This window comes from Scatophagus argus, chromosome 21, assembly GCF_020382885.2.
Source record: "Scatophagus argus isolate fScaArg1 chromosome 21, fScaArg1.pri, whole genome shotgun sequence".
Lineage (NCBI taxonomy): Eukaryota > Metazoa > Chordata > Actinopteri > Scatophagidae > Scatophagus > Scatophagus argus.
In genome coordinates this window covers 348,407-401,057 of record NC_058513.1, presented here as the reverse complement: position 1 = coordinate 401,057, position 52,651 = coordinate 348,407, and the positions used below count along the sequence as shown (strand labels likewise).

Here is a 52,651-nt window from a genome sequence, read left to right as displayed (position 1 = left end):
AGTAAATGTTCATGTCACACAAAAAAAAAATGCTGTACCTGTGATCAATATAATAAAAACTAACTAAATAACAAATTAATAAATAAACAAACACATAAATAAATAATCTTTAAAAAAAATTTACATTAAAAGATTGGCTCCAGAAAAGGACAAAATACACGTTCGCCTGTAAAACTAGGAGACTTCTTGTTTTATTCAAACTGACACAATACAAGCTGATGCTGAGTCTTGTATTGTATTGTAATGCAATATCAGCATTTATGTAAATTAAATGAAATAATGAGAATACATTGTTATTCAGCTATGCTCAGCTTCTCTGAGGTACTGTTATCCATTTCTGTATGCAGGACAAAAATGAAATATATGAATGTGATATTATGAATGAAAGTAATTGCACTTCCTGTTTGTCACATAAGGAAAATTAATCCTGAGTCAAATTGCTGATGCATTATTTTTCCATTACAGCTCTATATTGAAGAAGTAGCAACTTGATCTTGATAATAAAAGAATCTTTTTCAAGAAATAGGGCATGACTACTATGAAACAGCTGCTGACAACATAGCAATTACAGAATAATAATGGGGTAACATTAAAGTGCAAATAGGAAATCTTGATATCAGTACAGGATATAATAATTATTACCCATTATTACCTTCTTATTACTTAGCTGTAAGGGAGTTACTCACTGTGGTTATTAGCAAAGTTGTTATAAAGCAAACTAAAAGGATAAAGCCCAAAGAATTACAATTTATTTCTTTGTACATCACCAGTGGTTCACTGTAAACAGTTTTCCCTATAATAACGGCTGGGATCAAGTGAAACACAGGAAAATGAGTTATAAAGTGCAGGTTAATTGTTAAAAAAAAAACCATGCATAGTGGAATAAATGTCCAATAAATAAATGTGATTTTTACTTCTGATGTGACTCAGGCACAGACTGTCACTGGGATCGTGACCCCTGAACACCCAGAGATGTGTTGTAGAGTCTAACGGCCAGGGGAACAAACGAGTTCCTGAGTCTGTTTGTGGAGCAGGTCAGAGACAGCAGCCTGGTGCTGAACACACTCCTCTGACTGATCAGAGTCCTGTGCAGAGGGTGGGAGGCGTTGTCTGGTATGGACAGGATCTTAGCCAGGGTCCTTTTTTCTGCTACTGACACTACAGAGTCCAGCTCTGTGCCCACCACAGATCCTGCTCTCTGCATCAGTCTGTCCAGCCGTGTTGCATCCCTCTTCTTCAGAGCATCGAAGAGGACACTGGCCACCACAGTCTGGTAGAACATCAGCAGCAGTTTTTTGCAGATGTTAAAGGACCCCAGCCTCCTCAGAAAATACAGAGGACTCTGTGTTTTCCTGTGGATAGAATTTGTGTTCACTGACCAGTCCAGTCTGTCATCCAACTACAGACCCAGGTACTTGTACATCCTGACCCCCTCCACCTCTGTGCCTTTGATGGAGACCGGTGTGGGATGGGGTCTGTTCCTCCTGAAGTCAAGCACCAACTCCTTGGTTTTGGATGTGTTGAGTTGCAACTTGTTAGCCCTGCACCATTCAGCAAAGTCCCCCACCAGGGGGACTCCCCCTCCTGTCCATCCTCAATGCACCCCATTATCACAGTATCGTGTGAGTATTTCTGCATGTGGCAGAGCTCCGACTGGTACTGGAAATCAGACGTGTGGAGTGTGGACAGGACCGGGGAGAGCACTGTGCCCTGAGGTGCTCCGGTGCTGTTCAGAAGGGTGTCATGATATCAATTAAGACTGAATGACATGGGAAAATCACTCACAATTCAGATATAAGAACTTTGAGTGAAAAGTGACAAATATGTTGCCCACCCCCTGAGTCATCTATTAATTACTGCAGCAGCCTAACCCTAACCTCAGCAACAGGGCTCTCCGGGACTTGACCAACATCTGTGTTGTAAATGGTTGTCTGAATGAAGGTCTACATGTTGTATATTGTACCACATACAAAGTGTGCCTTAAAGAGTTCGTCAAAAGCTCCTAGAGAACTGGTTGACTTGCACGGTATGACCTGCTTGTCCACAATAACGAAGAACGTGGCTGGTGCTCCTCTTCATCCCAACAGCAAGAAGATATGGTTGAGTGGTGCATTTGATTGCATCAACATGTTCTTGAATACTTGTTCCACTCTGAGGATAAAGAGCAAGTAAAAATTAAAAGTTGAAAATCACAGATAAGAACAGTCCCAATCTCTTATTGCTAATTGTAAAGATAAAGGATTTTTTGTCTTTTGTCTATGAGAAATAATCTGTGTTGCTCAAAAAGATTTTTGCAGAACAGTTTTGCATCACAACACTTCCTCATAAGCAAAAACACAAACCTTCTTAATCACGACTAGATGTTGTCGATGTCAGCTTGGGCTGCAGACACCTTGCCTGGTCTTCTCTCGCCTTGGGCTGAAGGAGGTATCAGGTGGAGGAGGAGGATAATGGATGAAAGATCACTGTCCCAGCCTGTATGGAAATAACAATTAAATGTTACATAAACATACTATATTAAAATTTAAAAACATCATTATTTTGAATTACTTCTGTACCAAAAAAAGATGAGGAAATAAAACAGGAAAAAAAAAATCAACACCCTAAAAAATAAAATAACATAAACCACACTACCAAGGCCAAGAGTGTCATCAATTTCCTCCTCATCCACTGTAGATTCAGCACAGTGGATAAGCTCTTCACAGTCACTTAAAGAAGGGAGAGCCTTACACTACTGAATGATCTTTTGCTTGAATGTTGTGGGCCATTCAGACAGAGAAAAAAAAAATATTATGATCAAGAAATTCAAACACCCATTGTAGCTGACGCTCGCAATATGGCTATGTTACCATGGCAATGCCAGAAGTTAAGGTGCAATCATCACATTTCAGTTCTGATTGTTTATTTGTTTACATAGATTGTGGTGAAACATCCTGAATTATGATCCATGATTTGTTGTGGGATCTTGCGGAAATGTTTAGTTTTATTGTGAAAAGGTCACTTCCTGTGTAGCTTAAGCCGGAAGTTTTGAGCGGGAATTGAGAAAGAGATGACTGTCTACTACTGGCTAACCAGGCGTACACGGTAATCATTTTTAAATACTGAAATCCATGTACTTGTGTGAAAGAGAATAATAGAGAATGATGTATATGGAAATATGTTCTTGTTCCAGTTTTCACGGTGTTCCTTAACCACGACGGAAGACAATAAAAAAGGTTGTGGACATCAGTAAGAGGAGTGATTCTTGTTGCCATAGTAGATACACCCATAGTATGTGAGAAAAAGATAAGATCAATGTTAATTTATAAGAATAATACAATCTGAGTGTCATAAATATGTTAAATATCAAGGAACCATTTTGTCATTGGCATGTTAACATGGCAATGCAAAATCCCAGAATCCCAGAAGTGTAGATGTGACACAGAATGAAAACACAATGGTCATTTGGAAGACCTCCTCATAAAACCTCAAAAAATATTTTTCGGCTGGAACTACTGCAGTTGGGACTAACATTTCAGTAGATCTTGCAACTACACTTTCTACAAACTGCAGGATGAAGTCTTGCTCAATCTGCAACAGAAAAATTAAATATCAAAAGCTTTTTTAATTGGGACTGACTGGAAAAATATTACATTTTATACAGCATTAAATAGTTGAGCAGCTACAGAATGTATGTAAATCCCTAAATGTAGGGACATGCAAACAGTTTTAAGGTATATTTATTCAATTCAAGAGATTTTGAGAGAGAAATGTTGCTGTTAACAGTAATTCATCAGGACAATTGCGCATTTTAACGCCAAACATTCAATTACCAGGCCTTTGACATCTTTGAATCGGGGAAATTCAGTCAAGACATCTGAGGATTTCTCTCCATCAGGGACCATACTGTGATGATATTGTAATGTCATTTTCATCTTCTGCTTGATAGTAGCCTCGTCAGTACAGTATCTCATTAAGGCCGTGGTCTGCTGGCATTGCTCTTCACTTAAGGTCATCTCAGGAGTAAAGGAGGCCTCTCTTCTGGCAGCTGGCCCTCTAGTTAACTGACGTGACGATCCTCTGCTCTCTGATGAAGCACTTCTCCTCTGTGTAATGTACCTGTCTTCTTGTCTGTACAACATCCATTGCACGTCTGCCCGTCCTGGGTGAGGGATCCCTCTGCTGTTTCCTTAGTTGATGTGAGGGTCTAAGTCAAGTCAAGTCAAGTCAAGTCAACTTTATTTGTATAGCCCATTTTTACAAGCAGTTTGTCTCAAAGGGCTTAACATAACATCAGCAACATCCTCTGCCCTTCGACCCTCACATCGACTAAGGAAAAACTCCCAGAAAAACCTTCAACAGGAAAAAATGGAAGAAACCTCAGGGTGAGCAACAGAGGAGGGATCCCTCACCCAGGACGGGCAGACGTGCAATGGATGTTGTACAGGCAGTCTGTCTAAGGACAGAGAATGTTGCTATGATGTTATATAAAGCCCTTTGAGACAAACTGCTTGTAAAAATAGGCTATACAAATAAAGTTGTCTTGTCTATATCATACTTATTTAACACCAATGCTGCACTTCATGATTAAGTTATCTCCTCCTCCAAACTGTAATCTATGTGACTTGAATCAAATAGGGGCGTTCTTGCATATCATGTGGGAGTGTCCATCAGCTCAAAATTTCTGGCAACAAATAGTAAAACATCTCTCATCTTTAATAGAGATGTTATCTCTGGAGCTCTCTGTTGCCAAGATGAATGGAGCAGGCCAGTGTGTGCTCAGTTTTAGGAAGGAGGCACTCAATGTAGCTTGAGCTATGATTCAACTCATTATTATTTTGTATTTTTATGTATTTATCTGAAATATCCAGCATGTTGCAAAATTTAGAGAAAGATATGTGAAATGGGTTTGGTTAGCGTCAAGGGGCTATAAATTATGCAAGTGTTCTTGTGTTATTTTCCATCTATCTTTTATTGTTTTAGTTATGACTCGTGTCTGACAATTGCACACAGTAATGATGTACTTGTGCATGTGTATATGTGTGTATATGTGTTTATACGTATATTTATTGTTATTTATTTTTTGTTGATTCTGTGATTTTTTTTTTGGTTAATGTGTGGGCACATTTATGTGTGTATGTTTATATTTCTTGTCTGCAATGACAGACATATGTTGATCTGCACCTACTTTCCAATAAAAAAAAGAAACAACATAATGACTGAGTGGCAAAAACAATGGGGCGAAGGGGAAAAGGGACACTGTCTTTATCAAATATAACAAAAAGTGGGAGGAATGAAGATCATAAGGAAAAGTACCAGGGAACAGTAGTACAGACATATCAAGGGAAAGACCAGGACACACAGGACTAAACAAAACAATGCATCTAATAGGGAAACCCCCATTAGGACAATGTGAATGTGGCTTAAGGGAAGCAGTGGAACATGTCATCTGTCACTGCCAAATACATGCAGCAAATATGGAAAAGATGAATAAGGAACTGAGGACATGTGGAGTGGTAACGTTACGCCTGAAGAATTTATTCAGTGTGGAGGAAGGGAAACATAAAGCTTTGTTTGAGCTTCTTAAAGAAACTGGTTTGATGAAGAGGGATTAGTGTCTTCTTTCCTCCAACACTCTGCCTCACACTCCAGCACTGTAGGCGGCGGTAATGCACTTTAAATGTTAAGTGGCGCCTGTGTTTACAGAAGAAGAAAAAGAAGACGTCGTCGTCATCGTCATCCTCTTTATCATCACAAAAATGGCTGCTGAAAGCGATGTAAGTTTTCACAAGCAAATCAACTTAGTTCAGGAGCAGCGTTGCGAGCACTTAGGACGGAATTCATGTTCACTTGTAATTTCTTCCTTTCTTTTCCAGCCGGAGTCAGAGGTGTTTGAGATCACCGATTTCACCACCGCATCGGAGTGGGAACGGTACGTTAGTAACTAGCAGGTAGTAAGGCATAGCCATAGCCTGACTGACACATAAGGTTCTCTGTGTGTGTAATTCAAGTAGTGCCGCTCAAGTTGTTAACTTACATTTACAGCCTCAAAGCTGGGGAATGCCGAAAGAACAGTAGCGTGAAGCCGCGCAGCTGTGTTTGTGTCAGGGCCGACTGTGGCCGTGAGAGTCTTATCGTCTCAGCTGTGCCCTCTGCAGCCACATTTGTGTGTTTGTGCTGGAGAGAAATGAAAGAGATATGTTTTTAAAAGTTCGTCTCTTTTTTTTTTTTTTTTTTTTTTACGTCTAATGAACTTTAGATATCTGATTGTCGCTTTTGGAGCATACTTTCACTCGCGTTCTGTTCATGCTTATACATAAAACATTCAGTAACATCGCAACAGTTAATTGGCTTTCTTTAACATTATCAATGCTCTTTTTTAAATGTGCAGCAGCATTTGATTAGTGGACCATTATTTCAGTATGTAATTTAGATTTGTACTGTAGTAGATAGACCTAAACCCTAAAGCTACTGCATAAATAGACTAATAACTGTAATATTTGCCTAACAATGCATAGGAATGCCTAGTAGAATATGAGAGTTCAACTTCTGCACCTTTTTGATGGAATATTTACTGCTCACCGTTAATGTAGTTAAGAATCCACTGATGTAGGACAGTACGGCCTGGCTCACAACATTTCCTTTCCAATTCATCCCAGACATGTGGGGATGAGGTAAGGGTTCTGTGTTGGTCAGTGCAGTTCTTCCACACCAAACTCATCCAATCATATCTTTATGGACTTCGCTTTGTGCACAGTCATGCTGGAATTTTTCAAGGTAATCTGATGAGATTTCACCTCGAGCCTCTCCCACAAGGTGACTTGGCTTGTTGGACCCTTCCTCCTTACCATACGGTCAGGCTACTGAGGCTAATGAAACTTGCCCCAATCAAGGGCTGTCCACAGGGTGTATGGCATGGTGTTGCAAAATGTTGTGATAGCCTTCCTTCTTCAAGGTCCCTTTCACTCTGTACAAATATCCAATTTTACCACCATCAAATATACTTAACTGACCTAAAGAAGGCCATTTACTCCCTTAGCAGCAACAGCGGTCGTGGCATTAGACAGTTTTCAGCTGTGCTAACACAGTTGCAAATGATCTTCTAATTATCAGTTAGCCGTATAATGATTGACTTGGATTAGATGACATGAGATTGAATCACAGGACTGATGGTTGCTGATGATGGGATAATGGGTGCTTGCGACAGTGTAGATGTTTATTTCAAAATCAGCTGTTTCAGGCTAAGATAAGATAAGAACTTTATTGATCCCGCAGGAAATTGTTGTGCCAGGGGTGCAATACAAAGAAGCAAACAAAAGTATCAAGTAATCTCACAAAATATACAGAGTAATATAAAAAATAGCTGAGTACTATAAAAAAATATAGTATATAGTATAGTATATACATGATATAGATAATGGCAGATAAGGTGGAGAATGGCAACGGATAAGGTGCGGATACAATCTTAGTGTGATAGTGATAGTAGTGCAGGATAAATTGTTACTGTCCTATGTGGGTAAAAGGGATGAGATGAAGAGTAATGATAAATAATAAACAAATAATATGGATAGAGTCCTACCGCCAGCAGTTCAATGTCCGGACTGCAAGCTCGCTCCTTCACTGTGATGTGTCGGGGGTTGCACCATTTGTTATTCATGTAGATAGCGACTCCTCCTCCCGTTCTCTTGCCGATCTCTCTGCAACTCCTGTCCACCCACACACAGTGAAAGCCGGGTAAACTCACAGTAGAGTCTGGTATATTGTTGTGGAGCCAAGTCTCAGTGAAGCACATCACGAGGCCTCCCGAAACACACGCCGATTCCTCATGAGTGCCGCAAGCTCGTTAATTTTATTTGCCAGTGACTGAACATTCCCCATGATAATAGCTGGAAGGTACGGTCTATACCTCCTTCTAGGAAGTCGCCATCTCTTCCCTGCTCTGCATCCCCAACGTTTCCTTCTGAGCTCCCCAGGGATTTTGTGTTTTTGGCCTCTGATTTTTGGTTCTCTGATTTCTACAATCAGTATTGTATAATATGTTGACATAGATTGGTCATTTATACCCAGTGTGACTTGTTAAAAGCAAAAGCAAAATGACCTCCTCAAACTGCATTATGCAGATTTGGATGAATTCTGAGCCATCACTATCTGAAAAAAGTTAAGCTGTCAGTCTTGTTAGATAGATAGATAGATAGATAGATAGATAGATATTTTATTGATCCCAAGGGAAGTTCAAGCATCCAGTAGCCCATTACAGCAGTGTAGGTTAGTCAAAAAGTTAGCAAACAAACAACCAAACAAGGCTTAACTGTTAGTAGGAAAAATAGACTAAACATATACTAAATAAACTAACTAACTAAGCTACATGAAGTACAATAGAGTGCAAAGGAAGCAGGTCAACCAGATTGACTGTGTGTATTAAACAAGAGACTAAAAGCCACAGTGTAAACATATGTGAACGGACTGCTACCCAGAAATTAGTTACAAAGTGCAGGTTAATTGTGCAAAACATATAAGGTAAGGTGCATAGTGGAATAAATGTCCTAATAAATAAATGTGATTTTTACTTCTGATGTGACTCAGGCACAGACTGTCGCTGGGATCGTGACCCCTGAACACCCAGAGATGTGTTGTAGAGTCTAACGGCCAGGGGAACAAACGAGTTCCTGAGTCTGTTTGTGGAGCAGGTCAGAGACAGCAGCCTGGTGCTGAACACACTCCTCTGACTGATCAGAGTCCTGTGCAGAGGGTGGGAGGCGTTGTCTGGTATGGACAGGATCTTAGCCAGGGTCCTTTTTTCTGCTACTGACACTACAGAGTCCAGCTCTGTGCCCACCACAGATCCTGCTCTCTGCATCAGTCTGTCCAGCCGTGTTGCATCCCTCTTCTTCAGAGCATCGAAGAGGACACTGGCCACCACAGTCTGGTAGAACATCAGCAGCAGTTTTTTGCAGATGTTAAAGGACCCCAGCCTCCTCAGAAAATACAGAGGACTCTATGTTTTCCTGTGGATGGTGTCCATGTTCACTGACCAGTCCAGTCTGTCATCCAACTACAGACCCAGGTACTTGTACATCCTGACCACCTCCACCTCTGTGCCTTTGATGGAGACCGGTGTGGGATGGGGTCTGTTCCTCCTGAAGTCAAGCACCAACTCCTTGGTTTTGGATATGTTAAGTTGCAGCTTGTTAGCCCTGCACCATTCAGCAAAGTCCCCCACCAGGCTCCTGTACTCCCCCCTCCTGTCCATCCTCAATGCATCCCATTATCACAGTATCGTGTGAGTACTTCTGTATGTGGCAGAGCTCCGACTGGTACTGGAAATCAGACGTATAGTGTGAACAGGACCGGGGAGAGCACTGTGCCCTGAGGTGCTCCGGTGCTGTTCAGAAGGGTGTCAGACATGCAGTCACCCAGCTTAACAAACTACGGTCTCTGTGGATCCTCAATCCAGGAGATCAGGTGTGGGTCCACTCTCATGTTGTGCAGCTTGTGTCTCAGGAGGACAGGCTGGATGGTGTTGAAAGCGCTGGAGAAGTCGAAGAACATGATCCTCACAGCATTGCTTCCATTGTCCAGGTGAGAGTGGGCCTTGTGCAGCAGGTACAGGGTGGCATTGTCCATCCCTGTCTTTGCCTGATAGGCAAACTGCAGGGGGTTTTGGGTGTGCCGAGCCTGGGGTCTAAGGTGGTGGAGCATCAGCTGTTCCAGTGTCTTCATCATGTGTGACGTGGGACACCCGGCTGAAGTTGTCGGGCTATCTTGGGTGTGGTCTCTTGGGGACTGGGACAAGACAGGATTCCACAGGGTTGGATCCTTCCCTTGGTGAAGATATGTTGGAGGGGCATCCCCGGCTCCATAGCACAGACCTTAATGTGATGGCATGAGAGAACTCCTGCGGCATGTGATATGGATGTAGACTGACCGCTAGCAGCTCCTCGTCTCTACTATAGCTCATCTCCTTCACAGTTACATGCCCAGGGTTGCACCATCTGTTGTTCATGTACAGCGCGAGTCCCCCTCCTTTCTTCTTGCTGCTGTGTTTCTCATCCCTGTCCACTCTCACCAGGTAGTATACAGGTAGATCCATGTTGGTGTCGGGTATGTCGCTGCACAGCCATGTCTCAGAGAAGCAGAGTATGCTGCACTCTCTGTAGGTCCTCTGGGTCTTAATAAGGGCTGCAAGCTTGTCTATCTTATTAGATAGAGTTCACGTTCCCCATAACCACCCACGAAACCGCCGGCTTGCAACTCTGCCGCTTAGCCTTTAGCTCAGCTCTGGCTTGGCAACCTCGATATGGCCGCCGTAGTTCAGCCGAAGTTGGGTGAACAATGCTGACTCATCCCTTCGTCCAGAGTTGCAGAAGCTTCTCCCTTGAATAGACTACCATTACTACCATTGCTTCTTTGCCTCTCAATTTGCGCCATATCCATTGGATAGATAAAAATTCACACACTGATGTGTACAAAGAGTTAAAAACTGAAATAAAAAAACACAATTATAAGAAGGAGGCGGACGGAGCTACTGGAGAGGTTGCCACTAGTGTTGCGCCAGAAGTAGATGTTGTTAGAGCACCATGTGAAGTGGATTAGGAGAGCCTAGCTTCTTTGAAAAACCTATATGAAATATAAATAGAAATATGATCTCTAACGCTGGTTCTTGTGAGTAATCGTGCAGCAGTGTTCTGGATTGGCTGGAGAGTCTTACTTGCTCGGGCAGTCTGATAAAAGGGAGTTAGAATAATTCAGCCTGAAATTAATAAGTGCATGGGCTAATTTTTTTTTGCATTGTTCTGACTCAGAATGTGTCCAGTCTTTGAAATGTGTGTTATGTGTGAGTTAAAGGACATGTCCTGATCAAAAATAACTCCTAGATTCCTTACAGTGGAGCTTGGGGCCAAGGTTAAGCCATCTAGAGTTGCTGTATCATTGGATAATTTGTTTCTAAGGTACTAACGTCTTCTAGCTCTAAAGCTTGATTGAAAATCCCCGCATTGCTACGTAGTTACATATCTGATTGGCAACTGTTCTCTCAAGGATCTTGGAGAGAAATGGAAGGTTAGTTATTGGTCTATAGTTGCTTAAAACTTCTGGGTCAAGTGTGTACTTTTTAAGGAGAGGTTTGACTACAGCTACAGTAAAGGAAGAGGGGACATAGTCTTTTATTAGGGGCAGATTGATCATATCTAATCGAGAAGTACTAAGTGAGGGTAAATCTTTTTGAGCAGTTTAGTTGGGATGAGGTCTAAGAGGCATGTTGTTGGTTTTTATGAAATATGAATGAATTTAGCTGATGAAGGTCAATGGGAGAAAAGCAGTCGAGATAATTATCTGGTTCTAATGCCATTTCTCAGACTCCTGTGGTTGAAGGTAGATCAGTGCCAGCTGGGGTCAGTAGGTGCTGCCATGTGATATAAGGCTGTCTTGCCAGATTGAGCGAGATTCTGTGAGTTTGGAGAAACGCCATTTCCTTTCAAGTTCTTGCACATTTTGCTGTAATGTACGAACCTCAGTATTATACCATGACGCTAGTCTCTTCTGCTTTATGTGTTTCTTTTTTAGGGCTGGTTTTAATAGAGTCAAGTGTTGTCCCTAGTGAGCTTGCAGCACTGTCCTCAAAATGATCTATTTGAGAGAGACTATAATTCTCTAGGAATCACAAGTAAGCCTGGGAGCATAGAGTTCCAGTCAGATAATAGGGTACTATAAGCCCTTTAAGATATGATGGTTCCTAGCAATTAAGGGTTTTGTAGGTGATTAGAAGAATTTTAAATTCTATTCTGGATTTTACCAGTGTAGAGGAATCAACACAGGAGAAATATGATCTCTGACTTGTCACTAGCTTAGCTTCTTCTCCGAGCTTCTCAGAGCCTTAGCACTTAATAAAAGTAATCAGTGAATGCCATTGTTGGATATTGTCCAAATATTTCCTGCTGCTGAAAGCAAACTTATATTATCTACTTAAAGGTTTGTGTCCAGAGTCGAGGAAGTGCTAAATGACTGGAAGCTGATTGGGAACTCTGCAGGAAAGTTATCCCCTGAGAAGGTATTCCGCTATCTTTAATCTTTAAGTATTCAACTGAGCAACGCCAGAGAGCATTATGTTTCCAGTAGGTTCTTCACTTTCACTCTGTGATGATGCTACATTCTTAAATCACAGGGTGAATACACCAGTGGAACCTGGGAGGAGAAGTCTCAGGATATTAATTTTGCTGATTTTAAGTTCTACATAACTCACCACTTTCTGAAAAAGGAATGTGATAAGGATGATGGGACGGACAAGCTTGAGGAAGGTAAAGCCATGCCTAAATATACAATAATATGGTGTATGTAGATTGCCTGATGAGTTGAGTTGATGATTGCAATGTTTATTTACACTATAGGATATGCAGTATAGGGTCTGTATGTTCCCCTTTGATGAAAACGGCATAATGCTAAAGCCTAAAAGTTGGTGAAAAAAAAGAAATAACTGCATTACTCTCATAGGAAGCTGATGTGTAAAAACTCACAAAATGGAGTGAAGGTTATCAGACAAGTCAAAAATAAACTACATTAATATATAGCCATCTTTTGATTGTAATGAGAAAAAAACTTTTTTACAGTAATACCTTAACCCCAAGTCACCCTGTGGGGGGAAAAAGAAATCCAGTTAGGTAATGAAATAAATGAAATGTTACATTTTACTTGCTAATTTTTTTTTATTGTTTTTTTGTGGTTTTTTTTGTTTTGTTTCCCAGCACACAGTTATTTATCAGATCCCAACTTTTCCCTACCAGATTTCTAAATTTCCAGATGCTTAAAATAATGACTGCACGAAAAATTTAGCAGGTCAAAGAACGCACCCATATCTGTGAATTCATCTTTCCATCAATTATTATGTTTGATACAACTCTTGATCTTGTGTCTAGATGCTTTCCCCTTGGCAATGCAGGACCTTTTGTGTATGAACAATGACTTCCCTCCTCGAGCCCACTGCCTGGTTAGATGGTGAGTTCAGTTCAGCTACCCATTATGTTATCATAATGAGAACAAGAGTGATCAGAGGCCTGTACTGCACAGCAGGATTAAAACTAACGTATTAAAATATTACCGCTAATTAATCGCCTTCCAGTGCCCTTTGACCTGTTCTGGCCATAGTGGCTTTGTAACATGAGGTAGAGAGATGATAACATGCTGCTTGGTTCATTGGTATGTAGGTGATAGATATTTCAAACTAATTCTGAGATTACATTTTTCCTATGTATATATTAAAATCATTACTAGCTATCTTTGTTGTGACCAGTACACCAAAAAAGTTAGGATGTTGTTTGAAACAAATAAAACAGAATGTAATAATTTGCTAATCCTTTTATACTCAACTAAAAATGATACTAATCGAATAAAACTATATAAGACAATACATTTAGCATTTTAGTGAATCAGTGTAATTTATTTTTGTAAATATATGTATACTGAAGTTGCTGCCACCAACATATTTCAAACAATTTGGGACATGGCAGCAAAAGACTGGGGAAATTGTGGAATGCTCAAAAAATGCAGACTTATTGGGAAATCGGGGTTGGATCATTAAATGTGTATTTACCTTATGTTAGCTATAGCTAAGGATAGGCGTACCATATACTATGCTTCACAGATGTAAACAATTTGCTAGACCAGGTGTGGAAAAGGCTGCAAAGTGGAAAATAATGTGATGCTAGTGTCTACTTTAACCATGACAGGTATGGTGTACGAGAGTTTGTTGTCATCACCCCTGGGACCAACTGTGAGGCTATCATCAGTGAGTCCAAATGCAATCTCCTTCTCAGCTCCCTCTCCATTTCTCTGACAAACAGTGGCTGGTGAGTCATTCAAGGCAATGATCCTCATAATTGTTTGGGTAGCTTTTTATGTTTGTCCAATGTCAGAAAATTAGCTGAACTTAATAAATGCAGTCCTTGTGATGAACTGGCAAACTGTCCAGGGTGCATTCCCGCTCATCCCAGCTGGGATTGGTACAAGCCACTTGTGACGTTGGAGAGGATAAGCAGTAATAAATAATGGAATAATGGATTTTTTAAAAAATCACCTGTATGACATACACATCCTGAAATTATTTCAGCAGCTCTACTAATGTGTGGCAAAACTTTGCCTCACTCCCATCTGTGGTCAGTTCAGAGGCATCATCCTTATCTCCACAAGTCCTCTTCAGATGTTACCAAAATTGGCATGTGGCGTTCAGATCAGTCACACAATGAGTCTGCAGTGATATTCATTATCTAGCTAAAGGGGATAGTGCCATTAGTGAAAACCATTTCCATGAAAGGGTGTATTTGTTCAGCAAATTTATTAAAAATGAAAAACAAAAAATGTAGCATGTACATAAGTATTCACACCCTTTGCTATGACACTCACATCCTTCAGAGGTTTCCACAACTTGAGTCCACCTGTGGTAAATTCAGTTGATTGAGCATGATTTGGAAAGGCACACACCTGTCTATATAAGCCCTCACAGTTGACAGAGCATGTCAGAGCACAAACCAAGCCATGAAGTCAAAGGAACTGTCTGTAGACCTCTGAGACAGGCTTGTGTCGAAGCATAGATCTAGGGAGATTTCTGCCGCATTAAAGGTCCCAAAGAGCGCAGTGGCCTCCATAATCCGTAAGTGGAAGAAGGTTGGGACCACCAGGACTCTTCCTAGAGCTGGCCGACCAACTAAACTGAGTGATCGGGGTAGAAGGGCCTTTGTCAAGGAAGTGACCAAGAACCCAATGGTCACTCTGACAGATCTCCAGCATTTCTCTATGCAGAGTGGAGAGCCTTCAAGAAGGACAACCATTTCTGCAGCACTCCACCAATCAGGAAGCCACTCCTCTGTAAAATGCATATAAAGCCCATCTGGAGTTTGCCAAAAAAGCACCTGAAGGACTCTCAGACTACGAGAAACAAAATTCTCTAATCTGATATTGAACAAAAATTGAACTATTTGGCATGAATGAAAAGCGTCATGTCTGGAGGAAACCAGGCACTGCGCATCACCTGGCCAATACCATTCCTACATTACACTTCATTTAGCAGACGCTTTTATCCAAAGCATTTTACAAAATAAATAATAGCAAATTTCAGTACAATAGAATTCCTACTGTGAAGCATGGTGGTGGTAGCATCATGCTGTGGCAATGGCAATCCAACCTGATGGAGCTTGAGAGGTTCTGCATTGAAGAGTGGGAGAAACTGCCCAAAAATAAGTGTGCCAAGCTTATAGGATCATACTCAAAAAGAATTGAGGCTGTAATTGCTGCCAACGGGGCTTCAACAAAGTATTGATCACAGGGTGTGAATACTTATGTACATGCTATATTTTTGGTTTTTTTAATTTTTAATAAATTTGCAAAAAAATTCAAGCCAACTTGTTTCACTTTGTCATTAAGGGGCATTTTTTGTAGAATTTTGAGGGAAAAAATGAATTTAATCCATTTGGGAATGAGACTGTAACATAAGAAAATGTGCAAACGTCCAACAAAGAGTGTCAGGCCCTGGTATGATCCATGCCTACTGGCTAAAGAAGCTAACTGCATTCCATGAGCTCCTAGCAGCTCAAATGAATTAGCTGCTTGTGCAAGAGACTCCCCCAGAGTGGCTAACCCAAGGTAGGACTGTTGTAATCATGAAGGATCCTGAGGGAGCAATCTCATCCAACTATGGGCCAAGAATCAGCCGACATTACCGGTACTCTAAGAGCCTTCATAAAGAACAGGAGCTGTGGAAGGGAAATCTAGAGGTCAACTCAAAGCCAGTTGCACAAGTTACCATCCAGTCTGACATATACCAAGGTCATGCACTATCCCTGCAGCCCAGATCACCACAATGGGTGGCTATCGATACCGGTTCAGAAGTGGAGCAACCATCAGCCACCTCCTCTACATGGATGACATCAAGCTGCATGCCAAGAGTGAGCAAGACCTTGACTGACTGATCCACATCACAAGGATCTATAGCAATGACATCAGAGCATCATTCAGACTAGGTGGTCAAAAAGTAACAGAGAAAGGGAAGATGATCATATCAGAGGCGACTGAACTACCAGATCGGAACATTTACAGATGTTCAGAACAGCTACAAATCCCACTTGGGATCCCGCAGGGAACCATGTGGAGCTGGCAAGGGAGTGACACAGTCAGATACCTACCCCAGAGTGAGACAGGTCTTGAGAAGTCAGCTGAATGGGAAGAACAAGTCGAGTAGCTTCTAACAGAATGTAAGCCAGGGTGGTTCCGTGGTTTTTTTGTTTGTTTGTTTGTTTTTTCAACTAATTACTTGCAGCTTTAGCCATTGGTCCAGTCATGACAACATTACTCATCGTCCTCCTTTGGAAATACAGATAAATTATTATAAAGAAACAGATTTGAAAGGAGCATTATTTGACCTCTTTTTAAACACAAATCATTAACTCCAGTTTATGGTTCAGAGTAAACCTGCAGTGGATCTGTGATTTATTTTGCACTGTATAAGAAGCTAGCTGGTTGAGAGAACCTGCAGGTGGATGTGAGTGCTTGCCAAGAGATGGAGTGCACACATTACATTCTTCAAAATCATGCCTTTTCTTCTCTATCTCATGCATTTAGCCAGGTGCCCATGTTTGTGCAGATCCAGCAGAAGTGGAGGCGTATGTATGCTGGAGAGTGCCAGGGACCAGGTGTGCGTACTGACTTTGAGATGGTTCATCTCCGCAAGGTGCCAAGCCAGTACAATCACCTGTCTGGTCTGCTTGACATCTTCAAATCTAAAATAGTAAGTTTTATGGAGCAAGAAACATAAAAAACCACTTGGTGGAATTAATCTATCAACCAACTGTAACTTGCTCAAATGTAAAATTTGCTTTGTTCTCCAGACAGTATGCTGTATTTCTGAACATAAATTGGGGGATTAAAACCCCAACTTCTCTCTAAATCTCCCCAACTTTTTACTCTCAACCTACACCTAAATGCTGTTTCAGTTTGCATTGAATCAAACTGGTTTAGGCTCATACACCAGATAGGACTGACAACACTGTAAACCTACCGTCAACCACACCATATCAGTGGAAAAGGAAAAGGAAAAGAAATGTCCTGAAGCACCAATGCCACCTTGGTAATTGTGAAAGCTTGAGAGAGTAAACCTACCAAAGAATCTTCTGATCAGTTTCTATCACTGAGTCATTGTGCTGACATGGTTTACACCTGACATTAAAATGCAACACAAGTGCACAGCTGAGACACATCAATATAGTTCAGTTGGATTTATTTATATAGCAAGAAATCACAACAAGTTATAGGAGATGCATAGCCACAGCAATAATAACAGAAATCATTGAATGATGACATAATAATAAGAAGAAAAAGAAGAAACATGGCTAATATTAACAGTACTAGTCTGTGTTGAGTAGAACCACGGCAGGAGGTCCAACCACAGTCCATTAGGAAGATTCCAAGTTATTAACATGCATAAATGAGACAGTAAATGTGTACAGAAGGAGAAGGAAAGGAATAGATACAGTCAGTCTGTCAGTGCATCATGGGAAGTCCCTTGGCAGCCTGTAAGCTTATAGCTACATAAATAGCAGCTAGCCTAAGTAAGTCCCAACCATAAGCAACCAAGGGCAAAATACAGAGAGTTTTTTTCCCCCATTTGTGGATATTTTATTTTCTTTTAAGTCACCAATCAAGATGTTAATCACTACCGATGAGTGCTACAAATGATTATGATTATTCTGCATAACAGTTACATAGGATTACATCTTTTTCTCTCTTGTGTGTGCAAAGTAGCAATTTAAGTATATTTGTTGTTAATTCTGAAAAAAGAGCCCATTAACAAACAAAAACTTATCTTTTCTCACCCACCACCCCATCCCCATGCTTAGGGTTGTGGTTTGTCACTTCTGCCTCCAGTCAACATTGCCATCCGTTTTACCTACATTCTCCAAGACTGGCAGCAGTATTCATGGCCGCAGCAGCCTCCAGGTAGGACATTCAGATAAGATAATTATGTGGTTATTCATAACCAAATCATCTCCTTGATCACATATTGTTGATTTCATTACCTTCCTAATGTTTCTTTAAATACAGAACATTCAGATAAAGGTTTCTGCATACAAACAAAATATTGCCAAAAGTATTCACTCACCCATCCAAATGATTGAATTCAGGTGTTCCAAACACTTCGAATGCCACAAGTGTGTAAGATCAAGCACCTAGGCATGCAGACTGCTTCTACAAACATTTGTGAACTTCATTTGTAATTTATGATGTTTATTGCATGTCTCTCTCTCTCTCTCTCTCTCTCTCTCTCTCTCTCTCTCTCTCTCTCTCTCTCTCTCTCTCTCTCTCTTTCTCTTTCATTCTCTGTCCTGTCTACCTCTTCTTTCCCCCCTTCACACGGCCGACTATCAGCAGGATAGTTCCTCTTGCAAGTCGAGTCCTGCTCAAGGTTTCTTCCTGTTAAAAGGGAGTTTTTGGAGTCTCTGTAAAGCATCTAGAGACAATTTTGATTGTATAAGGTGTTATATAAATAAAAATAAATTGAAAAAAAAAAATAAATTAAAAAATTGAATTGAAAGAATGGGCCGCTCTCAGGAGCTCAGTCATTTCCATCGTGGTACTGTGATAAGATGCCACCTGTGCAACAAGTCCAGCCGTGAAGTTTCCTCACTACTAAATATTCCACAGTCAACTGTGAGTGTTTCATGCTGTTCTGTCCTCAGACTACAGAATGGATGGTTAAAGCATTCACCTTGCTTACAGGTCTCTTTATTAGAGTTAACAACACGGACCATAAACGTGCTCTATCCAGCATCTCTCATACACTGTGTCACACTCAAATCGGTCCCTTGACAACATACATAGTAACAACAATCCTATTGTTACGTCTTTTTTTTTTCTTTGCAGTTACATCCTTTCTTTCCATAAAGTAAAACATCTTTATATAACACCTTTATATCAGACCCAGTCTTTTATTTTCTTTTTTCTTTTTCTATATATATATATATATATATATATATGTACATATATATATATATATATATATGTACATATATATATATATATATACCTCAAAAGTACTAATGGTATCAGTATCGGCACTCGGTATCGGTGAGCGTTCAAGAGTGAGTACCCGTACTCTGTCTGAAAAAACGTGGTATCGAATATCCCTAATAAACACACTCCTTAACCTTGTGGAAAGCCTACCCAGAAGAGTTGAAGCTATTATAGCTGCAAAGGGTGTCATATTAAACCCTATGGATTAAGAATAGGATGTCACTTAAGTTCATATGTGTGTAAAGGCAGATGAGTGAATAGTTTTGGCAATATGTTGGTTTGTTAAATGAACTCTGTGCATGTCTGCATGTCCCAGCTGTTGTGGCTTTTTTTGTTTTTACTGAACAAGTTTACACTTTGAGTCTTTAAAGTCTTGGTAGTGCCTTTTGCTGACTGAAACTTTATCCAAACTTTCATCAGCTGCAATGTAACTGGTGATGTATGCATGTTATCCAAAATGAACAAAAACTGAAAAAGGAAATCTGTTAAACACAACACTGTCAAAAGGTTAGAAAAAGACAAAAGTTAATATAAAAACAAAAGCACAACATTACAGCATCCATATAAGAAAGTATTAACAAAGTAAGTCTTCAGCAAAATATTTTATGCATTAATGCATGTTTTTTTTTTTGGTATAGAGTCCCAGAATTCTTGCAAAATACATTTTCCATACAGTCGGCATTAATGGCATTGAAAATGTCCGAAATTAAATTTGTGTGCGCTAGGTAGTATGTGAGAGTGTTGTCAGCAGTGTCTTTCCTCTACTGATCAGAATAGATTTACTGCTGTGCACTGCAAATATTGTTGTGTATTTTGTTTGGCATTTCAACAGATTTTGACACACTCCTTGGAGGTGAGGTGGGAGGGGTTGAGTTTGGGAAGCTTCCATTTGGAGCTTGTGAAGAGCCAATCAGGTAAATGCATTGTACATTGACAGTACATTCCAAGCTAGTCTGAAACAGATTTTTTTCCCTCATCTTAAATTTAAGTTCTCCCCAGCGTTTGCCATAGATATGAATAACTGAGCACTGATCGACAATATATATATGTATATATGTGTTTGTGTGTATATGTATATGTATATATATCCTGTATTTCCTGGTTGTATTCTAATACAGAGACAGAAATAATTATATATGGTATACCATGGTTATACCATTGTTATACCAACCCCATATCTTTTGTACAGTACTACACACACACATATCTATCTATCTCTAGCTGGGTGTTGGTGACTGTGGGAGGCTGGAATTAATAGTTATATATATGCTACGTTTAGATGAAATAATATAAACAGTTGATTACAGAAACACTTAAGAATTAAGTGTAAATCTCTGTGCAAAAAAACTAAATTAACTATTATGTCTGTTTTTGGTTGTTGTATTATGTAGTGAACTTCATCTTGCAACCACTTGGCCTCAGCTGACAGAAGGTATTGTTGTGGATAATGATGTCTACAGGTTAGACTGCCCTATATTCTCTATTTGAACTGTCTCTGACTCACACTGCAGCAGTGCAGTGCCTTCATGCTGTTCTTTTTTCATATTGTTTGACAGAAAAATACATATGACAAGTCTCCCCTCCTAATATCACAAATCTGCAGCTGAAAATAAATACTAAGTAGTACTGTAAAAACTGCTAATTTGTTTTGTGGCAGTGTTGTGGCAGTAAAGGCTGTCCAAATGAAGCAAACTCTTCATTGTTAGTTTTATTTGTGTGATTAAATTAGCAATTCTGACAGGATGTTTCGTAGAACCTTTTTTTCTATGTGCTGTGTATTATGTGCATGGAAATAATTGAAGCAAACTTAAATTAAATAGTAAATTTGAAATTTAATTCATGATTTTTTGTTTGTTTGTTTGTTTTATGACTGTGCTCCCCATATCATTTTGCAAGTTGGACAGCTATTAAGCTAGCCAGCTGCAGCACATAACAGTTTAAATAATATCAGCATCAGTCAGTTTAGAGGCTGAATGTTTCTCATTACCAGTGCAAAGGTTCTCTAAGCTACAGTTAACAGTACAAGTTTGTTTCCACCCAACACTTTCAGAATTTTGACAATTGAAGTGTGGACCAGCAACATTTAACTATATGTTTTGTTTGGCAGTGATCTTGACCCTCTCCAAGCTCCTCACTGGTCAGTCCGAGTCAGGACAGCTGAAAACCCTCAGTGTTTACTCGGTAAGATGAATTCTTTGGTGTCTGTTTCCAAGCACAATTTCACACCTTTTAAAAGCAAGTATTGTGGAAGCCTTTTTACAGATGTAACTCATATCAATTTTATCATATACTTTTTATAGTTTTATAATATATACTGTATACAATATATATTCAAGATGGCGCCGTCCTATCAGGAGCCTGTTGTAGTAGCTACGGATATTTCTGACGGTTTTTGTATTTTTATAGCGTTTGTTTTTAGGTTTTTATCTTTATTATTATACTGTTCTGTGCATCTTCGCAAAGCACAACAGCGAAATGCTTTTTCAGAGGACTGGACACTTTTTCCTCATTGTTATTGCACTCGGACCTCTCCGGATCACTGGGAGCCAAGACTGCAACACCGCTGACATTGTTTACAACCACAACCACCACACCTGAGGAGCTAAAAAGGAGACGGTGAGGCTGCAGAGCAGGGCTTAAACAGAGGATGAAGAAGAGGAAGTTTAAGCCCTACATCCCTGCAGTCATCACTGGAAACATGAGGTCATTGGCAAATAAAGTGGACGAACTGGAAGTGCTCGTCAGGACACAGAGGGAGTACAGAGAGTCCAGTATCATGTGTTTCACGGAGACGTGGCTGCACGAGCAGATACCAGACTCTAACGTCACCATCCCCGGCTTCTAGACAGGTCGAGCCGACAGAGACACCACCACGACCGGCAAAGGAGGGGGCCTCGCCATGCTTGTGAACAACAGGTGGTGTCACCCAGGGCATGTCTCTATTAAAGAGCGGGTCTGCAGCTCGGACATCGAGCTTGTCGCTGTCGGACTTCGTCCATATTTGCCGAGGGAGTTTACCAGAGTTATTGCCGTCACTGTTTACATTCCTCCATCTGGACACGCAGAAGCAGCGTGTGATGCATCCACACTGGGACTGCGGGATTACAGACACAACACCCCAGGGCCTTCATAATCATCACAGGTGACTGACTTCAACCGTGTCTCCCTCCCATCCACACTCCCAACCTTCTACCAGTTTGTAACATGCGTGAAAATAAGACTTTGGACCTGCTGTTTGCAAATGTTAAGGATACATACAGCTCCACTGCCCTGCCACCACTGGGCAGGTCAGACCACAACCTAGTCCTGTTCTCACCATTATACAAGCCTGTGGTTCAGCAGCACCCAGTCATAGTCAGGACAGTGAGGAAATGGTCTCCTGAGGCCATGTAAACACTGTGTGGAGCGCTCCTGGACACAGACTGGGATGCTCTGTGTTGAAGCACACTTGCTTCCCCAAGTAGGTTGATGTGAGAGAGTTAAAACAGAGTTGTTGAGTTATTTATTTAGAAACAAAGATCTTTGGAGATCCCACCACAGAGTAAAGGTCTGTTTCAGCCAAACGCCAAGTTCTGAAGCACTTAAGGAAGTACATCATTATATATACCTTAAGATAGCGCCGGTTGTCTGTCTCAGCACTTTTCCACTCATGCCAGAGGGGAGGGGTGGTGTATCAGTGTCCTCACCTGTAGTATAAAAATCTTAGAAAGATTTGTCCCATTCTTCTCTTTCCATGTAGGTGACACCTTGACAGAGTTGTTTAAACTCTGCTTTAGGAAAGAGTCTACAGAAGACATTCTTGGAAGAGGAGGGGCTGAAGAGGAGAGCAAAGGTCAGGTTAATTGCTGTAATGTTTAACACTGGAATGTGTTTCCCACCTTCTTTCACTGCTGTTTGTGAAATGTTTGTATTACTATAACTTTAAATGTTGTAGAATGACATACAAATGCATTATTCAAAAAGCAAGAAATATTAGATGTTAACTGTTTAATGTGATTGTAAATGTGATTGTGTGTTTTTCCCCTACAGAAAATAGTGACATCAGCTCGGCTTTATCCAAGCTGACAGAGCCAGCAGCAACAGTGCCCATCTCCAAACTTTCTGTCTCCAATATGGTGCACAGTGCCCGAAAACACATCCGACGTCACAGACACCTTGATGAGTCACCACTCAATACTAATGTTCTTAATTCTGTCCTGCTGGTGAGGATCAGAAATTTATGTGCTCAAACTACTTACCGCTAAATCCCTGATTGTATTTATAAGAGGTTTTCAAATAACAGCGAAGATTAATACATATTGTTAATTTTATTCATTCTGTTTTCAAACTTACAGCAAATTGCACAATACATGGTTGTATTTTCGCTCACATCTTCTGATGTGACCCATCTAAACTAATAACCCACTGACAACTGACAACCCACTGACTGACCTACATAAAACGGGGATTAACACTAAGGCTTATCCTTGCACATTACCTAATATTTGTCTTTACCTGCCACCATTTTATCACTAGTCTCACCTAGTCTCACACCCTGTATTGCGTATGTGCAACTCTCAAGATGAAATGAGATAGGAAAGAAGTTGGGTGACTTACTTTTTATGAACTTCATCATCGGCTCTAGAAAATATGATATGTTACTATTTACCATTTGCCCAATCAGGAATGAGTTTCTGTTATTGAGGTGCCATATTACTTGCACCAGGCAAGTGTGTAGCCCTTATCATAGATCCCTAAACAAATATGAGAATGGAGATTACAGGTTTTAAAGAAAACATTCTTTTTAATGGAGAAAACTATAAAGAGCCTGGAAAGAAATAGTAAAAATTAACTGCGTTTCCAATGTACAATTTAAACACTAGTTTAAAATCTAATAATTTACAGGTTAAATCAGACACAAGTGCACCCTATGGTTTTCAAAGTGTCACTGAACTTGGAAGTATTGAAAGCACCACATGGCTGTTTTCTAGGGTGTGAGGAAATTCTGACCTGTTGCCAGCAGGTGGCACTATGAGTACAACTGAATACTGGCAACTAGGCATCTTCAGGTTGGAATTCTTATCCAACACATGAAATATTGTGCCGATTGCAAAGTTATACTTGAGTTACTTTCTGTTGTATGGTGATGCTTTTAATTAATTTCATTTCATTTATGATGACTTTCTGACCACGTCTGAAGTGGATCCAATTAACCCAAGTGAAAGAGTACAAAATATATATATATACCAAAAAAAAAAATCATATTTCCTATTACCTGCAGGTGGCACTGTCTTATGTCAAATAATACTCTTTACCACTTGGAACAAGCATGGCCCCACCTTGCAAGTTTTGCAGAAGCCTTTGATAACATTTCATCGTCAGGGTTTTTGTATAAGCTCACCAAAGAATGAAGGTTGAGCCAGATTGGATGAAGTATGTGGGAAGCAGAGGAACGTCCTCTTTTATGGCGTATCATCAAACTTTGAGGGGTTGCCATGCCCACATGGTGTGACGTAAACTCAAGCTTTCAATAATTTTTGATCATCAGGTAAGATAGGCCTTTATTAGCCTTTATTAGTCCTGCAGTGGGGAAATTCTCATTGTTACAGCAGCACAAGGATAGCAAAATAGAGGTGCAGGTAGGTCAAGTAAAAATAAACAAAGTAAAAAAACTATTGGGATATTTACACCTTTTCTTTAAAGAAACTATACAAAAACACACACACTATATTAACAGTATTTCATAATTTTTAAATTGTTAGCGGTACAAAGTTACCATATTGTAATAGGCAACGGGGGATTATTGCACAAAGATTTATTGGGGGCAGCCGTGGCCTAGAGGTTGGATAAGTGGGAGTCATTTGTCAGCAAAGAAGATAGCTTGGCTATCATCCTTCTCCCTAAGCCCTCAACATAGACTTCCTGTTTCATCACCAACGCCATGCCCACATCCCCAAGCCATTTCACGGAAACTCAGAATATTCACAATACATCATCCTTAGGGTTTTAAGATTGTGCTGAGCCCATTCTAAAGTGGCTTTGTTGAAAGCATTTCAACAGAGCAGAACATTCTTCATGCCATTAGTGCTCTGACCCTTGTAACAATAATAACTAAAATCCTGTGAGGAACAGTAGGGTCCTGGCACTAGTTAGTGCTCGGGCCCTAAAGATGGGCAAGACATTTGGACACTAATACAATGAACGTGTGTGACTGTATAGTTGAATTGTACTGTGTTTTTCTGTCTCAGTATCTCTTCCCAGATGCTGCCGTGGAGAAGTCATCAGAGCATAGCAAGACTAAAGCTGCACAGTCAAATGCCAGTGGGAAAGCCGAGCAAGATAAAAATTCTGACGATGTAGGTTTGCTTTTTGCTATACACTGTGACAGTTTTATTGGGATGCAGCCAAGTGACATACAAGGTTTCATTCAAATGAGTTTTTTTTATAGAATCAGGGATCCATGTTCGGAATAAGGAATGGTGGTGCATGTGTAACATGCAGTTTCAAAGAAAGCAGAACCATAAAGATTATAATCTTTACATCCACTGTTAACTGCAAATGTTGGAAAGTGGAAAATTTCACAAAAACAACACTTAAAAGGTAGTAACATATTGTGAAAAAGTGTACAGATTCCCTTATTCTGCTGTGACTGAAACCCCAGTCTTGCCTGAACACTTAAAAAGGAGGTCCCAGGAGTTGATACACTCCAAGTGGTGTGGTCTGAGGATGCTACTGTACATTCACTTCTGATATTTTTATTCCTTGTTGTTAATGTCGGTGAAAGGTCCAGTATGTAGGATTAAGTGGTATTTAGCAATGTGACTGCAGACTGCATCCAACCAAACACCCCTCTTCTCCCCCTTACATACGCCAATCAGCCAGACAGTTGAAAGGAATAGCAATGATTATCTCATTACAGTGGCTTTTGGCAGGGGATGGGATTTATAAGGCAGCAGATGAACATTTAGCAGGATAATGTGCTGTGCCACACTGCAAAAATATTTCAAAACTGTTTTGAGGAGCACAGCAGTGAGTTTGAGGTGTTGACAGATCTCACTCCAATTGAGCATCTGTGGAATGTGGGGAAAAATAAGTTTGATCCATGGAGGCCCCACCTTGTAATTTACAGGATTTAAAAGATCTGCTACTGACTGTGTGGTGCCAAATACTACAGCATACATTCAGAGGTCTAGTGCAGTCCATGCCTCAAGGGGTCAGGGCTGTTTTGGCAGCAAAAGGGCGACCTACTCAATATTTGGCGAACGGTCATATATTATTGGTTGTATGGTGGCCTCTACAAACATGTAACACCTTCTCTACAACGGTGTTGGTTTGCCCATTCTGAGATACTGGGGTTATTTTGTGGTCACTGACATCAGGTTGTTGGATTGTTTGGCTCCGAGAGGCTCCACTTGGTGGGAGAGTGTATTCGGTCTGCAGTGTTTAGGTGGGTGGGTGGTGTGTCTCAAAGAAACATCCCCATGATAGCCAGAATCCAGGGTTTTCATGCAGAATATTGCATTATAAAGATAGAATTAACTTTATTCACTTCACTTGTCAGTAGTTTTAATCTTGTGGGGGATCGACATATATCCTAATGAAAACAGAATACTAAATATTAAATTCCATTTCTGCCAGTATAATATTTCTATCCCTTAATCCACTAAAATCTACACAGTGGACCCTTAATGTTAGCTTATTTTAAGTTTTTCCCTTCCTTTGAATCCACTTCAGAATTAAACTTTTCCATAGAGTATTTATTCATTGTTTTATTGTTTTCTATCCCTGTGTGTCCAGAATCTATTTTTCCAGCTGAAATCAGCACCCATTGACAGTCTGACTTACCGACTGGCACTGTGTGTCTGTCTGGTCAACTACAACCATGGTGGACTCCGGGCTGTCGCCCACCTCTGGCAAGAGTTTGTATTAGAACTGCGCTATCGCTGGGAAAACAACTACCTCATCTGTGGGTAGGTATGGCCCACACCATAAACATAGCACCTTATACAATCATGGAAAAAATTATTAGACCACCCTTGTTTCCTTCAATTTCTTGTTCATTTTAGTGCCTGGTACCACAAAAGGTTTGGCTTTAAAATTGGATTTAGATCTGGTGATTGAGCATGCCAAGGCATGGATTGAATGTTCTGGTTGTCCATCCAGGCTTCAACTAACCTTGCAAGGGACATTGTCTTGTTGGAAAATCCAGTCATTTGAGGCAGGAAAGAGTTTATTAGCTGATGGAAGAAGAGTGTTTTCAAGAGTAGCCCTGTACTGGTTCATTTTCCCTTCACACTGTTGCATTTGCCCTGTTCCACCCATCCTAAAACAACCCCAGATCATCACCAATCCACCTCCATGTTTTACTGAAGGGGCAAGACTGTCAGGTTTGTAGGCTTCTCCAGGCTTCCTTGTAACCAGTAAGTTGGCTGGAGTGGGCATCAACTCAAAATTGGATTCATCACTGAAGAGAACCTGAGCCCAGTCATCAGTAGTCCAATCCTTGTGATCCCTAGCAAAGAGTAACGGGGCCTTCCTCTGCCTTTCATTGATGAAGGGCTTCTTGCCCTGTGTGACTTCAGACCAGCTTGAAGAAGTCAGTATTGAACTGTCCTTGCTGAACAAGTCACATTTCTCGACAGTGCTCACTCATTTTGAAGGTCCCTGGAGGTCTGATGTTAATTCCTGACACAGGAGCGGATGAGTGCACGGTCCTCTCGTGGGGTAGAAAAACGTTTCCTTCCTCGACCAGCTAGCAATTTGGTAGTACCATGCTCAGCTTGCTTTTTCTTGGTGTGATTAACAGCTGTCTTTGGAGATCTTCAGTTTTTTGGCTGCCTGTCTCTCACTAATGCCAATTTCCAGCAGTGTCAAGATGGCTGCCCTTGTGGCTTCACATAATTTTTTTGTTTTAGGAATTATGTGAGAGCTGACAACTTCATATTTGAGCTACGGCTTGAATGTAAGCAGGAAACCACTCTGGGCCTTTGCATGTACAGTGCTGCTTATGACATGAAATGGCCTCTCATATATCCTGGGAATGCAATTAAGCTTAAACATGTTAAACAAGACATAAAGTATTATGGAATCAGCTGCATTTTTGTTGTGTTCATTGTATTCTTCAAGTAATATACTTTTAGTGGTACCAGGCATTAAAATGAACAATAAGTTGACATTTTGAGATATGCATCTCAAAGAGATGTCCTATTGGATAAGGAAAAAAAATGTATTTTTTTGTAATTTTGGCACATGATGATGATGATAAGTTGACCCTCTCAACTTACATGTACATCCCATAGAAATGCATGATATGGATTTTTTTTCCAGTCAATGCTGAGAACCGATGGCTGATACTAATAAGATGAGCAATAATTTCAGGGAGTGTAGGTGCTGTGCTTGGTGAAGGTTGTCAAATGTCAATGCTTTTGGCTGGTGAACTGGGCTAACCAGGCATCAGCATTGGATGATTTGGAGATGACAGTCAGCTATCAACAATCAGTTATCTTACACATTGTACCTTTTAAGTCAGAGATGTGTAATTAATTTCATTACAATAAAATTGCTCTGTAATTTCATTATGGCTAACAAAAAGCCGATAACATAAATATTTGGGATGATCATTTATCAGCCCAATATATACGCACTGATAAGCTATAACGTTATGAAAACTGACAGGTGAACAAAATTGATTATCTCATTACAGCAGCACCTGACAAGTGCAGCTTACAGTTTGGTGGCAAAAGGGGGACCTACTCAGTATTAGGTGGCTCTTCATATGGTTAAGGCTGATCGGTGTATATTGCATCCCTAATTTAACTTTATTTTGCTTTAACTTCAATTTACTTCAACACCATCAATTTTAATTGTTCAAAGACAGACCGATAAAATTAAAAAAACAAATCCTAAAAATAATTATAGAAGGTTGCTATTTTTGCAAGGCCGCGCTATTTGAAACTGTTCATTAGGAAGTTGATGTAGCTGGTGTTCACTCATATTCATGCTAATTTTCTGCTTCTGTAGACTCTCTGGTGGACCTCCTGATCTTCGCTGTTGTCTTTTCCATCAGAAACTGCAGGTAGTCATTTCTGCAAGATACACACTGTGTGCATTTCATCCATAAGGAAACCAGTGGCTCAGTTTTTCCCTTTTCAGTGATTGATTTTATTATTGTTTTGTTATACAGTAATTATACACCTAATAGTTGATATACCTGTATGTATATAGCACTTTCCCTGCCTGCTGACTACTCAAAGTGCTTGACAGGACTTGTAATATTCACCCATTCATGCTCAAATTCCCTCAATGATGGTAGTGGCTGCCATGCCAACCTACTCATCAGGAGCAATACAGCGCTTCTGATCCAAAGGACTCCACAATATTACTATGCTCAGACATTTACAAATGCACTCGCATATCAATGGGACAGCCTTGCCCAAGATCACTTCAGCATGCAGCCAGATTTCTGCATTCTCTATCCCTGCTCATTAAGTGATTGCGCATTATATATATGTATTTTTGGTCTTTTTCTTTTTGTTTGAAAAATAATAATAGAAATGTTCCTACTATTCTTATGGGCAATGCCAGATGCAGATGCCTGTAGCTCCTTATCATTTTTTAGTTTTAATGTGTTATTTTTAACAGCTTTGTTCCTGAAACACCTATGAGAATACACTCATCATCACTGGAAAAAGAAGGGCAGGGTTTGGATTTAGAAGTGCAGATTTCTTGGCAGAATCACCATGACCACAGCACCTAGGTCAATTCCTGGCTGGTCACACAAAAATGAAATGGGCAAAATGGGGACTAATGTAATGGAGAAATGTAGCGTGAGTGAAACCTTGTGCAACTGTCACTTTATGCTGCTGCACAAAATAAATACGTAGTAGAAATGACTGTTAAAAATAGGAAGAAAACGATAAGATAATTTATCAGTGGCTCCTTACACTCCTGATAGTCTGCAACAGTAGTAATCCATCCCTCGTGCAGAAAAAAACTAAAAACACTCTGCTGCATGTCATTTAAATTTTCAGTTCATCATTTGCTTTTTCCATAAAGACTATGTTGTGACTTAATAAAGCTGTAAGGAACACTATACACTATACACTAACATGTATTCATACACAGATGCTGAACTGCTGCATTGAGAGGAAGAGGGCCAGAGATGAAGCTCGCAAGGTGCTGGAAGGAAGCAGAGAGAGAGAGCGCAGGGTGTCTAGCAGCTGCCAAAATGTCCGGCCGGTACCGGAGTCTTTGACAGCAACAACTGCATCCACCTCAACAAGGGAGGTGTCTCCTGGGAAATCCTGGGAATCATGGAGTGACAGTGAGGAGGAGTTCTTTGAGTGCCTAAGTGACCAGGCTGAGATAGAGACTCCACATACTGAGGGAGAAAAGGAGGGCTGCAAAATTAAAGCAGAGGGTAGGCTGCACCCCTGTAACAACATGACTCTACTCAACTCTCCAGAGCCTCTTTACATCCCTGTCACACAGGTGAGGATATCTCTGTATCTATTTTTTTCACTCAGTCATTCATACATATGTTGATGTGTGACACATATTCAGTTGTATTTCATAAATACATATGTAATACATGTTTTGTACGCATAATCACCTAACGTAATAATGTGTATCTAACTTCTAAAGATAGTAACTTGATCCAAAATCAGTTAACCTTCATTAGCTTCAGCTGAACCATATTGAGACAGAATTATGGCAATTAGAGCAGGGTTGTGCGGGGATGATGAAGGGATGTACAGTACCTGGGAGAGAACTCCACCCAACGATTTGATAGAAATCTAGAGCAAGTTGTAAATTGCTTAAACAACCGCACTGTTGACCAACCAGTCTGATTGCTCTGCTGGCACCACAATTGTTTGTGGCAGTAACATAATACAAACTCTGAGCAAATTGTTTGAGGCCCGTTTTCACTAGTGGAAAAATGACTGCAATATTGTAAACAATAATCGGTATCGTTTCAAGATTTGAAAAAAATCTGAACCTATCCTTTAATAAGAAAATCCCACACAGGTGATATAGAATTACCAGAATATTTAATCTTTGCATGTTATGTCAACTGAAATTTGTCAAATAAATGTTCATCCAACAATATATCTATAGTACCTCTTTAAAAGGTGGATGTTTTCTGAGGTATGACTTACTTCTTATGAAACCATAGTATATTCATTTCAGCTCCGTTTATTTATATAGAAATCCCCTGGCAGTCTGTAGCATCATAACTAGCACCCTAGCTAGGCTCCCATCCTACTTTTGGAGACTCCAGGCACCACAAGCAACCCTGCACTTTAAAAGTGTAGAGTTCCAGTGGAATAATAAGGCACTATAAATTCTTTAAGATGATGGTGCCTGACCATTAAGAGAGATGGTGTTTCCAGGGACCTTGGACAAAACCATGTTAAAGTTACAGGGGCTTGAAATCCAGTGGCATGTGCTTAGCAACAAATAAACAAAAACCCTGTGCGGGTGATGACTCTGTAGGTGTGTGTGCATGTGTGTCTGATTTTCAGGAACCTGCTCCCATGACAGAGGATCTGTTAGAGGAGCAGTCAGAAGTGCTGGCCAAACTGGGCACATCAGCTGAAGGTACCCACCTCCGTGCACGGATGCAGAGTGCTTGTCTTCTCTCTGATATGGAGTCTTTTAAGGTGAGACAAGTAGACAGACACACAGTCCATACCTGGGTGTTTCTGAAGTGTGTCTTTCTGTCCTCATTGCATATGCATTTAACTGTGAATGAGTTAAGCATAAAATCACTATAGGTTGCAACCTAAGCTTTCCTTCTTTTGTGAAGAAGGTGTTAGGTGTGCAGTTGTATGGCCGCCCTGAAGGTCAAAAAACAATGTTTCAGTAAACCCAGCACAGAAAACAATTATATTTTAGAGAAAGCATCACAAAAAACACAATATTTCACAGAATACAATTACAGTTAAGAAACAATGACATTTCACAAAAGAGAACAACCTTTCACAAAATACAGTGACATTTCAGATTACAGAAAGGTTGAAACAAACCCTCTTTTGTGATTGTCGGAATTCAGTGACGGATAATATCATCATCATCATCTAGCTTAAGTTGCTGCAGTCCATTGATTTACTCTAAAAACCTGCCTAACTGGTGAGCGCAATATAAATTGTGACATTACGGTCATTTCGTTCGCCTGAGAAATCCATTGCTGAAATGCAGAGACTGTGGCGGCACGGTGGTGCAGTGGTTATCACTGTTGCCTCATAGCAAGAGGGTCCCAGATTCAAATCCTGGTCTGGGCTCTTCTGTGTGGAGTTTGCATAGTCTCCCTGTGTCTGCGTGGGTTTTCTCCGGGTACTCCGGCTTCCTCCCACAATACCAAAAACATGCTCATTAGGTTAATTGGCTACTCTACATTGCCCCTAGGTGAGAGTGTGAGAGTGTGTGGTTGTCTGTCTTTGTGTGTCGGTCCTGCGATTGACTGATGACCAGTCCAGGGTGAACCCCGCCTCTCGCCCGTAGTCAACTGGGATAGGCTCCAGCCCCCCCACGACCCTGACAGATAAGCGGTATAGAAAATGGATGGATGTAGAGTCTGTTGGATAATCAGTAATCCACAGGACCAAGAGACATTTCTGAGCACAATGCAGCAGAATGTGCAAGAGGTCTTTGTTGCATAAATCAACTCGTAGTTTATCATTTAGTCACAACAGACAAGTCCTTGGTCCAAGATGTAGTTGGCACTTAAAGATGGTTTAGTAAGGCTGCTCTGCGGTGACTGACTTTCTTCTGACTTGGCAGATTTTGCAATTAAATTTCAGCTTTTTCTGGATGCTAGTGCCAATTTCTTTTTAGCGCAAAAGTATTTGAACCCATAAATGGCAACCTTTGTGATATTTAGACATAGTCTGTTAAGTATATGCACACAATTTGCTGAATTATTTATCTTTAGTTTCAGATGTTTTAATTTGTGAAGTAATACAAGAAAATAACTCATTCCAATCTATTTTTTACAGAATATGTTTTTAGCTCCTGCTAATTCTTTTATCACCTACCACTGATCGTCGGTCTCCACTCCTGCTCATTACGTGAATCTTGTTAAAATTCTCCTTGATCCCATGATGACAGACACAGATGCATCTCAAATCTGAACACAAACTGAAATAAAGCAATTTTCCTATCTCTCCACAGGCAGCCAACCCAGGTTGTGTTCTTGAGGATTTTGTGCGCTGGTACTCACCTAGGGATTACATAAAAGAGGAGGAAGTTGACGAGAGGGGTAACAGAGTCATGAAAGGTGAGCTTAGTGCCAGGATGAAGATCCCAGGCAACATGTGGGTGGAGGCTTGGGAGACAGCCAGGGCTATACCTGCACGCCGGCAGAGAAGGCTTTTTGATGACACCAAGGAGGCTGAAAAGGTAAGATTTATAACTGTTGTATATGCACACAATGGGGCATGAATCAGGTGTGTGGCACTTGCCATGCAAAAGTTTAGAATCATGTACCCATTTGTAATCATTTAGAAAAACAAACTAGACAAAGGAAATTGGCGACGAAGATGGTAAGATGTTGATTTGAAACCATATTGTGTAATGATGCCTCATTTGTTCTCACACATTTAATATCACTGAAGAGCAAACATTAATTAGAGATCCAACTTATAAACAATCAAATCAGCAGTGTTATTTGTACTTGCTTGTAAAGGTGTTTCAGTTTAGAAAGAAAGAAGCCAACTAAGATTTCTTGTGACACTCTCCAGTTTCCAGAGCAGGTCTAAACTAAACTCTTTAATTTGATTTTTAGAGAGACCCAACAAAACCCATGGTTAACCATTGACCTTTTATGGTTGAATATGGGCATTTAAAGGGTGGAGTACGCGTCTGATCCATGTGTGCACATTTCCAGCTGTACTTTGACATTGAAAGGGGACATTACCAGCAGTTTTTCATGAATATGAATGAATATGATTTTATTAATCTGATTTTTTTTTTTTGCTGCACTTTCAGCCATACGTACACTTTTAGTATAGATCTTATGCACTGTTTTATGAATGAGACCCCTGCACAATACACCTTCAGCTGACATAAAAATTCAGTGGCTTAGTTAAGTCCATCAGTATGTTCAGTAAAACCCTTGTCCAGATGGATATGATTGTTTCCCCTGCAATTAAGCCTAAAAAACAAAGTGTCATGTGTAAGGAATCTTGCTGATAATCAGTTAATCTGTGCAGACATGGCAGATGCAACAGAGAGAGAACAGCAAAAAGGGAGCAGATGAATGGGGAAAACTAAACCTGTGTTTTGACTGTCTTCTCAGGTTCTGCACTATCTGGCAATGCAGAAACCTGCAGACTTGGCACGCCATCTCCTGCCCTGCATACTTCATGCGGCTATTCTGAAGTTAAAGGAGGAAGGTTAGTCAAGATTGTTTTGTCATGACACCTGACTGTAAAATATATGGGCTGTCAGTTCTCGCAACAACAACTGTATTATAAAGACCAACACCTAATAAGAGAGAATTCAAGACAAGCATACAAGCATAATGTATATGCTTTTATTGATCTCACTGAAGATGAATGACACAATGTCTGTCAAAAATGACATACTGTCTTTTCAGTCAAAACTCTGTCAACACAAAGGTATCATACATACTACAACAAATTTCTATTGATACTTGTAATAGAAATAATAGAAAAAACTTTCTTTCCCTTAATTTAATAATTTAACCATATGAGTTTAATTTCAGTTTATCATCATTTTTCTGTCCTTGCTAAGTGTTGTCCCCATTGAGGTAAATGGACAGCAAAAGGAAACAAGCTCCTTGGAACAACCATATCATTGAATTTGGCAGTTTAATCAGGATTATGTGTGAAACTGTGTACAAAGAATAGAAATATACAAATGAAAATCATCACTACACTAAATAACAAAGAGTGAAATCAAACTACTTAAACAAAACATGGCTTGCTATATATCCTTTTTAGGCGAATAAACAATGAAATGTACAAATAATGCCGTGGATATACTGTGAAGGAAGGGATGGCACTGGATTGTTGTCAGCAGTAACATATGGAGAAGAAGTGATGTACTTCCTGTTTCTGCGGTTAATGAAATAAACTACAGGAAACAACCACCAGGGGACAAATGTCCAATGTAACACTAAACAGATCTGATTTCTTCACAATCATGTTTACAAGTTTTCTTCACTATCTGAAGTAAACAAGTGGAGTGTTACATAGAGTATAAACAAGAAGTTACAGTATATAAGCTGTTTCAGTATGGCTGTTTCAGTATGACACACAAGTCTAGATCAGTGTGTTCTGAAAAAGGCATCTTGAATCATGAAGGATTTTTTTTAACTTTTCAAACATTAGATCATTTTTTGTCTTTCTCCTTCTCAGCTATTTGTTTTTGATCCCCTCCCAAACAGAGTCAGTAGAAGGCATTCCATCCGTCAAAAAGAACATCCATCAAGCAACATGTCAAGCCACCAAACTGCTGCAGCCTCCCATCCATGATTACAAGAAGATAGAGGTCAGTAACAGGCATAACTGTTTTTATTTTTATTTTTTTTGTGTGTTAGGCTGACACATATGATAGGTCCCTCACTTTTTGGTTAGCTGTTCCATTTACCTTTTTGTGTTAGTATGCCTGCTGTGAAATGTTATGCACTAGAAAGAGTGACTGTCAATGCATTTTGACAAATTCTCAGTTAATGTACTTTTGTGACTGTAGAGCTGAAGTGCAGACTTACCCCTTTTACAAACATGTTTTATCATTCTCTGAAAACATGCCATAGTCTTAGGATCATCTGTTGTTTAGTGTTGTTTCTGTGTTGTTAGTCCTAACACACTGGATTTGAAAGAAAGATTTTTTTAGATTTTTTTTAAATTGGATGTGTATTCCAGATAACTAACATATAGAAACAGTAATCCAAAACAAATCAAAGTTTACAGTGTTTTCATGGTCAGGATTGTTTTGCTTTTTTGTTGTCTTGTGTCTTCAGTGAATTGTACAAACTGCAAAACTGTAACATTTCCCATGTATATCAATTAAAAGGCAACATCAGGACAGAATACTTTGGCTATACCTGTACTAGGAGGTGAACTGAAAAGTGGCAGGAAAGTGCTGGCAATGTTATCCACCTTTCTTAGCGGCTATCCAATGCCAGTTGTGTCATTTGGGACCAAACAGCAACTTCCATGGCCACATGCTGAAGTTAGTGTGGAAGTAATGTGAAGAACAGTGCCACTGACGTCTGCTAAATGTTGGCTTCAAAAAATAGCTGACTCGAACCAACTCCTGTACATATTGGTTGTGTCAATACATAGCCAGTTTCAGGCCACTGCTCGTGCAGTGACCAGTCAGCTTGCAGAGTAGTGTTTGTACATTTTTTTATATTTTTGTGTGATATTTGTACCTGTTATGTGTGCTACAGCAGCAAACATTCTGTACAGACAGGGCTATTTTTATGCTGCTGCACTCGCCACTAACTGGATATAACTGGATTATTTAAATTTAATTTAATTTATTAATCTGCATTTAACCCATCACTGATTGAAACACACACACACATGCAGCATAAAGTGAAACACACAGGAGCGGTGGGTTGCATCAAGCACCCGGGGAGCATATTGGGGATTAAGTGCCTTGCTCAAGGGCACATCAGCTGGCTAATGGGGGTGTGGGGACATTATCACTCCACCACAGTCAATTTTTTCCTGCCTGTCCAGTGGAGGAATCGAACCGGCGACCTTCCGATCACAAGTCGCGTCTCCAACCTCTAGGCCACGGCTGCATTTTAACCACTATGGACAGTTGTGCACTTTCCTGGATGATAGTGTCTCTGCAATTTTTGCACTTTTTAGTGACTGTCATGGCAAATAGAGACAGTATTGCTGGCTCTGTATAAGATTCTGCTGCAGCTCAACTATTTCAACCAGATCATCAATACCGTTACATTTCCAAAGGACATACTCCAAATAAAAAAAATCAGGGAAAAAAAATATCGACAGTCATCAGTTTTCTGAGACAAAACAGACGGGCTATGTATGTCCGAGTCAATGTCAGGGTCAGTGAATACAGCACGTGATGTACGTTATTACCTGATTGGCACGGATGACTTGGGATATATCATGGCAACTGTAAAGAAAAGGAAGGTGGATGCAGAATGCTGTGTATTCCTGGAAGAATGGACAAATGATTTTTTTCTTTGTTGAAGTAAAAGTGTGCTTTTTTAAAAAAAAAACAATGTGTCTAGTTTTTGGCGAGGCGCTGGCAGTGATGCAAAAGGCAAATGTCGAGCGCCATTACAGCTCGAAACATGCTAAACTCATTGAGAGGACAAATGCGTTTGGATAAAATTAACGCTCTTCGTTGGAGTTTGGAAGCTCAACAAGCAGCTTTCACACGACTACAGCTGACAAAGAAAATATTACGCGTGCAAATTTTGTGGTGAGTGAATCAATAGCCACGAAGCTGAAACCTCATGCCGAAGAAGAGTTTGTGAAGGAGTGCCTCGTAGCCGTTGCAGAGCTGCTCGCGCCTGACAAAGAATAATTATTTCAAAGTGTCAGTTTGTCTCGAAGAGCCGTTGCAGACAGGATTACTGATATGGCACAAGATAAAAAAAAAAAAAAAAACACCGAAGGACACTGCAAGAAACTTTGAGTATTTTTCTCTGGTCTGTGATGAGACAGATACAGCGCAGCTGGCCATTTTTGTGCGTGAGATTTCGGCCGAGTTTGAAGTAAAAGAGGAGTTGCTGTCTTTGCAAGCCATGCATGACACTGTGGTGCAGTCCAAATTTGTCCAAACAAGTTGTTATAGCCATGAACAATTTTGAACTACCATTTGAAAAGTTGATCGGCATTACCGCTGATTGAGCACGGTCCGCAATGGTTGGTACGCAAAAAAGATTGACTGCATTAGTCAAAAAACAAATGAGTCGCCTGAGTCTGGATCCAAGTGATTTAGTTGTATGCCACTGTATCATACATCAAGAGAGTCTGTGTGCACATTCTCTGAAGCTTAACAATGTAATGAAAACATTGTGTGTTGCATCCACCATAAACTCAAAAGCAGAGGGCTGAACAACCACTAGTTCAAGGAGCTACTCAGCGAGCTTGAGTCACAGTACAGTGATCTGGTTTATCATTGTGAAGTGCGATGGCTGAGTCGTGCAAATATGCTCTCACGGTTTTATGCACTGTGGGAAGAAGTCAGACACTTCATGGAGATGAAGGGGAAACATGTCATGGAGCTCAGTGATGGCAAGTTCCTCAGTGATCTGGCCTTCATGGTGGACATCACCAAGCACCTCTGGACATCACCAGAGAGTGAGATGATACTGACAGGATGGCCTCAGAACAAGAATGACATTCCCCAGGATATCAGAAACTGCTGCTCATTCCAAGATGAACTGAGTTTCTGGGATGGGATAGTTTTCAGAGGAGAGAGAGCAGTGATACCTGATGCACTCAGGGCTGACATGACAAAACGGTTGCAGGTCAGTAGAGGTTAGGTCAGGTCAGAAAGAGACACTGCATCCGCATGACATGACATACAGACCCTGGGCCAAAGTGGATACAGATTTGTTTTCCTTTCACAACAAGGATTCCCTTATAACTGTTGACTAACTGTTCACATTTTTGGAAGATAGATTATCTGCCAGCCACGAGGAGTAGTACTATGATAAGGAAGCTGAAGGCTCACTTTACACGGCAAGGAATACCAGATGTGGTGGTTTCTGATGATGGACCACAGTATTCTTCACAAGAGTTTCAGCGATTCAGCCAGCTATGGGTGTTTGAGCACAGAACATCTTCCCCAAGGATACACTCAGAGCAACGGTAAGGCAGAGTCAGCTGTTAAAACAAGGCCTGAACACATGTCCTTCACAGAGACTTCTGAGTAGGAGAACAAGGACTGTTCAATTCAATTCAATTTTATTTATATAGCACCTTATACAATCAGAATTGTCTCTAGGTGCTTTACAGAAACCCAGAGCCTGAACCCCTGAGCAAGCAGACAGTGGCAAGGAAAAACTCCCTTTTAACAGGAAGAAACCTTGAACAGGACCCGGCTCACAAGGGAGAACCATCCTGCTGATAGTCGGGGTGTGAAGTGAAGTGAAAGTGAAAGTTTTTTAAGTTTAAACAGTTTTAAACGCCTGTGGTACATAACCTGTTGTTAAAGACAAGTTGATTTGATCTAAAAAGGAAGTGCCAGTCAAGGGAAAGATGTCCTTGAGGAGCTTAGTTGGAATGGGATCTAAGAGACATGTAGTTGGGTTAGGTTTATTAATCCTGGAGATCAGCTCAGGGAGGTCTATGGGCAGGAAGCTGTACAGAGGTGGATTAGGACTAAAAGAGGTTTCTAAAGATGGCAGTATATTGGCTAATGTGGAGAAATCTTTATTGATTTTATCTCTAATGTTAGTGATTTTGTTGGTGAAGGAACTCATGAAGTCTTCACTACTAAGAGGTGCAGGAATACAAGACAGTGGAGAATCTGAGAATAAACTTTAGTTGTTTGTATAGATATTAAACGTTCTTGTTCAAGTTGAGACAAGTCAAAACTGACCTCTCTTTTCATCCTTGTTGTGAACAATCTTAATTTTCAGCCTGGGTTGGCTGATGCGGTTTTTGCACAGTTACAGTTAGTCGACTGAAGGATTTATTTTCTGTCATGACATTTGAACAAATGATTGAGAAACAACCATAGTCAAGACCTTTTTTTTATTATTTACAGATGAGGCATTATAGCATGCTGCAGAGGACAATATGAATTTGACAGCCTTGAAAGATCTTTACTGTTGAGAAATTGTTATTTTTTAACAACTAGAAAGATTTCAGTCACAGTTGATAGTGAGGAAAGATATCTGGCCACATGTTAAATCAGTTTCAGTCTGCATTTATATAAATGCAATACAGTTTAAAGTTGCACACAGAATGCACATATCCCCCAACCATAGATATCATTTAACTCTGCTGTTTTGTCCCTTTTGATGTCCCTTCAATATAAGGCAGAAATTGGCAGTCTCACTCTTGTGTTTGATCGTGCAGTAAGCTGTAAAGATACTGGTCCAATATGTTTTCTGAAATAGAAAAATTATTGGGTTTTGTACTAGTGGTTGCTGCATGTTATTACTGTAAACTCAACAGGACATAACTACGCCCCTACTTATTAACCATCTTTTTTTAATTTGTTATTTTTTACCTACTGTATTTTGATTCCCTAAAAGAGTTATCAGAAGGGTGGACCTCCCTCAAATTGAAAACAAAATTGAAAATAAAAGTTGGCACTTCAGCATCGTTGTGTCATTGTCATTGTTTAACTAATCTGAACATGCTCAAGCACGTCTGTGGATATTCTCATTTATCCAGATCATAGCTATCTCAGAGGGGTTGAATCAAATGCAACTGGACTTGGTTATATGTCTTTGAAGACGTTTTACCTCTCATCCAAGAAGCTTCATCATCAATATGTGATGAAGCCGAAATGTCTTTAAAAACATATAACAAGTCCGGTTGCATTTGATTCAATCTCTTTGAGATATGCTTAAGCACAGAGTGAACAAAAACTAAAATAATCTAGACTGCAGTCCACTCTATGTTCGAGTCAAAGCAGATTTAATATGAAGCTTCTGTTCTGAAAGCAAGTGCGTGTAACCTGTCTCTTTCTTTAGGATTTCATTAACCAGTTGATGACCATGGAGACAGCCATCACCCGAGCTCGCTCACTTAAGGCCAAGTTTTCCATTTGTGAGGGTGAGAAGGGAGAGGACACAGAAGAGTTAGAGAAGTAAGTTGCGCAGTTTTATATGAGCAGCATTTCAGTAGAATCATGTCAAGGAACTTACCATTTATAGCAAATAATTATACAATTTGGTGAAAAAATGGACCTGCTGTTTACGGGAGGATTGTTCTGAGTACTAATGACCCCTATAACACATGTATGAATATTATATCTTAGAAAGAGATTGGGTTCATGGAGGGACTGCAACAGTAATGTATAATAATTGTACGACTATTGTGTGACTACTGCTACAACTTGAGGGTTGAAAATTAGGAGATACAAGTTAACATGTGTATGTAAAAATATATATACTGCCAATAAAGTGATTCTTCTTCTTCTTTAAAAGATCTACACAGTGAATGAACTGATCCCAGTTAGCTAATGCAAGCTTAATTTAATTGCTTTGTCCTACTAACTGACGCTATGTTCCACAAGTCAGTTCCACTGACTGATCTACCAGGTGATATTAGAAGCTGGAAACAGGGCTCTGTTATGACCACTTACCCGCCCAGTGCCGCTGGACATTTTTGTTGGCTGTACCAATTCCACTGGAATCACTTTTGATGTCATCCTCCAGGTTTGTGAGCTCTCTGCTGGAGGAACCAGAGGTGGTGGTCATCGGAGCTGGCCAGGGTCCGACTGGCAGTATCATCCACAAGCTATTTGTCAGCGCTCAGAGGGTAAGGAGCCTCACTCTCTCTCTGTCCTGCTCTCTTCAACATTATTTACCAGAGGTAGTTATCTCATTAAATCGTTAAGGTAACCTAGTGTGTCTTACTATGTGAACAAAAAGGAATTGTGATTTATGGTGTTAATGTTTTTCATACAGCTAGGTTTCATTTAGAGAATAGAAATGTAAGCAAAACTGGACATTAATGACAGTTAGGTTGCCACAGCGGCCAAGTGCCAGTCAGTTAGGCTGTTGACTGGTTGTTGTGGGTGAAATACTAGTTGGTTTCTCATTTTCTGGCATATCTATAGTGATGCTGATACATTTAACATCAGCACTGATACTGGGTTCATTTCATGAAGTAGTATCTACTCGAAAATAGTGTTTGGTTGTCACTGTCAAGCTAGAACATAATACATCCACAATACATCCATGCATACTGCCTCTGTGAGGTTTTCTGCTGAGGGTAAGGTCAAATTAATAACAAATCAAACTCACAATCTGATTGTTTTACAATACCTATAATAGTGCTGCGACTTGCACATGGTATTACACACACAAGCACATTTCCATGTAGAGCACGGGATATTCTCCACTGTCCATTTTGCTTTCCAGTGACACCTTTATAATTCATGTGCCCTTACTGGCATGAGAAATATTTTCCGTAATGTAACAGTATGAAAATACTTCTCAAAATATTATACCTCCTGTAAAAAAAGAGTTTGGTCTAGACCTGCTCTAATTGGAAAATGTCATGAGACAACTTTGGTTCATCAATTATAACCTGTGGCTATTGTGAGGACCCTTTGTCATGCACATGAAGTGCTGTAATAGACATGAAGTTTAATCTATTGCTACAGAAATTGTAGGTTGTTGTGTATACACAGCATGCATATTCACATCATGTCTTTAAGTCAATAACAATAACTCTGAAAACAATATCTTTCAGTAAATATTGCAATCAAGAGTTCCCAAAACACTTCTCCTGCATATTGTTCTGCTGAGAGCCAGTTTAACCAGTTTTCTTAACAGTTTAGAACAACTCCGTCTGTAAACTGCTAAGGTTGGAATTGCCCACCACAAACACTTGCCTTGGTACTGTCATTTGGCTAAGAGGACTGCTGTATACTTTCAAATGGTCTTTCATACTTTTAGGCTGTCCTCTTTAAAAATAAAAGATATTTTATATGAAGGGTTTGCCTAAAATGTATAACACATGGAGGACAAATTGCTGCTGACTTGTTTAACCAGACTGACAAGGCAGAAAGAGACAAAGATGCCTCTGATAAACAGTTAAAGAATAATGAGAAATCACCTGTAATTGGTAAAAAAAAAAAAAAAAAAATGGAAGCTATCAAAATCTTACTGCAGATTTAAATAGCAACAATTTCCTGTTTTCCTGTTTTAGTGTCAAGTGCACAATAATGCCTAAAACAAGCTGCAATTAACAGATTGCTGTAGCAAAAATATTCTTAGATAGAAATACAAGTCTAGGGTTAGTACTATTGTACTATCAACTGAACATATTATGGTTTGACAAATCACAGTTTAAAGTAATTGATTCTTACCACTGAGTCGACTGCAGAGGAGAGCAATTACTCAAAATATTTAGAGCCCAATTGCAAGCACCATTTTCTGGAATAGAAAACAAATTCAGAATTGTTAGATTATTGTAACAATATTCTCCTGTGGCATTCAATACTTTGGGAACTTTGACTAACTCTTGTGCCATTTTGATTCTGTCTGAAACATTAAATGTGAAATAACTAAAAACAAATGTATTGAAAACAAAAACATGTTATTTTCTGCAGATTTTGGTTTCCAGAAACAGTCATAAAATGAGCAAGCAGAAAGAAAACAAGTCTTCTGAGTAGAGTTGTTATTGTGATGCAGCTCACAGCTTATAAAGTTTCCTTTCTGAAATTTCTATTGGATTATCTGCTGCTCCTTAGCTGTATATACGGCGTGTATGTGTATTGTTGTGAGGTAATGGGCTGTTTCTAAACCCGCATGAGACTTGAGTATCTATTTTTTCTTTTCTTTTTTTTTCTCTTTTCTCTTTATTGAACGTCCATTCGAATGTATCTTTGTTTTGCTTCCTCCCTGCTGCTTACATGAAGTTGGCTGACTTCACCAGTGATGAGGTAACCACAAGTTATAACACATTTCTTCCCAACGAAATCCTCACCCTTCTGCAGTCCAACAGCCTCACTCCCGCATTACATACACAATGAAATTCACAAATAAGCAAACATACTCCAGAAGTTTGTGTGCACTACAAAGAACCATTTTCATTTGTTAATTCAGGATACTTTAGTTGTTGTTTCCGTATGTATGTTGCTCCTCCAAGGTCAAGGTCTGTGTAGATTTGGATATAGCCTTGTTTAGGGCGTCTATTATGATTTCTGCCATCTACGGTCTATTTCCATAGATTATTGTTATTATTGTTATTTACTTATGTCGTAATTATGTTATTTAAACAAGCCATCTCATCGAGATCAAGATCTCTTTAACCGTATTATCACCAACTCTCGGGTCCACATTTTAGCACTTTTTACTTATTTGTTTTGGGTTTTCATGACTTGCAGGGAGCTGTATTCCGTGAAAAGAAACTAGCTGGAAAACTTGGAATAGCTAAAGAGTCAAAGTTTTGGACATTACTCTTTATTAAACGTACAAACATATGTATCAGTCATATACTCTCTCTTACATACACACACTCAAGCTCCCACTAATTGTTAATAACAAAAGGTTCATATTAGACTTCTTGCAACCAATTTTGTATTAATAAGCTCCAGAAATTGCTAAACGCAGAAAGAAATCATTCACTTAACTGTTACACCACTGGGATTTCTTTGGAAGCTACAGTCAAGTCAAGAAAAAACACGCAAAATTTGAAAAATGAACCCTACAACATACCAGTATCATCACAAAAGCCATCTTAATAATACAGCCTGCAGAAATAATACTTTTACAAACAAAAATGGAATAATTAAAAATCCACCTAACATGAGTACAGAATACAAGAGACAGGTTACAGTATGTGGGGCACACAAACTGACAGAGCATCCAAAAATGAAACCGGATCCTTTTGAATGTCCCCTGATAGCAGCCTCCAGAATCAGAATCGAATTTATCCCCGAGGGGAAATTCCTTTTTGTACAGACATTGCTCTTGCAATTTTCTCAACCAAGAAAAGAAAGTGAAAGATATAAAATAGGATAGAGAGAGAGAGTGAGGAAGAGGGGTGTGATGGGTGAGAGAAAGAGCACACAAACAGAGATGCGTAGCAACAGCAGTAATACCAGAAGTATTGGAACTATACATAATGATGTGTACTAGGTATTATGGTGATTATGATAACAATAGTAGTAACAGTAATAATGGTAGTAGCTATACACAGTAGTAATATTTTTCAAAAAACAAGTGAAGTAAAAGAATTAAAATTGATTAGGACTAAACAGTGGTAATCGCAGTAGCTTTCAAGCAGGACCACAGCAGGAGGTCCAACCATGATCCATGGGAACCTGCAAGACAAGAAAGCAGAAGGACTCTGGGGAAGAAGTTGAATTAGTGACATGCATTAATGGGACATGTGTGCAGAGGGAGAGGCAGAGAAAGTTCAGTGCAACCTCAGAACAACCTGCAAAATACTTGGGTGCGCAGAGGACGCTGGCATCGTTTGTTTGGCGCTTCTCCACCTGAATTTCTTTCTTTTCAGATTTGCCTAAAAAAAAAAATGCATGAAACTTAAGTGGAATCTTGTTTAGTAGCCTTTCTATACTTGTCACCGACCAGTAGACGTTTTGGATAATCACCAGATTCGTGCAAACACCTGGTTGTTTGCGTACCTGCTGCTGCTATTACCATACTGCCCGAAGACTCAAGACCTGGTTCACCAACTCCTGCGACTGCGGATTATCTGCTTTTACAGCCAGGTTCGGTTCGAATCGGATCTCCGCTACTGGGTCCGTAACACCCTGCTGCGTTACTCGGATTACCTCTGCCATCAACTCAGAACACATGGCAGCTGACCTGAAGCATCTCCGGACCACCATTTCAATAGCCACCTTCACTCGTTCAGCCCCATGGTACACGAACTACGGAAAATGAAACCAGCCAGGCGAGTCCTTGAGTGGCGCTACAAATTCTCTGGCCTCACCATCCACAAGCAAATTTACCAGGAGCACCAAAACAATTATGCTAAGTCTCTCAAAGCAGCACAATCACAGTTTTACTCTGACACCATCAGGAACAGTCCAGCTAACTCCAGATAGCTTTTCTCCACTGTAAACCATCTTCTGGATCCACAATCCCCTCTACCCACAGCCACCACCAGAGAACAATGTAATAATTTCATGCATTTCTTTAAATCTAAAATTGTATCCATTCGTTCTGCCCTCTCTGCTCCCCCAACCCATACACTTCATTCAACACATCTACTGTCTGTCATCACCCAACCCCTAAACTGTTTTCCTGAAGTCACCCTGCAAGAGGTACAGGATATCATTAAGTGGATGAAACCCTCCACCTGCCCCCTGGACCCCTTTCCTACTGCTCTGGTTAAAACGCATATTTCTGCCCTAGCCTCCCTCATCACTTCTATAATAAACAACTCCCTACAAGCTGGTCATGTCGCCCCTGCTCTGAAACATGCCATAATCAGACCACTACTAAAAAAAAGCCAACTCTTGATCCAGATATTTTAACAAACTATAGACCCATCTCACCTGACCCTGCATGGAATCAATTTCAGAGCAGAAAGTTGCTCTGTGTTTGACTGCAAGAAGAGTGGACCGCAGCCTTCCTCCTCTCAACGTTCAAGTTTGCCTGTGGACATTACAAAGCCCGAGCATGACTGGCAAGTACAAACGCACTGCATATACAGACAGGCGCTGCAAATACAGAAACGTGCTACATATAGGAAAATGGATGCAAAAGGAAAACGCTGCAAATACAGAAACGCTACGTATATACTACGTATTCTTTTTTCTTTTTCTTTGACGTTGATCCGTCCATTGTCTGTCTCTCGGGTGGACGCTCAGCACTGCCCCTAGAGGCCTGGAGCACTTCCGTTGTATGCCTGGTTATGTAGCATTCTGTTTTTGCATTTGTTTTCTTATTTGCAGCGCGTTTCTGTATTTGCAACGCCTGTCTGTATATGCAGCGCGTTTGTACTTGTCGGCCACCGTACCAAGCGGCCTGCAGTACAGTCAATTGTTGTCCTTAATGAGCTTGCCGCACTGTCCACAAAATGGTCAATGCTTAGTACAGTATAAGCTTTTATACTAGTTTTTGGGTCTATGTATGCAGCTGCATTTTGGATTAGCTGTAAAGTCTTCTGAGACTTATTGAGCAGCCTGATAATAGGGACTTGCAGTAATCCAGCCTGGAAGTAACAACTGCATGGACTTGTTCTGCATCTTTCTTAGACAGTATGTGCCTTATTTTTGCGGTTATATAGGTAAAAGAAGACAGTCCATGAAATTTATGTTATGTGTGAGTTAAAGGACATATCCTCCAAAGATAAGTCCCACATTCCTTACGATGGTGCTTGAGTCCAAGGTAATGCCATCCAGGGTAGCTATATCATTAGATAATTTGTTTTGAAGATGTTTAAGTTTCAGTGCAATAACTTCAGGTTGATTTGAGTTAGAAATGGAAAATTACAAATCATCCAAGTTTTTATGTCATTAAGACATAATGGACTTGGACATGGATTTCTGGTTTGGCACGACAAGACAAGACAACTTTATTTGTATAACCCATTTTTACAAGCAGTTTGTCTCAAAGGGCTTAACATAACATCATAGCAGGCAGCATATGGCAATGTAGGAGAGCACACTCCCGACTCAAATTCGTAACAACTAGTGCTAAAGATAAAGTAAGGTGAGGGCTTTAAGATGCCGAGAGGTAAAATTAGAAAGAAACCCACACAGAGCGAGCTATATGAGGGAGACGGAGATGATTAACTTTCACCTGCTAGCAGCACCTTGGAGGTTAACGACATGCTAACAGATGAAGGGGAACAAGCTAGCAATGCCAGCCAACCTTATCCTCTGAGAGCTGAGATAATTTAGGAGAGATAATGATGCGCAGCTGAAGAGAATCCGAGAGGATATAAATTAAACAAACGAATGGAAGAGGCTGAGGAAAGGATTAAGGACGCTGAAACTCAAATGCAAACTAATGAGGAAACAGTAACAGAGATGCTCAGACTTTATACTGAAAAGGATGCCAAGCTGACAGACCTGGAGGGACAGTCCAGAAGAGAAAATATTCAAATACACGGTGTCAAAGAGGGCTCAGAAGATGGCGCACCATCAATGGTTGAACTGGAAGAAATTAATAAAACAATGATTGAAGACATATCACAAAAAGAATTAACAACAGCAATAAGTAAACTGAAATTAAAGAATTAGGATTGAATGGGTATACAGCAGAATAGTATAAGGAGCTGAAAGAAGTGCTAATACCAGTGATGCTTCCTACATTAAATTGGGCTTTAAAGTAGGCACAAACACCACCCAGTTGGAAGGAAGCAATAATCTCTGCTATTCCAGCAGAAAATAAAGATAAATTAGAATGTGGATCATATAGACCAATATCGGTCCTTAATATAGATTATAAACTGTTTACTTCTATCATGGCTAGATGACTAGAAAGAAAGACATTTGGAAATTTGTGGTATTACCAGTAAGTCTGAATCTAAGGAACGCAGCATCCTAGAGGGCTGAGGGTTCAGTGAGATCAGGGATATATGATGGTGCCAGACCATGCACGGCTTTGCAGGTTAGGAGGAGGAGGATCTTAAATTCTGCACTGCGTCTCGTTGCATTGTACTTGTACATGTGTAATGACAATAAAGTTGAATCTAATCTAATCTAATCTAAAATTCTACTCTAGAATTTCTTCTCATTTTACAGGAAGTCTATATAGAGAGGCCTCTAAGTCTTGGTCAGAACATGAGCTGCAGAGTTCTGAATGTGCTGCAGTGTTCTGAGAGGCTTTTTAGAGTGTCCTGACAAAAGAGGGTTACAGTAATCCATCCTGGAGGTAACAAAAGCATGGATGAACTTCTCAGCAGCATCTAAGGAAAGGACATGCCTGATTTTTGCAATGTTACGAAGGTGAAAGTAGGCAGTCCTTGAGATTTGTTATATGTGCGTGTTAAAAGACAAGTCCTGATCAAAGCCAACACCCAGGTTCTTTACAATGGTGCTAGAGGCAGGAGCTAGTCCATCATGAAAGGCTATATCATTAGCTAAAGATTGTCTAAAATGTTTTGGACCAACTAGTAAAACCTCAGTTTTGTCTGAGTTCAATAGAAGAAAGTTGTGGGTCATTCAGGACTTAATATGTGCAATACAGGATTGCAGTTGTGTTAGCTGATTGCTTTCATCTGGCTTCATTGATAAATATAATTGGGTGTCGTCAGCATAACAATGAAAATTTATGTGCTTTTTGATCACATTGCCTAGCGGGAGCATATAGATTGTGAATAGGATCGGGCCAAGCACAGAACTTTGTGGAACACCATGGCTAACCTTAGTGTGCATGGACGAGTTGTGATTTACATGTGCAAAGTGATGTCTGTTTGATAGATAGGACTTGAACCAGCTTAAAGCAGTTCCATTTACCAATTTGATTTCTAGTCTCTGTAAAAGAATCTGGTTGTCAACGGCATCAAATGCAGCACTGAGATCCAGAAAGACAAGTACTGAAACACAGTCCTGATCAGAGGCCATTAACAGATCGCTGTTGACTTTTACCAGTGTGGTCTCTGTGCTGTGATGTTCCCTAAAACCTGACTGAGAGCTGCTCCATCCAAAAGTGGGATGGATGCAGTCTCTCCTAATTAGACCAGGTTTTCCCCAGAAGGTCTGCCAATTTTTAACAAAGCCCACACACCGTTTGCTGAACACCATCACGTATTACTATTTTACTGTATTTATGCTTATCCTTAGCCAGTAGTTTTAGATAGGATTCAGCGTCACCTGCTCTGGCCCCAGGAATGCATTTAACTGCGGTCTCTGGTGTTGCTAACTCCACGTTTCTGACTACAGAGCTGCCAATTACAAGAGTTGGTTTATCAGCAGGTGTGTCGCTGAGTGGGGAGAACCTGTTGGAAACGTGAACAGGTTGGTGGTGAACCGTGGACTTGTGTTTAGGACTATGCTTCCTGCTTCAGCCTCACCTGGGCCTGTCTCACTTGTTGTTCAACCACATGGAACTGAATTACTACTTGCACTTCAAGTAACTGAACTGCATGGCTCACAGTGAGATTGTGCAAATGTGCAAAGCATCTCTGTGATTCCACCTAAGATCATATAGCGTTATCAGTGGCACAGGCTGCAATTTTGACTGAATTTAGACTGATGCCCCACTCATTAGCAGCTTGACTCAGTTCTTGGCCTAGATTATCAGTGGTGGCATGGACAGACACGACCCAGCTCACAAGGGAGAACCATCCTGCTGATAGTCAGCCGGGTAAAAGAGGAGAAGAAGAGGTAGACTAAGTCTAGTCTTAAAGGTGGAGGTGGTGTCTGCCTCTCAAACCCAGATTGGCAACTGGTTCCACATTAGGGAACCAGACTAACTATACCTGCAGGTGTAGTTAGTCCTAGGGGCTAGTCCATTTAGGGCCTTATATGTAAGTAGGAGAATTTTAAAGTTTATTATAAAATTTACCAGAAGCCAGTGAAGAGATGCTAAGACAGAGGAGATATGATCCCTTTTGCTGATTCCTGTCTAAATTCTGGACCAGCTGCAAGCTATTAATGGAGTAATTTGGACATCCTGATAATAAGAAGTTGCAGTAGTCTAGCCTGGAAGTAACAAAAGCATGGACATGTTTTTCAGCATCACTCAGAGAGAGGATGCTCCTAGTCTTAGTCTTAGAATATTATCAGCTATTCTAGTTATGAGATGTTTGGGGCCAAAAACAATTACCTCAGTTTAGTCAGAGTTTAATAGTAAAAAATTGGAGGTCATCCAGTCTTTTATGTCCTTGACTAACGGCTCTGTTTCCCCAGGTTTTATTTATAAGTACAGCTGGGTATCATCAGCATAACAGTGAAAGTTTATGCCATGTTGGTGGATAATATTTCCTAGAGAGAGCATGTATAAGGTGAAGTGGATTGGCCCGATCACTGAATCCTGTGGAACACCATGATTAACCCTTATATGTGAAGAGGAATTATATAATACCCCTATAACTTTATTTGTGTAGCCGTCTGTTTGACGTTGTGAGTTCCGCACACTCATTTGAGTCAGCCTGATCTAACTGATCCGGATCAGCTATGTTTCAGGCCATACAATGAAATGTATTTTATTTTAGCTCTTGCAAGAGGACTGAAACCCACAAAGTGGCAATAAGCCCTCTGAAAGGATACAGTGAGGAGTGTAACCTTGGCTATACTTTCATATGAAACAGCTCACAGAAATGGTGGTAACAAGAAGGTCGCAGAGACCATGAATAGGATAGGATAGAATAGAGAACAGAATAGGATACTATTACATTTTAATGCAAACCATATGTCGTGCGATAACTTTTACCCCTACACTAACTACAAATGGAGTAGGTTTTAAGGACAATGAATGGCACAATTTAAAGTTTGAATTTACATGGGTAGCAGTAATGTCACATTACATTATGTTTATTTAATACCCTTTTTACTTTATTTATCCCAAAGACGTGACACCACATAGCAATCTAACATGTAGATACTTATATCTTATGGTGTTATGTTGGAAGCAAACATTCTATAGTACTATACTCTGCTCCAATCTTTAGTTGGAAGTGAAACACTGTTTGTTATGTGTTTTATAATGATGGGGATATTGCCTGCACCCTCAGTTGTGCAGACTCGGACTTGCGTGACACAAGTACTTGAGGCGACTTGAGAGTTGGGTTTCATCTGTAGGTTCTTCATTATACTTACTCAAGTGACTCAAAGGACTCAAGTAACTCGGATCAGTATATTGAGTGATCCAGAAGGACTCAAGTCCACACAGAGAAGCGGAATTGCTGTGACTGTCTGACCGAGTTTTATTTTTCCTCTTAATTAGCATGCCCAGTAGCCCACAACCCAGTTAGTCCATCTTGTTATTAGGTTCACCTCAGTTTATGTTGCTGTCCTACAATCAACTAAGTCTTTTCTCTCTTTTTTTTTGTCTGAAAAGGAGACTTCAAGCTTGAGCTAGTTTAGTTGTGTTTTCTTAGTGTTCACTTATGTATGAGGCTGCAGTTTTTCAAACAAAATACAGTTCTTTTCAGCATATTCTCTGTTTGTCATTTTATTAACAGTTAGTAACAATTCTCCTCTCCACCCTCAGGCTGCCCTCCTGGCTCCAGTGGAAGAAGAATTGGGACATGACAGGAAACCGCCTGGAGGAATCAACAAAGTGCCTGATTTTCCTCTCCCAGCAGGCAGGGAAATTCTATTGCGTACATGTGTCCCTCGGCCAGCACCTTACTCCAAATCTCTGCCACAACGGCTCTTTTGTGTCACAATGAGGGAGGAGTTCAGACTGGCGGGGGCCTTCTCTTCAGACACTTCCTTCTTCTAATGCTAAATTTCAATTACACAGTATTTAATCTCAAACTCTCTTGTTCTCTTGTATGGTCTCCTTTGTCTAAGTTTTACTACAGTCTGTATTACTGACCACACAAGTGATAGCATAACATAAAACATTTATCTTACTGCATTATTGTGCATAGCAAGGGTTCACTCTTTCCACTTACTGATGGCAGTGTGGCTATAGTTTATAGACTTCATTAAGCAAGTGTGTTTTGCATGTAAATTTTTGTTGTACTTCATTTATGTACTTGAAAAAGTGTCTCACTCCTGCAAGACAAAATAAATGTGACATGACCGGAAAAAAAAGTTGCCGTTGTATTCCCATTTATTCGGAAGGTAGAATATCCACAACAATGACAATGCATTACACTAGGCACACCGCACTCACCATACTCCCTCTAGTGGGCAATATTTTGTGAGTTGTGAGTGGTATTTGGTTTTCATCCATCTGGTTTCAAGCAGACAACCATATAAGGGGGGTTAGGGTTCAGAAACAGTACACCAAATTATGTTTCTGAAAGCATTTGAGGTGAGAAATATATATTACATGTGCAGTCGGTGGAGAGCAACTGCAGCTGCCTGGCCCAAGATATCTAATTAGCATATATTG

General features: G+C 40.2%; 1 protein-coding gene across 3 annotated transcripts; it reads left to right on the top strand.

The window, feature by feature from the left end:
* The first annotated feature begins 5,664 nt into the window (after positions 1 to 5,664).
* On the top strand, positions 5,665 to 52,337 carry rab3gap1 (RAB3 GTPase activating protein subunit 1). Of its 3 annotated transcripts, none has more exons than XM_046376658.1 (24): positions 5,665 to 5,756; positions 5,856 to 5,911; positions 11,947 to 12,025; positions 12,140 to 12,272; positions 12,888 to 12,966; positions 13,698 to 13,817; positions 16,582 to 16,747; positions 17,856 to 17,955; positions 19,862 to 19,943; positions 20,421 to 20,489; positions 21,137 to 21,210; positions 22,769 to 22,861; positions 23,059 to 23,231; positions 25,257 to 25,364; positions 26,806 to 26,978; positions 29,029 to 29,083; positions 30,133 to 30,498; positions 31,533 to 31,670; positions 33,181 to 33,408; positions 34,307 to 34,403; positions 35,420 to 35,523; positions 40,679 to 40,794; positions 41,366 to 41,468; positions 51,797 to 52,337. In XM_046376658.1, exons 1-24 carry the CDS (start codon positions 5,739 to 5,741, stop codon positions 52,028 to 52,030), a joined length of 2,964 nt encoding a protein of 987 aa, XP_046232614.1. In that variant the 5' UTR covers positions 5,665 to 5,738; the 3' UTR covers positions 52,031 to 52,337. The 3 variants fall into 3 exon arrangements, with proteins under 3 accessions (XP_046232614.1, XP_046232615.1, XP_046232617.1); XM_046376659.1 differs by lacking the exon at positions 51,797 to 52,337 and adding an exon at positions 43,579 to 44,666; XM_046376661.1 differs by lacking the exons at positions 5,665 to 5,756; positions 5,856 to 5,911; positions 11,947 to 12,025; positions 12,140 to 12,272 and having other exon boundaries at positions 13,698 to 13,756.
* Positions 52,338 to 52,651: the final 314 nt, after the last annotated feature.

Coding starts and splice junctions, on each gene's coding strand:
- rab3gap1 (XM_046376658.1), top strand. Junction 25,365..26,805: donor AAGATAAAAATTCTGACGAT/GTAGGTTTGCTT, acceptor CTGTGTGTCCAG/AATCTATTTTTCCAGCTGAA. Junction 40,795..41,365: donor GACACAGAAGAGTTAGAGAA/GTAAGTTGCGCA, acceptor GTCATCCTCCAG/GTTTGTGAGCTCTCTGCTGG.